Source organism: Chelonoidis abingdonii, chromosome 1 (genome assembly GCF_003597395.2).
Source record: "Chelonoidis abingdonii isolate Lonesome George chromosome 1, CheloAbing_2.0, whole genome shotgun sequence".
NCBI classification, from domain to species: domain Eukaryota; kingdom Metazoa; phylum Chordata; order Testudines; family Testudinidae; genus Chelonoidis; species Chelonoidis abingdonii.
In genome coordinates, this window is record NC_133769.1 from 313,899,085 (window position 1) to 313,971,104 (window position 72,020).

Below are 72,020 nucleotides of genomic sequence, written 5' to 3' on the forward strand. Positions count from 1 at the left end.
TCCTTGTCATTCCGGCAAGGAATATACCGATGCCACAGCACTCCCAGCCCAAGAAGCAAAAGACTTGTCCAATGACTTACGCCTTGGCTTCCATTTAACAACGGAGAGCACAACCATCAGACCAGCCCTCACTGATAAATACAAACAATGCATTAGAATAAGTATCGTGGATTTACCCTCACTTGTGGTCAGTATGTGGGTCACTTATTTGTTCATCATTTTATATGAATAATGCATGAGCAAAATGCACTCTAAGTTCCACGTGCCAGAATGAAAGCACTGCCATTACAGCCCACTGATTGGATTTTCAGTGTCGTTCTAGCAGCCCAAACATTACAAAAAACGCTTACAACAACTTGGAACGCCTCTCCTGCTTGCTTCTCAGAATCATTGCTGATATTTATTATTATCACAAAAGCAGAAAAAAAAATCAGATCCCAGGAGTTTCAAATTGAGCACCCAAAATTAGTGGATACTTTTCACCTTAACGTCTCTGTGCTTCAGTTCCCTGTATGTACAATGGGGATAATAACATCCCCTCACCTCACAGGACTGTTATGAACATAAATCAGTATTTGTGAAGCTCTCAACTACTCTAGTGATAAGCACCATAGAATAGCCCATGAGGAAATCAATAATGCTATCTGCAGAGCAGGGTTTAAATAGCACACAATAAATACGCCTAGGGTCACACATTGAACAATGAAGAGAAATCAAAATGTTGAATAGCTGCTCATTAAATGAGCACTTTCCATCCTGTGCACTGTAAGGCAGAGGTCGTGCGGAAAAAATAGTAGGTGATCGTATAATTAAAGACTGTATCATAACACATACACAAAGGGGGCACAGGCAGCCTAAATTCTGATGTTTCCCAGCTTTTGTAAACGGACCATTCCTTTAACATTGTTGGGGTTTTTTGTATGTAATATTATTACAGAGTCTCAAAACAGTTGGTAAACTGATTCTGCGACCTTATTTGGTCTCCTGAAAAACATTAACTGACAATCTTTCCATGCACCGTTTAAGTTTTTGAAAGTTTTGCAATTGATTTCAGTAGGAGTAGGAGTGGTGCCGTAGTTGCACTGAAATCAATGGCACTACTCACATGAGTAACACCGACTTTCAAGAATAAGGATCACAGAACTGAGTCCTTACCCTACAAAGATTATATATTTGGAAGTCAACAGAAACCTAATCATAGACTTTGGGTATTTTTCCTTCCTCAGAGAATGTTGAGGACTGAATGAACACGGAAAGTGAGTCACACTCTTTGTTCTTTTTCTGAAATTGCTTTTTTGCTGTTGATTGTGACTCAGACAGTAACAGAACTTCAGTGAGCACCATAATATACAAGGCCTCGTGAATACTTTGGCAAGGAGCCTGGATTCTGTGAAACTCCAGGAAAGCAGATTGGAAATTCGTCAGCAGCATCAGGTACATTAAAAAATTAAGGTTTTATTGAATTAAACATTAACATGAATAATATAATCAATACAGTATTACCTGTGTTATTAATTTGATATTACATTTAATTGATTTCATGCTGTCCAACATTTCTACTGTTCCATGTGTTGCAGAATTTGGTACAGAAAATGCAAAAGTCCACTCAAAGTTCTTAAGGAGAAAGCTGGATGTTTTGGCAAATAAGTAGGGAATAGTTGGGGCTTTCATGCTTTGGAAGGTGAGAGAGAGACAGTTTGAAATTGTAGGGTATGTATGTTAGCTGGCTGTTTCTGCTAAAATGATCAGCAGTGAAACAGCTAATGCTGTTGACATTAAATTGTCATTATTTTTCAAAGCAGACCCCACAAACTGAGAAGAATGGGACAGTGCACATCTTTCTGAGAGTTCTCATTTCAGGCTGGTTGCAAACTCAGACAGACATCAATTTATCGAATGGCGTATGGTTCATAGAGTTTTTTTAATGAAAGGTTAGACTCTTGAGTACAGTTCTGTTGCAAGAGGTGGAGTCTGTACCTAAATCCAGGGCCAAGAAATGAGTGAACACAGGGCTCCATAGTGACCTCATTACAATTGTTGTTGGATAAGATTTTTGTATTTTTATAGGAGAATAATCTAGAAAAGAAAGCTCTCATCCAGTGACAGAGGCCTATCATGAACAAGACAGTGTCCTGACAGGTGGTGGTGATGTACACGTGTGAGCCTGGAGGTTTCCAGAGTTTATAACAATGCACTGACTTTCCTGGAGTTATCTCAAGGATGAATCTGGACCAATATTCCTGCACATGGCTTTGGTTACTTCGCACACCTATGTCCAGATCCTAAAGATCTGCTGCTCCTAAAGATCTTTCCCTCAACTTGCCTGACCAGAGAGATGCACCCCAGGCAGATACAGCTAGGAAATTAATTACCCTTTACCTATTTTATGGTGCTCAATGAGTGCCAGGTCTGGCTTACAAAGTGAATAAAAGACAAAAGGTGAAATGACCCTAATAAAGTCAATGGGAATTTTGCCATTGCCTTCACTGGGGCCAGAATTTCATTAAAAATCAAAGAGGTTTGAATCTAGAAGGAGAGGTGAGCCAAAGGGTGAGGGTAACATGCAAACTAAAAGGCAGTGGGGTGAGGGATGATAAGAGTCCCCGTAAAAATTTCATTTTGTCCATTTCATCATGGGCACATCTTGAAGAGTTAAGTGCATCTCTCTGTATAATGTATATATGTTCTACATAGTCCTAATTCTACCCAGATATTCCACATAATCCTACTTTTACTCGGATATTCCAATGTACGTAGAGAAAAAAACGTGGTCTGGTTACAAGACAGACTTGCTTTCTAGCAAACTTTCCACGTTCCTGAAAGTTTTCATTGATCAATTAAGCAGTTAGGTTGCTGGCCTGCAGCCAAACAACTCCTTTAGTTTGCATCTACAAAATGGCAGCTTTCCAAATACGAGCCATCAAAGACAGCAGAGCAAACACAGCTCCGAAAACAGCGCTGTTTGTACTTCAGGGAACCATCACACTGCCCTTGGCTTCCACTTGAGAGGGCTACAATTCCCCCACCTGGATAGAACTTGGGTTCTGTGGCTCTTGATTGCCAGTGCACGCTCTTTCACACGCACAACAAAACAAAGGCTCTTGTCCCCCTTCTGAACTCAGATCACAGAGGGTGGTTCCCACAAGGACTAGCTCCTTCAGACTTTAGACACCTCTGGGTCTCTCACAGCAGCCATTGCATACAGGCATTTTCACTGAAGTGCTCTTTCTGCTTGTTTTCTTCCTGCACCAGAATCAGAGGTACTAAGTGGGCTGGAAATGCAAGGGTGAGACAAATTCCTTCCAAAGGGCTTGTCAGTAAAGACAATTTTCTGGGCAGCCTACATTCATTACCTTGCATGCTGCTCCTTTCACTGGCTCAGCCCCACTAAACACTAAATTAGGAAAAATTGCAGTTGAGTGCTGCTTTTTTTCCCAGTAATAAATTCCCAAAGGAACATAGGGCCTGATGCTGCTCCTAATGAAGTCCCTGAGACTTGTATATATTCTGTTGGCTTCAATGGATGCAGGAGCAGGCCCCCCAATATTTACCAATTTTCTTTAGTGACTAGATAGTGTTTTTTAAACTGAACCAAGAAGGAACAGAGGGACAGCATTTAAAGGATATTTAGGTGCCTACAGATGCAGATAGGTGCTTTTAAAAATTCCACTAGGCATCTAAGTACCTAACTTCCATTTGAAATCACTGGGAGTTAGGCACCTATGGGATTTTTAAAAGCATTTAGGTGCCTAACTCCCACTGATTTCTAATGAAAGTTGGGCATCTCTAGGTGCCAACCTGCATCTTTTGGCACCAAAGTACCTTTAAAAATCTGGGTCAAAGCCACCACCGAACAGTGCTTCCCAATCTATATGGAGCACATTTTAACAGAGCGTTACTCAAGCTTGCTTTAACATTTACTCTTTTCTGTGCAGAGTAAAATTCACTTACAGCAACTTGTATTTTATGTGCTTCAAAAAGTTCTCTTGTAGCTTTCCACCACCACCAGTTTTTCTCTGTCTCTGTTTCTAATTAGCTTTCTTTCTTCATTGGTTTCCTTATTCAGAATGCTGTCTGATATTTCTCCTCCTCCTCCTCCTCTCTGGGAAGGTGAACAAATCCCCCATGAGCACCATTCAGTTGCTCATCTGGCCCAGGTTAGCAGACACCATTGTAGAGCAGTGGTTTTCAACCTGTGGTCAGTGGACTCCTGGGGGTCCGCAGATTATGTCTAAGATTTCCAAAGGGAGTTGCACCTCCATCTGAAAATTATTAGGGGTCCACAAATGAAAAAAAAAGGTTGAAAACCATTGCTCTAGAGAATCAATTTATCTACTCTGCAGTTCATTTTTCTCCTCCTGATCCAATCGCTGGAGTACAAATCCAGGGCTGAACCCAGGAGTGCAATTATGAGCCAAGCAATTGGCTGCCCATCAAACCAACTGCACTTCAGTGTAACAAAGATGGAAAGAATTTGCTCACTACAACAATCTGAAAGTGCACATGGGGAAAGACCCACGTACTAAGCAAAAACTAAGAATTATGTTTGAAAAAGGTTCTCAGTAGAAGAGACATTTTTAAGTCTCATTTTGGAACCTTCAGGTTGCTGAAAAGTGACAGTTGTGACACATCAACAGTACAGGGATCCCATGTTTTAAGCCAGTTCCTGTCTTGCTTTAAGATAAATTTAACACTCAAAAGAAGAGCTTTACAATCAACGTGTTATTGGAATGTTTAAGCAATGATGACCTCCAGCTCAGACATCAGTTGGCAATTAATGATCAGCTAGCCATTGACTGCAAAGGAAATGTCTGACCTGATAGTCATTATGCAGGGCTGGGGTCCTGGGCAAGGTGATGTGGGTGGCTTTGGGTCCCCAGAAGGGGCGGGGCCTCAAGCAGAAGGGGCTAGGGTCAGACTCCCCCAGACAGCCCTTCAGCGCTGTCCGGCCTGCACCGCCCAGGGCTCCGGCAGCGATTTAAAGGGCCTGAGGCTCTGGATCCCTTTAAAATCGCCGGGCCCCTGGGCATCTGCCCCTTTTGCACCACCCCACCCATCAGCGGCCCTGCCAGTACAGACAGCTTCTCTTACCAGTACACTATGCCAGACCATACTGGCTTACTTTCACTCCTGTACGAGGTGCTGATCCTGGGGATGGATCACTTGATGATTACCTGTTCTGTTAATTCTCTCTGAGACACCTGGCATTGCCCACTGTCAGCAGACAGGATACTGGGTTAGTGGATCTTTGCTCTGACCCTGTATGGCTGTTCGTATGTTCAAAAGCAGGACAGTGTCTATGAAAAAAACAAGCTGCTGGTCTCTCATTGCTCCTTCTTGTTAATTTTACACCCTCAGAGAAATCAAGATGCTCATTTGAACTTGAAACTTTCAGCCCACATCATCAAGACTAACAGGTGGCACACTCAGTCCTGGGAGCCAGACATCTAAAATCAACAGAAAACTTGGGTCTGAGTCAGCATTTTGGACATGAGAAGCAGAGAGAGAAAAGAGAACTATTTGCTGCAAAAGGTGAAGTTCAGCCTGCTCTGTTGCAAACACAATTGATTTCAAAGCCCAGCCCATTTAAACAGAGCTATATCCTGCTTCAAGTGAAATTAACCAAATAGCTAAAAAAAATTTGAATAAACTAATTAGGAAATAAGGCCTTTCACTGTCAGCCTGAAGGTCACTGCGGGACTTCCAATAGCACAATCTAAAGATCAATTAGAAATTTACTTCAAGAAATGGATGGAATCAAATGGGGACATCCATTTCCTATAAACAGAAATAAAAGTAACAGAAGGAATTGAAATTACATACAATTAAAGGCATGCTGTTAATTGGATGGCTCACTATGCCAATTTCTGACTGCAAAACAAAAGAAAAGAAGAAAAATAGCACTAGATCATTTCTAATGCTACCGTTTGATTAAAAGATATCCAGTTCTTCTTTTCATTGTGAGGGCTAGCTATGACAGTCCACTCTCCATCACTGCTTCAGGTATTTATGCAAGTAATTCTTGCTGGTGGAAGAATTCTCTTCTTACACTGGTGTAAGTGAGAAGCAGCACTATTGAATTCAATACTGTTACAATGCTGTTAAACCGATGTTGTGAGAAGAATCTGGCTTGAATTCCAGACACGGTGATGGAAAAACAAACCCCAGGAGATTCTTCCACTTGTACAACAGAAAATTAAAAATACAATAAAATAATTAGCCCTTCCACCTGCAGATGTCAACATATTATCTAAATGTTAATTTAGGAAGAGATTGTGAATTCCTGTCTCCTACTGGTGAGCTGTTACTGACACGAGTGGTCCCATTGACTTCATAGATATTGCTAGTGGAGCGGCTACTCATCAGGGGCGGCTCCAGGCACCAGCACACCAAGCGCGTGCTTGGGGCAACAAGCCGTGGGGGGCGCTCTGCTGGTTGTCGCAAGGGCGGCATGCCTGTGGAGGGTCCGCTGGTCCCGCGGCTTCAGCAGACCTCCCGCAGGCTACCGCCGAATCCACGGGACTGGGGACCTTCCGCAGGCAAGCCGCCGAAGGCAGCCGGCTTGCCGTGCTTGGGGCGGCAAAATGCCTGGAGCTGCCCCTGCTACTCAATGTGGGGATGGGGATTACCATGTGGACCTAATCCTTAAATCACCACTGTGAGACCAGCAAGATTATCCCCCTCTCACAGATGGGGAAATTGTAACAGTGACATTAAGTGAATTGCCCAAGGTCATACAGTAAAAGTTGGGATCAAAATCTGGGTCTTGCGCCTCCTGTCCCTAAGCTCTATTCACCAGACCACACTTCATCCATGGTACATACAATATACTGCATCTCTCCTAGACAAAAGAATAGGTACCTCAGAGGTGGAAGACGATCCTGAAAGCATTCACTGTATGTAATCTGAAATGAGTGTGAAGATCTCATATGGGGATAAAAGTTTCCTTCTCAGGGAAATTAATGCAAACTAGTGTACACCAGAGGTAAAACATTTGCTCCTCAGAAGTGTTTTGTGATACTCAGAGATTAACCATCTTTGATGGAGGTTGTATAGCAGTGCTCACAACAGGTTCTGGCAATTCCCCTCCAGCAGTAACTCTCATTAAAAAAAATTCACATTCCAATGACTGCATGTGCAGTTTGTCAGCTATGAGCAGCCAATCTCCAGCTCTCATTAACCCCTCAGCTGCTCTCATTTTTATTAATATTAATGACCCATTACAATGTTCAAGCGGAAACCTCTGACACTCTAGGGATTAAAAAGAGCTGACATTCAGTCTGAGACAAGACTACTGGGGAAAAGATCAAAAGAAAGGTGTGATGAGATCTAGGATTTTCTTAACTGTGCACTAGGGTGTGAGCACAGGAGAGGAACAAATCCCCATGAAACAAGGGCAAATTAAGTGGGGGGAAAGAGGCAGATAGAGATCTGAGTCGTGATGATTCATGGTGTTCTAGCTTTCTTCTCCAATAACTTAAGTTATAGAGCATCAGTGTGTACACAGTACTATGTAGTTAAAAACAGTGTGAAACAAGTAATAGGATCTCTACCCCAGGCTTCAGTAGTTAGATCAAGCCCTAGTTTTAGGCACAAGTATGTATAATATGATATATTATGATGCAACAGAAAGAGAGAGTAGTTTCCAGTGCCACTGAACCTGGGATGACCCTTGTATTAACAACCTCCAGATCCTGGGCTGACTGGACTTGTCGAATATGGATGCGTGTGCACACAGAGGGGCTATACACTTACAAACATTGGATCTCAATTAGCTTCACAAATTTCCATTCCCCCTGCCCTCCTTAGCCCCTCAAGCCAATAGTTTTAGTTAGGATGAAATATGTTAATTGTGGTTGATATGACTTATGCTCTCCTAAGATGTTATGTACTTCAACTGACTCCTCTCTGAAGATTTATCCACCATGCTGTGTAGATTTGAAATGTAGTGGTTGTCTTGTAGCTCAGATATACTCCCTGCAGTCTTCGAAAAGTATTGTTGAAATACATGAGCAAAGTGTGCAAGCTGAGTTTTACACTGCAACTGCACAATGTCAGCCTGACATTTTGATCCCATTGTTCTGGGGTTCTGGCAACTTGTGGCCTTTTCAAATCTTTTATTTTGTGCAAATTTTTTTTAAACTACAGTTGCAACCAGGTGCTTTTAAAAGACCTCATGCAGTTCAATTCAATGCCAGGCCTTTTTAAAAAAAGGTGACCAGGTCATATATTTCATGTTAGTATTTCTCAACAATTCATCTCAAGTGCAATCCTTTAGTCTGTTTTCTAAACACCAGGGCCCTTTCCCAGAAAATGTACATGCTGTTCTATACTCATTACTACACCTTTTATGCAAGCAGTGGCAGCAGCTTTGAACACATGGCAACAGGACTTTAGATTTTCCAAGAAAAAGCTGACATCAGACGTCACTGTGTTCACAGTATGCAGTTTAGTTGTAGCTGCTTTAGTCCCGAGATACTAGGGAGAGAAGGTGGGTGAGGTAATATCTTTTATTGGACCATCTTCTGTTGGTTAAAGAAAAAAGCTTTCGAGCCACAGAGCTCTTCTTTGGTCTGGGAAGGGTACACCCAGTGTCCCAGCAAATTGCAAGGTGAAAAGAAGAAGAGGATATACACCTTAACATACTCAAATGCGCCTTTACCAAACAAAGACACTCCACCATAGAAGTAGATCACGTCATGGAACGGGTCACCCAAATACCCTGAGAAAACCTGCTCTAATACAGAAATAAAACCCTCTCTGACTGCACACCCTTAGTTGTCACCTACCACCCCATCCTGGAACGCATAGAGGGCATCAAACAACTACAACTCATACCCAATGGGGACCCCATCCAGAAAAAAAATTGTTCCTGAACCCCTAGCCTTCAAACACCACCCCAACTCATGGGCAGAAGGTGGAGCCCCGCTTCAGGGAGGCTAGCCCTCAGCTCCACCCCTTCCACCCAACCCCTCCACTGCCAGAGCCCCCCGCCTCCCCCTCCCATGGCCAGAGGAGTGCCAAGCCAGCCAGAGCCCTGAGCCTCCTCCCTCCCACCCCCAACCTGCTCAGAGGAGCTGTGGGCTGGCTGGAGCTGCTGCAGATGCACCTCCGCTCCGCAGATCCCCAAGCCACCCCATGGGAAAATTCAAAAGTTCTTGTCTTCCCTGTTCCAGAAGAAGAATCTGAGCTTTTGATATGCCATATGCAGGTTCCAGGGCAGCTGAGGAGGCAATACATGCTACTCAGCTTCCTGGGTTCATCAGTAACCTCCCTGGAATTCAGGAAGGAACCTAGGAAGCTGAGTAGCAAATACCATCTCCTCAGCTGCCCTGAAACCTGCATGGGACATAATAAAAAGCAAAAATTCCCCCCGCCAAACCCGCAACTCGGGTCTGGTGGCAGCAGCTGTACTAGGGGAGGCTGAGGACCTATTATACCCACTGCCCATGCCCCAACTTCTCCACACTCATCATCAGAGGCAAGCTCCCCCCGGACCAGGGAACATGAATGCAAAGCAGCACTGATCCTGCCAGAACAATAGATGCAAAACCTGCAGACATATCTCCACCGCCACAATGATCAGCACTCTCCACAACACACCTTTCAAGATCCATGGGTCCTACACATGCCTCTCACAATCCGTGGTGTACCTCACCCAGTGCACTAAATGCCCCAACAGTTATGTAGGTGAAACCAGACGATCACTATGCTCTTGAATGAACTCACCCAGGAAAACGATAGAAAACAAAACAGCCTGTGGGTGAACACTTCTCACAAAGCGATCACTCTGTATTTGAGGATGAGGACAGATGGTCAAAGGAAACCTGCAGAACACTTCTAAAAGATGAGCTGGGAACTTAAATTCATTACTGTTAGACACTGAAAATCATGGACTGAACAAATACGCTGAATTTATGGCTTATTACAACAATCTGTAACCAACTATCCCCCCCGCCCCTTTTTGGTCTTATGATTGCAAAAGTGTTAATGGGCCACTCTACCTTGAATAATCCCTTATAACATGTGCTAACTACTTATGCTAAACAAACTGCTCTGACACTGGGAGAACCCTTCCTGGACCTGAAGAGAGCTCTGTGTGGCTTGAAAGCTTGTCTCTCTCACCAACAGAAGTTGGTCCAATAAATGACATTACTGAAATATGCTTTTTAATAAGAAACGAAGCTAAAGTGTGGAGGTTGCCACTGTGAACATAAGGATGTGTGTGAGGTAATGGTCCTAAATGCTGCAGGAATAGCCTTGCAAACTGTACAGTTTGGAATTAATGGAAGTGCTGTACTTTGGGGTTATTTTAATTAGGGTTGCCTCTGGGATCACTGAGAAAGTCAGTCTTTGACACAGACATGCCGTTTACCTGCACATTTTAAATGTCATACAGATACCCAAGGCTAGACACAGAGAGAAGAGGAAAGTAAGTTAGTTCTCTCAAGGAGCAGAGCGCCAGTCACAAACAAGGCTCCCAGAAAGCCTGTTGTGGTTTTTTCCCAGGCAACCCAATTCCTGGCATGACTGCAGATGCCACTCCCTGCTCAGTGCTCTCTAGACCTTGTATTACACTGTATGGCCATGTTTTCCTGTGAATTAGAATGAGTTGTGTCCAGGTCACATATACTATGTTGTAGGATGCTGATGAATTTTGTATTGCCTGATCCAAATGCTCTAGATCAGGGTTCTCAACGTTTTTCTTTCTGAGGCTCCCCCAACAAGCTATAAAAACTTCACACCCACCTGTGTCACAATAATGGGTTTTCTGTATATAAAAGCCAGGGTTGGCATTAGGGGGTAGCAAGCAGGGCATTGCCTAGGGCCCCACACCACAGGAGTCTCCGCAAAGCTACATTGCTCAGGCTTCGGCTTCAGCCTTGGCTGGCTGGGATCAGGACCTGGGCTTCAACCCCATGTGGCAGGGCTTCAGCTTTCTGCCCTGGGCCCCAGTGAGTTTAATGTTGGCCCTGCTTGGTGGCCTCCCTGAAACCTGCTTGCAGCCCCACCTCCAGGGGGCCCCAGACCATTAGTTGAGAACCACTGCTCTAGATCAGCAGTTCTCAAACTTCATTGTCCTACAATCCCCTTCTGACAACAATTGCTACATTAACCCAGTGCCCTGTATTACTCTACAGCCCCACACAGGGGACTATAGCCTGGGGCCAAAGCCCTCGGGCTTCTGCTTCAGCCCCGGACAGTGGGACTCTGGCATCAGCTTTCTGCCTAGGACCCCAGCAAGTCCAACACTGGTCCTAGCAACCCGCATTAAAAGGAACTCACGACCTACTTTGGGGTCATGTCCCACAGTTTGAGACCCGCTACTCTAGATCAAAAGAGAAGAAAAAGGATACAAGGAAAGGAAGGATTTTCTTGTGGACAACCCACAAGACTGGGAGTTGTGGGTTCTTAGTCCTGGCTCTGTTACTGACTTACGTGCCCTGGCACCAGTCACCCAGCTTTCTAATTTTCAGAAGTGCTGAACAGAGTCACCTCTAAATGAAGTCAGTGGCAGCTGAGCCTACTCAGAACTTCTGGAAATTGAGCCCTAATCATGTACTGATGTGCATAATATTTTAAAGCCAGAAATGACCATTGTGGTCAACTTATCTGCCCTCCTACCCTCACAGCCCATAAGACTTCTCCCAATTCATTCCTGTTTGAACTAGAGCATCTTTTAGAAAAAACATCCAGTCTTGATCTAAAAATTTCCAATGACTGAGAATCGACCACAACCCCTTGGTAAACTGTTCCAATGCTAATTATCCTCCCTGTTGAAAATTTGCCCCTTATTTCCAGTCTGAATTTTTCTAGCTTCAACTTCCTGCCACTGGCTCTTGCTATATCTTTGTCTGCTAAATTAAAGAGCCTATTATTAAAGTTCTGTTCCCTATTTAGATACTGTGATTAAGTCTCCCCATAACCTTCTCTTTACCAAGCTAAACAGACACAAGGAGCTCAATCACTATAAGGTATGTTTTCCAGTCCTTTTATCACTGGCTTTTCTCTGACCCCTCTCCAATTTATCAGCACCCTTGAATTGTTCACACCAGTGCCAAACAAAGAGGTAACATGAACTCTATACTCTTACTTGATAGTCTCCTGTTTATATATCCTAGGATCATATTAGTCCTTTAGGCCACAGCACTAGACAGGGAGCTCATGTTCAGCTGATTATCCACTATGATCTCCAGGTCTTTCAGAGTCACAGCTTCCCGAGAGAATCCTCAATCCTGCACATATGGCCTATGTTCTTTATTCCAAGGTGCAACACTTCACTTTTAGTTGTATTCCAGGGCACATTGTTTGCTTGCACCCAGCTTACCAAGTGATCCAAGCTGCTCTGTATCAGGGACGTTATTATTTACCACTTTTACCGTGGTAGGATTTTGTTTGCCATGTGTACATAGAACTAGAAAGATTTACTACTGAACACATCATACATTATGCTCAATGCAATAAATGATTCTCTCTGTATTTAATCATTTGCTTAACCCTAATTTGTTTGTCTATCTAGGCCCATATGCCACGTTCACCTTCATAGTATCGGAGTAAGGGATAAAAAGATATCACAGCAACAGTAGTTTTGTGAAGAGTTACCCCCACAAACAGCTGCACTGTTTAGGTTGGATGTCCATTCAGTCAGTTCCTTCCTCATTTTTCCCCTACCTGCCCATGTGAATTCGCAGGAAGCAGCAGCTATTGGAATGGTGGACAGTGGAAGTGGAGCATGAATGGCTGGTGACTGATAGAGACTTCCTGAAAGAGCAAAGGGAGGACTCACCCTGAAGCGTGCATGGGAGCAATTGACCCAACCGAGAAGAAAGTGGACTCCAACCAACAACCAGCCCAAGGACCCCACTTTGAGGGGCACAATGAGCACCTACACCAGATGACCAAGGACCCACAAATCCCAGAAGTGATCCAACAACTGCTAGTGCCACGTAAGTTCTAGCAGGACTTGCTGTGGCTGGCACACTCGGTGCCCTGGTCCAGACACCTGGGATAAGAGAAGACCCTACACTGGGTGGCCCTTAAATTTTTCTGGGCCAGCATCCATAAGGAAGTAAGTGACTTCTGTGCTTCCTGCCTGAAGTGTCAACGCACCGGTCCCAACGGAATACCTAAAGCATCTGTGATCCCCCTCCCAGTGGCAGGAGTGCCATTTGAGAGGCTAGGTATGGACTTAATCGGGTCCTTAGAAAAAAAAGTAGTTCTGGGTTCTGCTACATATTGGTGGTGGTAAACTATGCCACCCAATACCCCGGGGCTGTCCCCTTGCATTCAACAATGGCAGCCGCCATAGCAAAAGGAACTCTTAGAAATGTTTGCTCGAGTCAGGATACCAAAAGAGATTCTGACAGACCAGAGCGTCAACTTTTCATCCCAACTAATAGCAGAGCTATGCAAGCTACTAAACATCCAGGCCTTGAAGACTTCAGTCTAACATACCCAGACTGACAGCTTAGTCAAGATATTTAATAGGACCTTGAAATTGATGGTCCATAAATTCATAGAGGATGATCCACAGCACTGGGATAAACTGTTACCTGCCTTGCTGTTTGCAATATGACAGATAACTGTGGATGCTTGAGGTCTCCCTATTTGAACTGTTGTATGGAAGACAACCCAGGGAGATCATGGGCCTTCTTCACGAGAGCTGGGAGGAATGAGAGTCCTGGGTTACCAGGTCCATCCCATATATACTACAATTGCAAGAGCACCTTAAGAGGCTTGGAGGGTTTGCCCACGAGAACTGAATGACAGCATAACAGACCCAGGAGCAGAGGTACAACCAGGGCACCAGTCTGCAAACCTTCAAACCCAGTGATTGTGTCTTGTTGCTACTTCTGTCATCTGAGCCCAAACTGTTAGCCAAATGGCAGGGACCATTTGAAGTAGTCCAAAGGGTGGGACTAGTAGATTACAAGGTCTGGTTGCCTAGATGGTGGCATGTAGTGAAATTTAAAGTGCTCTCCTTACCACTGCAGCAACATTCTCTAGTAATGCAATCAATCAATCTTTACGGGTCATAAATAGAGCAGGCAAAAAATATTCAACCCAATTTGTTAATGAAAAATGTATGACATATATGCACATAGGTCTATTCTCTCTCACTTTCATAGACACCTGCAGAGACGCTTACCACTGGGGAAAATGCACCACCAGATTGTAGTTTTATATTATACCGATTTATAAAGTAAAATTAAAGAAATCTATGAAACATTTCAATTGACCGGAAACAAGTTTTTCAGAATTTTATTTTGTAGAAAACAGATTTTATTCCAAATAAGAAAAAACAAATTTCAAGCTGCCACCTGCAGCACTGATCAAAACTCAGAAAATGAGTCAGACATATTTGCCTGTTAAGATAAATAGTAATATCACCACATTGAGTCCAACATTTCTCATTAAGAAGTTTTACCTAGAACTCCTGAATACTAAGAATACCCTCACCTGCTGCCCTCCCCCCAGCTCCTTGCTTTATTGCCGTTTGTACTACCTGCCATCCAACTTGCCTTATTGGGGGGAAAAAAGTGGGCCATTTGATTCCCTTGCCCACTCCCCCATTTGCCCAATCAATTCAGGTCTCCTCAGCTGGAAGAGGCTCACATCTTACCCCCCTTCCCCTCCACCAAGACGGAAGAGAGGTTAGGCACAGATCTTTTGCCCTTTTTCATCAGGAGGCAAGACCCTGCCACACATCTTCAAATGTTGGCAGATATGTAGGATGTACTATCTTAAGCTCTCATGCCCTTACCTCTTAACATGAGGAGTTGTTGAGGCACATAGTAATGATAGTCAGCCACTCAGGCAGGAGTAGTGGATGAGGTTGGATTTTCCTCTCAGTAGTGGGGCCTGGTTCATATGGTCATGTACCCACCCCATCCCCCTAATACTTCTTGCAGAAACATAATCAAGTGTCTTTTCTTTTGATCCGTACTTTGATCAGGCAGCAGAGTAGACTTTTTCCCTCTGCTCTCCCAGTCCTACACGTATCTTTCTTTAGACTCATAGAATATCAGGGTTGAGGGGTACCTCAGGAGCTCATCTAGTCCAACCCCCTGCTCAAAGCAGGACCAATCCCCAACTAAAATAAACAAACACACACACACACACACACACCAGCTTGCTATTTTGACTGATAGGACTTAAAATTCTCCACTCATTACTTTGAAATAAACTCCCACTACATACACAACTGATCTTTCATCTACTAAACTACACTCAAATGTCTTGCTATTACTCTTCTGAAAGACGAATTTTAATCATTCTCTAGCTCCAGGGAGCATAGCACCTGCTCTCCAAACAGTGCTTAAGTGAAAGTCTATATAGTATCTCTCCACATAAAAGTAATAAGCATATTTATAGTCTGACATTTAGCAAACGCTTCTGCTCCAGCTTTTTTCACAGCTTCTTCAGCATCTCATTTCATCCCCCTTTTCATGAGAAGTTCCAGGGATTTCCATAACATGAAAAGTAGTTTTGCCAAAGATTTAGTGATCTGTCTTAATCTGTATTTAAGTAATGCTCTTTGTACAAGTTCCTCTTATATAAAAGCACACTGGTCTGGCTGGTACTATTAAAAAATTGATATATCCTGTATGAAGACATTTTTGTACTGTTTGCAGGCAGTCAACAGCAGCCTTCTATCACTATAGATACTCCAGAGTCAGAATGGGAGGGTAAAATGTATTTCACACAATCCTGCAATTGGTATGGTCAATGCCAAATATTTTGGTCTTCATAAAACATCTGACCATTTTACTTAAAATCTACAGTGCACAAAATTCATCCCTTTCAAGTCATTGGCTTCCTAGTAGTACTACTTGCCAATAATTAGCAGTGTACTTAAATGAGTTCTTTTAGTCAGTGCTAGATGCTTTGTGGGACATAACAACTGAGATGTTTTCATTTTATTAATATTTGTCTAAGTTCCTAGGGTAGAATGCTTGGATAGCTCGTACAAAAACCATTTGCTTTTAAGATGCATTTGGACAGCTGCAAAACTCAGCACATTGTGCAGATTTCATGAGAAGACATCCTATATGCATTCTAGTATAAGCTTCTTTTACTTCCACATAAGGAGCTTCTAATATTTAATCATGTTTATATGTTTCATATTCTTCTGTACTACATTTATAGATGGGCCTACACAAACTCCATCTGAACTTTTTTTTGAAGTCAATCATTTTGATTATCTTTACATTTAAAGTTACAATTCCTTCTTACCCTCTTTGTTGCAATATTGACCTCTCCTAGCCTCCCAGACAGACTCATGTAGGCTATGTAATCTAGCAAACTGCATATAAAACTACCAATTCCGTCTTTAGCATGGAGTAGAGAGGAAATATTTCTCTTGCAACAAAATTTAAAATCTCTGCAAAATAAACTAAAGGATCACAACTCAATACACCAAACTGAAGTGTACAATGCAGTCCTAGTATCTTGTTAAATTAATCAAATTACTATGTTCTCCATGTACTTAACATGCCATCGCATGCCGCTGGTGCTATTTGAATAGTAATTAGTATGCAGCCAAAAAAATCTAAAGTTCACAATTTTTTACAAGAGTAAATTACAACATATGATTATAAATCTGCAAGCTTGACAATACTGAAGTGACTTAAAGAATTGTCTGACCTTCTCAGTGCATATCACTATTTTAAATAAACAAACACATACATACCACTGACATGACTCTCACGTCTGTTTTTCAAGTGTGGTCAAATATTTGTATGCAGCTCTCCTCTAATAGCTTTGTCACTCCCATGTCTCCACTGTAGTTTTCATGCAGATATTCCTGATTCAAGACTTCCACAGTATTTTAATAGTAAAGGACCTTTATACTCCACCTGAAGTCAATCTACTTGTGAATCAAGATTACGAAATAAAAATGTGGAATAAATCACCTGGGTTTGCTAATATTTTAATGGCTACATAACTATCTTTTGACAAAGTGCTGACTTAAATTACTCTCCTCATAGATTTTAACTATGTTTAAATATTTATAATTGCCATGAATAACTGAGATTAAGTTCTGGCTATCAGACAACCAGACTCATGCAGTGTTATAGTCATGTTGGTCCTAGAATATTAGAGACACAAGATGAGTGCGGTAATACCTTTTATTGGACCAACTTCTGTTAGTCAGAGAGAGAAGCTTTCAAGATGAAGAGCTGTGTGTAAGCTTAAAAGTGCTCTCTGTCCCACCAACAGAAGCTGGTCCAATAAAAATTAAAGGTCATACTTCACCCATCTTGAGACTAATAAGATCCAGGAGTTGTATTCCAAAGCATTTGCATGGTTTCCCAATTTTAGCATATAACATTTGACTACATCGAAGTATTTCTGCCCTCCACTTTCATCTCTTCATTTTAAAAGTGAAGTTTTACTCTAAAGAAAACTTACTATAAACAAGTGACATCTTAAACACATGGAACAGTTTTACTGGATATTTAGTTGTATCTGATTTTAGTGGCAGACACTTTTATTGCTTTTTAGTTCTGTTAGCTCTATAAGCTAATAGTGAGCTGGATTCTATGCGTTCTTGTGCATCAGCAGAAATGTAATAAAGTCAAACCAGCTCCCTGTGGAAATCCTCTGACAGCAGTGCGGCTGAACAGGTATTACCAAGGATCTAATTTGCCCTTAAAAACCTTTGTTATTGCAATTTTGAGAGAAAGCACACAAATTAAACCTGAGTGTGCAAGGCTGACTGGAAACACATAGAATATTAGGACTGGAAGGGACTTCAGGAGGTCATCTAGTCCAACCCCCTGCTCAAAGCAGGATCAATCCCCAGACAGATTTGTATCCCAGTTCCCTAAATGGCCCCTTGAGGGACTGAACTCTCAACCCTGGGTTTAGCAGGCCAATGCTCAACTTGACAAATTAAAACAAAAAAGTGAAAAGTAAATTAGATTTTTTTTTTAAATTTAATGTGTATTAGCACCAGAGGCAAGAGAAGTATTATATTATATTCCTTTAGTTTTGTCACTTAAAACTGAAAAATGCTGCAAGGTAAGCAAAATAGCACACAACGAGATATCTCATTGGTCGGTTTGTGTTGAATTTCTCATAACACAGATGCTTTCCAGTGCCTTTCAATACAGAGAAGTCAGACTGGGAAGATCTGTATGTTCACTTTCAGTATAACACTGTACACTAGATGATATGAAAGCATCATTGTATCACGTATTAAGTTCCCATAAGTTTATGTGCTGCAATGCAATTCATGAAGAAGTGCCAGAACAGACATGCTGTTTTACAGATTTATTTACAATACCTCTTCACCTGTTGGTTTAAACCCTACCAATTCCTTTATGGGCTCACTTATTCATGTGACTTAGTCATCAAAGTGGACAAAGAAAAAATCTAATACTGATCTCTTGGGAGAGAGATTTTATTAACTTACAATTGACATTCTAATTCTCTGTATGTCAAGTCTGCCACACTTTAGGAAATATGCTCTATTGTTCATATACAAAGCTACATGATGTTTTTTAATAAGCACCAGAAACCATGAAGACTTAAGTGCTACAGTATATTTTGTAGTGATTGTTACATTGTCCCGATATTTAGCTGGTCAAATCCGCAAAGCACTTCTAGAAAGTTGCTGGGTTTGTTCAAATGTACTATTTATGCATTATGATTGGTATGCTCAAATCCATTCATTATACTGCAGATTAAAAGGTCTCCAATAAAAAAATACCATTTCAATACATTCTTCCATATGATGAATGCTAGAACATCTAGTTGTCATATTTATCTTTACATGAAGCTAATATGAATATACAATTAAAGTAACTTCAGATTTTATTCAGAAGAATCTATTTTCCAACAAAAACCTTGTTTTTGACAATAATGAATGAATATTGCAAGTGACATTCTACAGCAGAAGCTAGAGTGTTGGGACAGCAACTAAAAGTCTACATATCAGCAATACAGACACTTTTACATGAACTCTGACCATTTTTAATATTAACATTAAGAATCAGGTGCTTTAAAGTTTGTGCACCTGTCAAGCAATTAAAACCTCCACACAGGAAAAAACCCACAGAACACAGTATTTCAGAGAACAACACTTTAGACACTTCCATGACAACTCAGATCAGATTGGCAACTGAAACTTAACATCCACCTGAGCTTGCTTCGCTAAGGTCACTATTTCTGAAAGTTTCACAACCTGTGGGGGGGGAAGGAAATAAAGTTAAGGAGATAATTAAAGAAATATTAAGTTTAACAAATGAACTCCTAAAATGTAGTAGTGTCAACTAGACAGTATTTTAGAAAGTGATGTTAGAAAGAGCTTGCCATAAGATTCATAGATTTAAAGGCCAGAAGAGACCATTGTGATCATTTAGTATGCATGACACAGGCTACAGACTTTCCTGAATTTAATTTCCGCTTCATGTCCAATACCTTTGGTTGAACTAGAGCATCTCTTTTAGAAAGAGAGTTTTCCCCTACTGTTACTCTCACCTTCTTATCAACTGTTTGAAATGAGCCATCCTGATCATCACTACAAAAGTTTTTCTCCTGCTAACAGCCCACCTTAATTGATTAATTTCGTTAGAGTTGGTATGGTAACACCCATTTTTTCATGTTCTGTGTATATACACATCTTCATATTGTATTTTCCACTGCACGCATCCAGTAAAGTGGGTTTTAGCCCACAAAAGCTTATGCCCAAATAAATTTGTTAGTCTATAAGGTGCCACAATGTACTCCTCATTCTTTTTGGATTTAAGAAGTTTCCTGTGATGAAGAATTCACCACGACTCTTAAGTTGTTCCAATTGTTAATTACCCTCACTGTTAAAATATGCACCTTATTTCTAGTCCACATTTGTCTAGCTTAGATGCCAGGTGGCCAGCATGGATTACTAACAGATGCTAATGATGTTGTTTGTTCATAACTTTATAAAATCAGCAAATTGTGCATAAGTAATCTACACAATCATGTGATCCTATTACTGTCACCCTCATTTTTACCTTTCATTTGTTTGTTACACCTACTTTCTGCATTATCTTAAAACAAAGCTCTTCAGGGAGTTAAGATTTGTCTACAAAAAGAGTTAACCTGGAAGTTGCATGTAAAGGAGTGCCTTGTTCCTGTTTAGTTTAACCCTCTTTCAACATGGCTTAAACTAAACAGGAACAAGGCACTCCCATTCCAGAACAAGAGAATGCACACACACTGCACTTTAAAATTAATCCATCTTAACTTTCAAGTGTAGTCAAACCCTTATATTTTAATATACATTTAAATAGTACTCAGAACAATAGGCCTCAATCCAACTGGGGCCTCAGGGTGCTTTTTTAACACAAGTAAATATTCTCTGGAGAAATTTATGTTATTTTTAAACTACTAGTACCTTTTAAAGTGATTTACCTGTTGGTATATAGGATATAATTTTAGATTAACAAAACAAATTAATTTGGGTCATGATAACTTTGACAAACTTATTTGTTTATTTATAAAATGATACCAGTAGCTTTGGATGGTGGGCACTTTATACAAATGCAATATAGGTCTAAAACCCAAATTCACTGCTGCAGAAGCATTGTAATGATCAACCAAGGGCTTGATCAGCTTAAGAGGATTTCCACTGTGCCTTTAAACTCAGTTTTGTGGATCAAGGTGAGCAGGTTCTTCCACTGAACGCAGCTAGTTCTGGAGAGTTCAACCCCAGGAGCTAACATTACAAATGATTCAGATTACACACTGGTAGCACCCTTGCTTATTAAGGAATTCAGATACTTACCTTGGCCTTAAACTACTACAAGTGTTGACCTATAAGTACACTACCAAGGAGGGGTGCACCACTAGAAGTGCAGCCTTTCAGATGAGATTGTCACTAGAGGTCCCCCTTCTGCCCATCTACAACATTAAAGAACTCTTGGTTCTTTTATAAAAATAGATAATCTGGTCAATATTCCTCTCTAGCAATATAGAGCAGGTTCCTAGTTTGGGGTAAAATAGACTCTGCCTATAAAGTCACCACCCTACCAGTTAGTTACTGCTCTGTAAAATACTTTGGATACGCAGTGTCAGTGATCTTCAAGGCTTCAAATATTTTATCCTAGACTACTGTTTTAAGTTGCCTGGGGTAAGATACAACTTTATTAAGACTTCATATTAAAGCATAGCATCTGTTAAGAAGAATTATGCAAAAAAGCTCTTTCTTGCCCACCATTTTAGCAGCTTCATCCAAGTCATCACAAGCAAGGATTTTGAGGCCACTAGCTGTTATTAAAGCCTTGGCATCATCAACTCGTGTACCTGAAGGAAGAGAAGTAGTTTTAAACAAAAGAATTCAGAACTGAATGAAATAATGATCTACTAACTACCAGCTTCAATCAGAGACCATGTGAGCTGGTGATGATCAAGTTTTCCAGGACAGATCTACCAAGACATCTCAAAATTGAGATAAGTACAGTATACACTAGAAGGCATTTACAGTAGCCGCAAGTTAGATTTGCTGTTCTAAAACGTCAACTAAACAGTTATTAAAAACACAAAATGGTAAGAAATATTTAATAGAGTCATCAAGAAAAACACTGGATTTTAGATGTTAGTATATATTTCTCTTTACAAAATATTCTTCTGTATACAAGCAATTTTGCTATGCATTAAACGAACTGCTGAACACAGTGATCACTATTAGTATTACTCTAGCACCTAAGAGCACTACTGACGAACATAAATCCAAAGACTGAGATTTACACAGTATTGAAGAGTGCTCACCTTGTAACCGTACAACAATAGGTATTTTTAGGTCCAAATCCTTTACTGCCATAATGATACCTTGTGCAATAACATCACATCGCATAATGCCTCCAAAAATATTCACCAGAATAGCCAGTACCTACATACAGAAAGTAGCATGTAGGGTTATACATTTAATGACAGAAAACACATCAAGTCCACCATCCTACTAGAATATTATGAAGAATTTTAACAAGCAGCAAATAGCCCATCAAATCAGATAAAAAAGGGATTCAGCCCACTCAGATGGGCAAAAATCAGTTCTAAAAATTCAAGCTCCAAGAAATTCAATGCTAAGCACATGGTTTAAGAAATCCTTCATTCATATTCTAGAAGAATTCAGCAGAAAAGTTATTTGTCTCTAAAATAATGTACATCAGAATCCTCCTTATCCAATCTAATTGGGACTGGGAGAAAGATAATCAAAGATTCAGATAATCTGGAATATGGGACAGCGTGAGGCTGCAGCATCATCTAGTGACCAACATGAGAGATTGCCCAATTCTGGACAAGTGCGCACTGTTAGGTTTATATGGAAAGTCGGATAATGGATGATTGGATAAACAGGGTTCTACTGTACTGCAAGACAATTATTGCAGAACTAAGTATTATCTAGATCATCCCTGACAGGTGTGTGTCTAACCTGTTCTTAAAAATCTCCACTGATGGAGATTCCACAACCTCCCTGGGCAATTTATTCCAGTGCTTAACCACCAGGCAGATTTTCCTAAAGTCCAACCTAAACTGCCCTTGCTGCAATTTAAGCCCATTGCTTCTTGTCCTACCCTCAGAGGTTAAGGAGAGCAATTTTTCTCCCTCCTCCTTGTAACAACCTTTTATGTACTTGAAAATGGTTGTGATGTCTCCTCAGTCTTTTCTTTTCCAGACTAAATAAACCCAGTTTTTCCAATCTTCCCTCATAAGTCATGTTTTCTAGACCTTTAATCATTTTTGTTACTGTCTTGTGGACAAATTGGAGAAAGTCCAGATCTTTTCTCAAAATGTACCACCCAGAACTGTACACAGTACTCCAGTAGAGGCCTAACCAGCATAGAGTAGAGTGGAAGAATTACTTCTCATGTCTTGCTTACAATATTCCTGCTAATATATCCCAGAATGATGTTTGCCACTTAAACTTCAAAGAAGCTCTGTGATTTATTTTTGTTTTTGAAAGGTTCTGTATTTTCCCTTTAAGACACCAAGAGACACAGGCACTAATAACCATTCCTGATTTGTAAGAAGTTAACTGAAATAAGATGCAAACCAAAGACAAAACCTTTTGATCTCTAACAAGAATGTCAAAATGGCTGCACCATGACTTTTCCTGATAGTCTTGCTCACCCAATTTTCTGGAGAAAACAATTACTTGTATTCAAAGAAACAAAAAAGAATTAAACCTCAGCTATTAAAATCAATGTCATAACTGTTCCATTTGCCAACAGTTTGGCCTTCCAGTTTAAGACAATCCTGCAAGAAGTATTCCCCAAACTAATACTTAGGCCTGTCACCTGTAACATGAACTCTGTTGAAGGATCTACATTAGAAGAAAGAATGAGCATGCTTTTTTAGACTGAAGGTCATTAACTTTACCACCATGTCTTTGCAGATTACATTTAATGTTAGAAGTTAGATTATGAGTAAGAGGGCTGGGGCACAGGAAAATGACAGTAATTCTTCTTGAACTCTATTATACAGTCTGTATTAAGCTACTACAAGTGACCAGTTCAACAGGACAAAATGTCCACTCAATATAGAGTGTGTTAAAATAAGTTCTCTAACATAAGAAATAGTCATTTTCAAATACTTCCGCATATTGCAATGTTCATTCTTTTACCTTCCTAGATAAGGGATACAGCAGCTACCATACTGGTGTCTTCAGCACCAGAAAATATGCTGTAACACAATATATAGGTGGTAGGGAAAGCAACTAAACAGGCAAACCAACTCAGCTTAGAACAAAGAAAAACTACATTTTAAAAAGGTAGTTCTTCAGCATTTTAGTCCCCTTTAAACAAAGTCAAGTTTACTGAACAGTTTAAAATTATTTTAGTCAAAAGGAAAAAGTTATGATCTTCTCTCCTCAAACAAGCCTAGATGGCAAAGAGCCCAAGGCTACACGACAGAGGTTAAAAAGTACTTTCAGAACTTGACTGCCTGTCTCAGAGGAAGACAAGGTGGGTGAGGTAACATCTGTTATTGGACCAACTTCTGTTGGGGAGAGAGAAAGAGAAGCTTTCGAGCCATACAGAGCTCTTCAGATGAGATCTGAAGAAAAGCCCTCTGTGGAGAGAGAAGCTTTTCTCTCCAACAGAAGTTGGTACAATAACAGATACTACTTCACCCACCTCGTCTCTCTACTATTGTGGAACCAACACACCTACAACATGTCTGAGGGAGTGATTTGATCATTTCTGTAGCTACCAGATAGGCAATGCCTCTGTGTTGGTACACTGTGGCATGAAAAAAGGATTATGGAGGGAGGTGGAGAAAAATCAGGAAAAAAGTAGAAGGTTGAGGCTCTACAGAAGGGTGCAAGGAGCTTGGCTGGAAAGCAAGCAGATAGAAAGCATAGTTTTTTGGTTAGAGCATGTGGGCTGGGATTCAGGATCCTGGATTCTATTCCTGACTGAGTCTCCACAACATTTCAGTGTGAGTAAAAAAGATTTTTAATAAAGATTTACTTAAAACTTAAGTTTCCAACCAGCTGTCAAACACACAAACGGGTGAAAAGTTGTTAGGGGCCCTCACCTAGTCCGATACAACCTTCAGGGCACAGTACAAGGCCCATCTGCAGAAATTTGGTAAAGGGTGGACAGGGAAGGGATTAACTGGATCACTGTCCTGCTCTCACCTCAGGCAACCAATACTAAAGAGATGGGAAAGATCATCAACAGTGCTTCAAAAGACTTCAACAATTGCTGTGCTAAGACATTCAGTGCATAAGGCATCAGGGAAATCAGTGTGAATGCCAATACCTCATGAACCAAATGAGCCAAGTCAGAACACATGAGAGCATGATGCACAAGGAGGGCTTTGATTGCAATAAGTGCTCTGACACTTCTCAAAGCAAGGTCTGCAGCAAGCATCAAAAAGAAATACTATGGCCTTCAAGATGAAAAGGAACAATCAGCATATGTCCTCAAACACCACTTCAGATCAGTCTCCCAGTCCTGAATCTATAGGGAAAGGACACTAGAGCTTTTATGTAGCTCCACCTCGAGTTCAGGCTTCAGAACAGCAGAATGCCAGGAAAGCAAACTGCTCTCTGCACTTCCTGCTGATACTTCCCCTGGAGAGGTAAAGTGTCATCCAGTGAGCTGGAACTCAGTACCACTGATATCAGGCACACGGCTTGCAGCTGGGCCCAAATGTTGACAATGTCTCAACACTGGGCCCAGAGAGAAGCACAATCTTGCTATTCAGTAGCTGAAGCCAACTCGGGCTACTTCCAGAAGCTCTTCTTCACAGCATTTTGCGCTAGCTTTGTGTAGATCTTAAAGGGGTTTTCTACCTGCAGAAAAGACTGGACGCATTCACCAAATGCTTGAACGAGACAAATACAACAAACCCTTCATAGATGCCTGATCCCAGGCAAATGACACAGCAAGCATGCTCATCTGTGTACATGATTCATTAGGTCACATTTTCTGTACTTTTTTTAAATGCATTCAATCATTTTAAGATCTTAAATGCTGTTTTACACTGGAGAGGTGTTCACTGAGCTACCACAATGACTCAAGGGAGTCATTTATTCTGAGGATGCTACAAGTTCAGAGCCATTGCTCACCCATCACCTTAAAAAGTGTATCCAAGTCAAGTCATCTATCGTTGTGCTATCAACCTCCTTTAAGGTGATGAACACAACCCAGTTTAAAACCCATCTGTTGCCAGAACTACCTTGATGGCATATCTGAGGACATCCCAATGCATGTGTTTTAAAAATGCATTTACAGCCTGCTGTGAAGAGATTCCACAGAACACCATCATTTTAATCTGCATACATTTAAGTTAAATTTTAAAACCCTTGAAATGCTATGATCATAGAGAACAAAATTAACAAGGAAAAATGGTAACTGACTTTATTAGCAGTTAAATGGCAATCATTTAACAATTATTTGAACACATGAAAATCTTTCTTCACAAAATTAAATGTACATTAAAGCCACTTTAAGCTATACATGCAAGCATAATTTCTCAGTCAACCAGCCAAATGACTAAAATTTGAATATTCTTTTGTTCTTTAAATTAATACCTGAAAAATATTTTGGTCTTTACATTAAATACCTGAAATTGGATTCCAAATAAATATCCTTCACAGAGACTATTGTGTCATGATTTCTTGGTCCTTGACAAGACATTATGTCAGCATGTATAGAACATGCTCCACGGGGAGGTTATGCCAGGGGGTTACCAAATACTGTTGATGAAATCACTCCATTGCTACTGGCCAACTTGTATCAAGACTGTTGTCTCAATAGTTTTCATCAGGCAAAGTGTTTTTAGGGTTTAAGAGGAGACAGGCTTCAGCCAAGTTTACTATAGTTTAGTATGGTTCCTATCAATTCCTGTTGTGGGGTGCTTGAACAAACATGAAGTCTTGGGATCCCAGCACCCAGTGGTAACAAGCAATTCAGCTTCTTGCAAAAAGCTGTTTTGTCAGCAAGCCATCCAAACATTCACTCTGTGTATTTACATAGCAGCAGATAAGCCAGCCTGAAAGAAAGTAGATGGTCCTAGCCCACCACACAGTGAACATGCATTCCTACTACTACCTAAGAGAGTTTACAGCGTTAAGTAGGATCTCAATGCACTTTCATACCTAGAATGCTGATGGAAAACACTGTGAAGAATCTTTCACCTGAAGAGCTATGCAGAAGTAACATTACCTACTTTATCTTGATTTATAACCTCAAAAAGGAATAGAAGTGTTTTACCCTAATCCTTCATCTTAACATGACAGTGCACCAAGGTCACTATGTGAACTAGGAGTCAGTACTCCTATCATGCTGCAACCCTTTGGTTACACAAAGCTGATCAGCTCTCTCCCCCCACAGCTAACTTAGCATTTCCTCCCCTACTAACTCACAGCCACCTCAGGCTTTTAATGCAGCAGGTATCGCTGTATTAGTCATCTCTGTTTCCTACCATCAGCCTCTGCACCTCTGCTTTCTGTCCACCTCACCTATTGGCCAGGGACACATCTCCTACCTTTTTCCCAGCTCCCACGAACCTCCATCCCTCTGGAATCACTCACAACCCTCCAGCTGCATAACTGTCACTACCCATCTGATTTCTTCTTCACTCAGTATTCCACAAAAAATAATGTTATTGTTTCTTAATTGTACTAATCTCTCCCTTCATCTGCTATATGCCCCACTGTTATACAGAACCACAACTTACATCCATTGTATCTGCCAGCCTGCCCTTTTCATTGTAGCTTTAACTCTCAATGAAGGTGAAATACAAGCAAGCAGGGATGCCATGGATACCAAGTTCTATTTGACAGTGTGACTGATAATACAAAGTCAAAAGGGTACTTCATATGCAAATCCAGAATTGAACTAGTGACTCACTTCAAGCTCTTCTCCATTCTGCAGGAAGAGATGAAATACTCCCAAAAGATACTGATGAGTACTCATGGGCAATATTGCTTTGTGATGTGCTTTGAAATTGAACACACTGAAGGAATGATTTAATTCCAGAGGGAAAAAACAGGATTGGGGGTTCAGGGAAAGAAGTTTGGGAGGAGAGGGATGGGAAGAGGGAACAGAGTGACCTTTTTAAAACCTTCACTGGATGATGGTGGGTGAAGGCCTCAAACTTAAACTGGAACGTTGTTAGTGCAGAGTACCAAATAAACTCAGTTTTCCTTCGTGGTATTACTCCTATCCATCAGTAAATGTATGTCACTAGGGAAGTCCTAAAGTTCTTCCTCCTGTTGCCCAAAATTATACTCAGTTAATTAACATTCAGATAAAATTTATGTATTATTCCAACATAGGTACAAAGATCCTGGAGCTCTTCAAAATAGTACTGGGACATTTGTATCCTTCCAGGCAAGTTATCAAAATAATTTTATCTTGCAATGTTACTGTGTTACCAAATAGCACCTTAGAATCTTAAAGTTTATGCACAAATCAGACAATACTCATTAAAATCTAAGTCTGGAATCCTGCAACTGGATCTGCATAAATATACATGTGCACCAGCATGAATCTAGTTGCAGGTTTGGTACTCAAGTCAGAGATGGACAAGAGTCTCTCTAACATGACACCAACACACATACAGTTTCAAATTCCTTTTCAAACTAGGAAAGGACATGCTTAGGATATTCTAGGAAACCCCGTATTAGCCTAACTGGCCACTGATCTAAGTACAAATAATTTTGGTATTGCTAAAGAAATTCTGCTTTATCTAGTGTAAAATAAGACAGCCTGGTTTGAAATCACTGTTTTATTCAGCAAGGTCAGTTAAACAGATTTAAGGATTTTTAAAAGGCTAATAACAGCACCTCTGTACTTGCTTACAGTACTACAGATGTGATTTTTGAAACTGGGGATCAAGTTACCGTGTTGTTCATTTGAGTCTGCTAAGTGTATTTGCACTTAAAGTACACCAGAGCTGAAGCTGCGAAGATAATTAAAAGGTAAGTTGTTTACTATTTATTCTGAATACATGTAACAATGCATCTTCTCTGTGTTTACACTGCATCTAAATGACTCATCAGCTCCTAGAGAATAACTATTTCTATTTAATTTGCTGCTATCTTTAACCTCCCTTTACATTACATAGGAAAGTGTTACTTGATTTATTCCTTTTTCTCATGCTAATTCTATTAGAAAATTCTAGTTTTATTTTTAAAAGGACTATTTTAAATTCCCACTAAAAAAAGACTTGCAAAGAAGGGAGTTTGGTAGCCTCCTCCTTTTAATATATTAAAAAAAAAAACAACTTTATACAAAAAAATTGAAAGTTTTCTTCAGAACAGCATTTACTACTTCTCCCCTCCTCCCCTCTCAGATACATTACAAGTGTTAGGTATCCGCTACTAATTTTGCAAGTTAACTGCTTTAGAAAAAGTAGAGAACTACTGTGAATTACATCACAACTGTCTGAAATCTGTGCAACTGACAGACATTTTGAGAAAAGGCTCTGTGGGAGATTCAAATAAATACTCATGTTTGTCCCTTCAACTGAGGGCTGAGAGACTTTCTACTTCAGTTCTCCTTTCCTGTTCTTTGCTGAAGGACTGAAGACTGAAATTCCTGACAAGTAAGAAACATGTAGAAAAAAAACCTTAACATGTTTTTCAGGCACATCGTAAAGTAGCAAAGACAGCACAGTTCTCCCTTCTTTGTAGCTCACCTTTAAAACCCATGTCTACTAGTGGAAACATACAATACATACTATGCATTGTCATATGGCGTTTTAAAATAATTATTCAACAGTGCAGAACTTTGAAATACTAATCCTTGTTTTACCTTTTTATCTGAAGTAATAAGTTTAAAGGCTTCCGTTACTTGATGTACTGTAGCACCACCACCAACATCAAGGAAATTTGCTGGAGTGCCTCCGTGAAGTTTAATTATATCCATTGTGGCCATAGCCAAACCAGCACCATTCACTGTAACAAAAAGTTACAGTTAAGAACTCCATTAGCAGCACGTACATCAAAGCATTCTAAAACATCTATTATGTATATTCTACATACCTAGACACCCTATGTTTCCGTCTAGTCCTATGTAGTTGAGATCTGCTTTAGCTGCATCCTTGTCTCTCTCGTCCTCCTGTGTCCAGTCCTGCAGATCAAAGATTTTCTGCTGACGATAGAACGCATTGCTATCAAAGTTTATCTTTGCGTCCATACACATCACTTGGGAAAAACAAAAAAATTGTTAATGCCTTTATCTTTAAAAAGGTCAAATACTTCTCTGAAATACTTAGTTTATTGTATATTAGGGCACCAAATAATTCTTTTTTGGGCTTACATGCTAAATCATGCACCCTTCATTCCATAAATTCCAAGGCCAGAAGGGACCATTGCAATCATCTAGTCTGGCCTTCTGAACAACACAGGCCACAGAACTTCCCCAAAATAATTTCTAGAGCACATATTATAGAAAACATCCTATCTGGATTTTAAAATTGCCAGTAGTTGAGAAACCACATGACCCTTGGTAAATTGTTCCAATTATGCCTTACCACTAATATTACATTCTTCATTTCCAGTCTGAATTTGTCTAGTTTCAACTTCCAGCCACTGGATCTTCTTATACCTTTGTCTGCTAGACTACAGAGCAGTTTATCATCAAATTTCTGTTCCTCACTTAGTTATTTATAGACCAATCAAGACACTCCTTAATCTTCTCTTTGTTAAGCTAAACCAGGGATCGGCAACCTTTGGCACGTGGCTCGCCAGGGTAAGCACCCTTGCGGGCCGGGCCTGCAGTGACGTGCAGCTGCAGGCCAATGGGGGCTGCGGGAAGCCGCGGCCAGCACATCCCTCGGCCTGCGCTGCTTCCTGCAGCCCCCATTGGCCTGGGACTGAGACCTGCAGCCCGTGGGAGCCACAATCGGCCGAACCTGCGGACGCAGCAGGTAAACAAACCTGCCTGGCATGCCAGGGTAAGCACCCTGGCAAGCCACATGCCAAAGGTTGCTGACCCCTGAGCTAAACTGACTGAGCTCCTTCAGTCTACTCACCATTAAGGCACATTTTCTAATCCTTCAATCATTCCCATGGTGTATCTCTGAACCCTCTCCAATTTATCAATATCTTTCTTGAACTGCAGGCACCGGAACTGGACACAGTATTCCAGCAGTGGTCACACCAGTGACCAATATAGAGATAAAATAACCTCTCTACTCAGAGATTCTCTTATTTATGCAAGCAAGGATCATGATAGCCTGTTAGGAAACAGCATCGCACTGGAAGCTCATGTTCAATTGAATACTCATCACAAGCCCCAAATCTTTTTCAGAAGCCATGATTCCCACCACAGAGTTCCACATCTTGTAAGAATGGCTTATACAGTGGAGTCACATCTTACACAGGGGTTAGGTTCTAAAGTCAGCGCATCAGGTGAAAATTGCGTAGAGTCAAAATTACCCTTGAAAATCCCTTACATCGCCCATAAAGTACAGTATACTTGCATTTGTGTATACAACCCTGTACAGTAGTATGTATAAATGTATATAGTAATGTATAGTATATAATAAAGTACATATGCAAAATATAATTTTACACTACTGTATTTTTAATTACGGGGGTCGTCTGGGCTTGATGTCGATCCAGGAGACGGAGGTGACTGACAGCTGGGTGACGGAGGGTGAGTCGTAGATTAAGTGGTTGGCTCTGGTTCAGCTCAAAAAAAAGTTGATTGCGCAGGCTCATCTGCTGCTGGTTGTTTTTCATGGAAAAACAGTGATCGGCAACTGTCACTGTTGTCTCTTGAGCTGCTCAAACATTTCTTATACGGTCTCAAATCGTCCATAAAACACTACGTGTGATTTTGAGGCTTTGTTCCATAGAGGAATCATATTCAGAAATTAAATCATTCAAGTGTTTCGCTGCTTAGAACACTTCAGCAAATTTATCAAAATTCCAACTTGCTGGCTCTTCCTGTTAGTCGTCGTCATCTTCTGTAGACGATTTTATCAGTTCCTCTAACTCAAGGGTAGGCAACCTATGGCATGCATGGCGAAGGCGGCATGCAAGCTGATTTTCAGTGGCACACTCACTACCTGGGTCCTAGCCACCAGTCTAGGGGGCTCTGCATTTTAAAATTTAATTTTAAATGAAGCTTCTTAAACATTTTAAAAACTTTTACTTTACATACAACAATTTAGTTATATATTATAGACTTATAGAAAGAGACCTTCTAAAAAAATTAAAATGTATTTCTGGCATGCGAAACCTTAAATTAGAGTGAATAAATGAAGACTCGGCACATTACTTCTGAAAGGCTGCCGACCCCTGCTCTAACTCTTCGTTAGTCACTGTTTATCTATGGCTCTCAATGAATTCTTCATCGACATCCTTGAGGAAGGAATTGATGCCATCACCACCTACTTGCCTGGCCACCTGAACAATTCATTTCACTTTTTTGGCAATGGTCGGGAAACCTTTAAAATCATTCACACATTCTTTCCATAGGTTTTGCCAACATGCATTGACTGTTTCAGGCTTGACTGCATCCACTGCCTGTTTAATATAAGTGATGCAATTGGCAATGTTGAAGGAATTCCAACACTCAATCACATTAAGATTGGGATCAGCATCCATAGTGCTACATATCCGTGAGAACTTGTGTACATGGCCTTGAAACAGTGAATCACGCCTTGGTCAAGAGGATGGAGGTGGTATTGCGGAGGAGAAAAATGACTTCAACACTGTTATGTGCAAACTGGAGTGCCGCAGGATGACCAAGAGCATTGTTTATGATCAGAAACACTTTAAAGTCAAGTCTTTTCTCTTCGAGGTACCGCTTGACCTCAGGAATGAAACACCTGTGGAACCACTCCAGCAATAAATGCTGCCACCACCCAAGCCTTTTTATTTGATTGCCAGAACACATGCAGGAGATTTTTGTTCTTGACTTTTAGGGCACGGGAATTTGCAGCCCCATAGAGCAAGCCCGGCTTCATTAAATGCCCAGCCGCATTGCCAAAAAACAATACAGTCACGTGGTCTTTAGCTGCTTTGAAGCCAGAGGCTTGTCTTTCCGATTTCAAAATGTAAGTGCGGTTGGGCATTTTTTTCCAGAACCACCCAGTCTTGTCAGTATTAAAAACTCGTTCCAGAAGATAGCCCTTTTCTTCTATGATTTTCTTTAATTGTTCGGGGTAGGCTTTTGCTGCCTCTTCATTGGCAGATGCAGCTTCACCAGTAGTCCGCACATTTGAGGTTGAAGCGGTTCCTAAAACTGTTAAGCCAACCGTGGCTGGCTTTGAATTCCTTCTCATCAGAAGGCTGTCCCTCCTCAGCAGGAGGTTTGAACAGTGCGTAGAGGCTAAGAGCCTTTTCTCGCAACGTGTTGCCATCAGAAGGCACATGTTTACAGTTCATGTTTTCCAGCCATAAGTTTAATGGCTTTTCAGTCTTCATTAAAGTCTTATCATGCACCTGGTTCGTCAACTTAGCAGTTATTGGAGCACTTGATGCCACGGCTTGACGAATTGCTCTCTCTCGAATCTTGATGGCACAGATGCTAGATTTGTTGCAGCCATATTTACATGCCACGTTGGAGACTGACATACCATTTCTCAAGTGCAATACAGCCAGTTTTTCCTCCAGCGTTGGAACAGATCACTGTTTCTTCGGCTGAGCACCAGACGAAGTAGTTGGCTTGGGTTTAGGGGCCATGTTGTATGAAAAATACATCTCTTTAAACACTAGAATCTCACTCAGCGCAGCGAGATGCTCACACTACAAGAGGTACGCAGGAACTGAGACCGACTGAGGGAAGAGCAGATTCACATCTCCCATCTCACACTCACTCCGGGGCATATGCTCATTGAGTGGAATCGCCCGCACTATTTAAAAGTATCTTGTATTGTTTTTGCTGAGCGCGTATAGTTGAATTCACACAAGTTAAATGCACGTATGATGCGACTCACCTGTACTCTTTCCTCCTAGATATATACATTTATCCATATTAAAATGCATGCGGTTTGCTTTTGCCCAATTTACCAAGTGATCCAGATCACTAGCAATAACTGTCCTCTTTATTTACCACTCCTCCAATTTGTGTCATCTGTGAACTTTATCAGTGATGATTTTGTGTTTTCATCCAGATCACTGATCAAGGTATTAAAAAGCATCAGGCCATCAATCAGTCCTTGTGGGACCTTACTAGAAACACAACTGCTTGTATATGGCTCCCTATATACAATCGTATTTTGAAACCGATCAGTTAATCAGTTTTTAAACTATTTGATGTGCCATATTAATTTTGTAATGTTCTAGTTTTTCAGTCAAAATGTCTTTGGTACCAAGTCAAATGCCTTACAGAAGAGTTTTAAGTATATTACATCAAGACTACTACCTTTATCAAACTTATCTTATCAAAAATCATTACGTTAATTTGACAGGATCTATTTTCCATAAAAATATGTTGATTGTTAATCAACCCAATTACGTTCCTTCAATTCTTGATTAATTGAGTCCTCTATCAGTTGCTCCATTATCTTGCCCAGGATCAATGTTAGACTGACAAGCCTATAACTACCCAGGTCATCCTGTTTACCCTTTTAAATATTGGCACAACACTAGTTTTCTTCCAGTCTTCTGGAATTTCCCAAATCTTACTGCAAATCAACATTAATGGTTAACAAATTCCTCAGCAAGCTCTTTTAAAACCCCAGGATTCAAAGTTCTGCTAAAAATACTTCAGGTGAATATCACAGGACTAGCTAATACCAGATTACCGCACATTAGAGGCATTACCTAATCTTTGGCCTCCTAACTTGCAAGTACCTTTACATATATAAATGTGTTTTTTGAAGAGTGATTTTTACAATATTTGTTGCATTTTTAGTAGTAACGTGTCCAGAACAGTTAACACAAACTCACCTAAATAAGGGCATGTCTACACTTACCTCCAGAGCAAATCGATCCAGCAAGGGTCGATTTATCGCATCTAATGAAGACACGATAATTCGGCCACCAAGCACTCTCCCGTCAACTCCAGTACTCCACTGGAGCGAGAGGTGCAGGCGGAGTCGACAGGGGAGCAGTCTACTTACCGCAGTTGAAGACACCATGGTAAGTAGATCTAAGTACATCGATTTCAGCTACATTATTCATATAGCTGAACTGAGTAACTTAGATTGATCCCTCACCCAGGGTAGACCAGGCCTAAGAAACTGTGCAGACTAATCCTTCCACCATGCCATTTGTATATCTTTAAAAGCGTCACCCACTTAGGTTTAATTTAAAAGCAGAAACCTATGTGCTTCATAAAGCGAGCATATAACTAAGTCAAAAGAAATGCAGAAAGGTCTCAGCAGAACAAGAAGGAAGTTTTTCCCACAGATAGTGGAGGGACATTGCCTAGGATTTTAATATCTACCCCAGACTCCTCGCATCGATGAAATGCCATGTATAAGGTTAAGATTTTGTCACAGTTATTTTGAGTAACAAAAGGTTACAGGCAAGAAACAAAAATTCATGAAGCCCACAGAATTATTGGGTGGGGAGTTTGCTGAGGGGGGACAACTGAAGCCCAGGCCCCAAGGGGGGAGAAGAGATCCCAAACCCCAGTCCATGGGGGACAGTGAGGAGTCCAGCTGGAAACTCCGCCCTCCTTCTCTCCCCCCACCAAAGCAGCTAGGACCTCCAGGCACCCTTTCCTCAACCTCCCGCAGCGTAGGAGGAAGCTAAAAATGCCATGGAGGTCTCTGAAAGTTACAGAATCTGTTACTTCCTCGACCTCTGACAATCTTACTTAACCATGTACTAAGGAAGCTGACAAAAAGGAAACCCAATTACACTAGGTCTAAGTTGAGACTATAAAGCACAGTTTCACTACAAAAAAGAGTGACATATACTACGGTCTTCATCCTAACACTCTTGTATAAAAAGTGCACTGAACTGCCTGCACAAACCTAGATGTGCAAATCTGATCAGAAAGGATCAAGCTGAGACTAATACTGAAAATGTTTAAGGAGGAACAGTAGAGACGTGCCAATTCCTACAACAGTCCAGCAGATTTAAAAAGAAATACTTACTAACAACAACAACAAATTAAACCTGTGGTGGCTGAAAGACACTTCAAGCGAGTAGCTGTACTTTCACCCCACCATCACAGATACTAGGGAAAGTTAAGACAAATGAGAAACAAGAGAAGGTGCAAGTACCCAATCTAACCATAGAACTCTACTGAAAGGACTATAGTTGCTTGTTATTTAAACTACATTTCCAAATTAAAAGCAGCAGACAATCCCATGGCACCTTATAGACTAACAGACGTTTTGGAGCATGAGCTTTCCTGGGTGAATACCCACTTCGTCGGACGCATGTGACAAAGTGGGTATTCACCCACGAAAGCTCATGCTCCAAAACATCTGTTAGTCTATAAGGTGCCACAGGATTCTCTGCTGCTTTTACAGATCCAGACTAACACGGCTACCCCTCTGATACTTGATTTCCAAATTAATAGTGTTTCGTATAACTTAACTACACATCAAGAAACTGCATGAAAGCTGTAAGACCGCTTTGGGTGAAGGATGTATAGCTATATTTACTTCTTGTATCTGAATACATTGATACGCTGTCTGAACAAGCTCTCTAAAGGGTACGTCTATACTACTACCCGCCGATCGGTGGGTATATCAATCTATCAGGGATCGATTTATCACATCTTGTCTAAACGCACTCAATCGATCTGTGAATCGACACCGTACTTCTCCCGCTTGGCAGGAGGGTAAGCAGCATCAACGGGGGAGCCATAGCATCGACTCATCGCTGTGAGGATGGCCAGGCCAGTTGAAACTAAGATAATTGCAGTAGCTGGTCAAAGTATTTATGATATACGATACCCCCCCGGTGCAGACCAGCCTAAGACTATCAGTTGCCTTTAGGCAGCTATTCTCAATTGCTGCAAAGTCAAAAACGAAGAAAGTATTCTAAAGCAGCATACTTTTTATACACAGACTTTTAAGATATTTTATTAGATTAGAGAGAGTTTAAAATAATCCACATCTGATTAAAACTGCATTTCTGTGGGTATCTGTAGTCATGCAAGTTTGAAGTTCTATATTGGGGGGTGGGGGCACTACTCCTCGGCTCAAGAGCTGCGCATGGGGAGGGCTTATTAACCTGCCCGAGGCTTGCAGTTGGGAGGCAAGGGTTACACTACACCATGTCGTAGTCTTAGTAGACTCTAATTAGGAACAATACTTCAGACAAGAAAACTCTTTGGATTGGTATACTACTGCTAGCACCTAAGAGGAAGGCACTAACTAGAGACAAAATGTCTGTCGCACTTCAAGACCTTGACAAGGAAGTGAGTTAGATTCCATTTTCTGTCAAGATGAGGTCAAGTATTTTGGGGTCTCAGTCTGGGTGCCAGCTTGAAAAAAAAAAAAATCAAGAGAACAGACGACAATTTTCAAGAAAGGGCCTAATGTCTGAAAAGTGTGCACTTTCAAAGTGCTCAGGTTGGGCACATAAAATGAAGTACACTCTTAAACCTTATCTAAAAAAGTTTTCACCAAGCAAAGAGTGATAATTGTTTGATTACGGTTGGATTCTGTCCAGAGGAAGCTATTATTGCACACAACTGATGCAACTTCATTCTTGTTCTTCTCTCAGGAAAATTACTATTCTTTGGCTACTATAAAGCTTGTTATACACAGAGTGTCAATCTCCATCTGAATTTAAACGTTCTGCTTATGGATTGATGCATGCAGCTATTGGATGCATCGTAGTAGCAATGGGTCCACTAGTTTGTATGCTCTGGATATATGTTAACGCATAAATATTTCAATAAACTAGTTAAGTCCACCTTAACACTATCCAAAACTGATTGCAAAATCTACTATATACGGATTAGCATGAATACTGTAGTCCACGTTTACAAAGAAAAAAAAACTGCCCCAAAAAGCATTAGAGAAATTTGAAGCCACCTAGTAATTCTGCATAGAATTCACACCAATGTAGAGGGCCCCAGATTCCAGTGCTGAATATTAGGGCTGTCGATTAATCAGAGTTTTTAATCGGCATTGTTAAAGATGATATGCAATTGAAATGTATTAAATATTTTTTTGATTTTTCTACAATTTTTCATAATATAATTATATCTGCACTGTAACTGAAATCGGAAACATGTACAAGAGCAGGCAGGAATTATCTCCTGCAAATGATATTAGTATTAGATATCCAGAGCAATTGACTGAACAAGAAGTAGGACTGAGTGGACTTGCAGTCTCTAAAATGTTACATTGTTTTTGTTTTTTGAATGCTTGTTTGGTATAGTTAATTTTGGAGTAAGTTCAACTTTGATAAGAAAGAAGTATTGGTAGTGCACTATCGGTGAAACTGAACTATTATGTAATTTTTACAGTGTTAACATACTTGTAATAAAAAAAAATAAATATGAAGCCAAGCAGTGCCACTTTGTATTCTGTGATTGTAACTGAAATCAAGTATATTGAACGTAGAAAACAAATCCTAAAAATACTTAAATAAATGGAGTAATCTATTATCATTGTTTAAGCAGTCAAAGAAATCCTGTGGCACCATTAACAGACTAACAGCGTTTTGGAGCATGAGCTTTCGTGGGTGAATACCCACGTTGTCAATATGGCATGCAGGAACCTCACGAAAGCTGCATAGCTCCAAAACGTCTAGTTAGTTCTGTAAGGTGCCACAGGATTTCTTGCTGCTTTTACAAGATAGAACTAACGTGGGCTACCACTCTGATACTAGTTATTGTTTAATCATGATTAATCTTTTTCATCACTCCACAGCCCTGCTGAATATGCTTGCAGATGTTTAGGTGCCACAGTGAATTTTTACTACATTTTTCAATGTACTATGTTAGTGCTAGATCCTCTTACTGTATATAGTTGGAGAAACTTTAGCAGAACCCCTAAAACAGACAACATGTTCTATGCAGATTCAAACTACCCATCTAAAAAATTCTATGAAGGTGGTACTTTACCAACTCCTGATGCATCTTCTACCATAGGGTTTATTTCTACCATGGTGGCGTCATATTTCATGAAGAGATTATATATCTTGATCATATTATCTGCTGCTTCATCCACCAGGTTAGGGGGAAATCCCATTTTCTGGGCCAACTGAAAGTAAAAAACAAAGTATTCTGGTACTCAGCTTATGACATTAGGCATTACAATCTTTTATAAATAATTATATATTATATATTAAATATATAAGTATTTTATATATATTACTTGTATAGCTGTGTTTAAAATAATATATAAAACAGTCTAGCCTGTAGTTACAGAACTTCACCTACCCTGCAGGGAGTGGCTCCTGACTTTTGTTTTTTAAAAAACAGTCAATTGCATTTATCCTGCAAGGGACAGTGAAATTAAGGCTCCCAGGCTATACACTGGGCTAATTTAAGTATCCATATCTGGAGCTAGATTTACACTCTTTACTGTAAACTAAACACTACATTAAAATATCTAGTAATAACTTACTAATAATGTTTGGAAGTGTCAGTTTTCTTTAATCAGCCAAAAGGCTGTATAAAATTTACTAAGTATATTTACAAAAGCAAAACTCCTTCTAAAACGATTGTGTGGAAATGTACTCTTTAGTACCCTGACAGCTTGTTCCTTTTTGATGCCTTCCACAATATCAATGGGTTCCTTAATTATCGCATCAGGAGTCTCTGCAGCAACATCTTCAATGTTAACACCACCATGAGAGCTGCCTATAAGTACAGGACCCTAAAGACAGACAAAATTTCAATGTAAGACTTTTGTATCATTTGCTATGTTATTCTTTCCACAAATATTTTAAATAACCTCTTGTTCTCAGTATGAGATTCTTGGCTTTTGGCAATCCATTAAAGTTGTCTTTTATTCTCTTACTTTTGCTACCTTTTCATTCAAGATACTTATACAAGACTTTTATGATATACAATCAAAAAAGTTTTCCAACTCTAAACCCTTATATCAAAAAGGAACCTTTTCCTATCTTAATATCGCTATTTATACTGTGGGAAGAACATATCATACTGGCTTAAAGTTAGGAGAAAAAGGCAGTTACACAATGATACATCACACCCTGTGTATCGCTTCTTCTGGTTATGCTGTCAGTAAACCTGAGAACAACCTTCATTTTCTTCATAGTTTACCACAGTCCAGCCTCTGAAGGTAATCGAGGTCTGCACAGCCATTTGCAATAGTTGTTGCACTCTACTCCTATTCACAGTGGATCATAAGCCTCGATAACTATAACCACCTCTGAAAACTTGTCACGCAGTGCTTGACTGTTCAGTGACATGAGTTAAGTGATGTCAATACCATTTCACGGTGCATAAAATGTGCCAAAAAAACCACTTTCACAATTAATCCCAGAGGCACCAAAAACCCAATAGCCATGGAGACTGAACAATCCTATGACTCTGGAAATGATCCATCATCAAGTTCAGGCTTGAGGTATGTTTGCTCATATGAGTAAACCAACATTCACTGTCTCTACACATGCAGTACTTGTTGCATGCATAATGAGAGACTTCCACTAGCTAGACTATTAAGTCAGTATTTCCAATGAGCACCTAAGTAGGGTTTAAAAAACATACTTCACAAGTGTAACTTCAATTACAGTTGTAGAAAGCATGGTTGTTGCTGCATTGAACAGGTTCGTTTCTTTTTTCTTTTTCTTTTTAAATAAGAAGAAAATCATGTTGGATGACCTTCTCCCAAAAGGAAGGTTCAGAACCATTTCTTAGTATTTTGCCAACTACATACTGAATGCAGCTGCAAGGAGAGCTACAAGTGCTTTTGAAAACTTTCTGGCATAATTACAACTCAGTATCATTAGAGCATAGAAGTATTAGTTTTGCTTAAGACATGACAAGTACATTTCACTCCTTCAGCTGCTTCTGTGCGCAAGGGTTTTATTTTTTGAAGCAAGACCTGACACTATCAGAATGCATGTTATACACCACAGAAGCCTCATATTTGGTTTTTTTTTTTTTTTTTTTAAAACTCTGACAAGTCTAGGAAAATATGTATGGTATTAATTGGGTGCTGATAATCACCCATCATTAGGATGCAACCCTGTCAACATAGTTCTGTTTTACAAAGTCCATCATGAAAAAGGCCATCTACTTTGGTTAAACTTATCATAGCTGAAACTTGCGAAATAAACTTCCTTGCTTGAACAATGTGAAATTTTTAGAGGATAAAATATAGGTATGTGTGTTATTTTAATGCCACCTTGTGGCATAAATAAGGTAAATATTTTAGCCACCTCCTTGGTACTCTTATATAGAAAATCAGACAGCTCTGGATATAATGATAAACCAGTTCAGAGATTTTTAGGTGTTTAAGATTGAAGTGTTGGACAGTTTCCTATGAAAAGGAAGAGGCCCCTGAACCTAAGAGGAAGAGCAGGGGGAAAAGGAGTAGAAAGAATACAAGTTAGACTTTTACCAGTTCACCAACTATGCCTGATTTGTGTACAAGTTCTAAATCGGAGCAGATATCGTTTCCAAAAAAGTTCTTATAACATTGTAAGTGAGAGTGATCTACAGAATTTACTGAACCATCCGCTCTTCGGCCTTTCTAGCATTATTGCACCAACCAAGGAAGCTGGCAGAGGCCATCTGCTCCAGGTCTGAGCTTTAATGATGTAGTTGTACTTTGTACTCTCAACAGAAATAAGCCTAGCAGAAAGGAGTAACCTGGGGAGAAGGTAGTTCTGGTGTACACATCACCACCACCAACTGGACAGTCCCACAGTTTGTGCAGGCCTCAGCTGCAACCCTACACACACACACATGCACACTCACCCCTGACATCTCCAGGAGGCATCAGTATCCTTAAGAAAAAAAAATAAGGAGCTTTGCTTGACACTAGAGTAAATAACTTCTTGTAAACGCTGCAATGGATCACCACCACCGAATTACATGTCACCCTCATTGGGCTGGTGTAATTTTAAGTTAAATGCTCATTCTGTATCTATGCTGCTTGTAAATTTGATTCAGCTCTCTATTGACCAGAAGGCATCTTCTTTCCTGGAGTGTCTCCTGGAGTGAAGCCATGATGATTTATTAATTTTGTTCATATATCAAGTAATTTACAAATTTTATTTCATGAAATGAGGTACTTAATAGACAAATCAACTAACTCAAAGAAAATCTGCTGCACACATTCCCTCTATAAAATTAAGAATTGGGCACCTATACAACCAGAGTCACACAGATGACTTCAAGGAATGCTTTTAAGTGTTCCTGTTTAATTCAGATCTGAACAGCCTAAACATCTATTGTATAGTGAAGAAGAGGGAGGAAGGGAAGACAAAACATGCAATAACCTGTGCAAACATATTAAGTTAAAACTTACTGAACTAAGCTTGTGGGCTTGCAGGTGTCCATTGTATTAAAAATACAAACATTTATATCAGTGGTCACCAACCAGTAGATCATGATTGACTAGTTGATCCTGGAGCCTCTGCTAGTCTATCATAATCGCCAGCTCCAGTGAGTCTATGACAAGTTCCCTTACTGCCCTGGCCCCATGTCCCTCCCGGAAGCAGCCGGCATGTCTCTGCAGCCCTGGGTGGAGAGGAAGAGGCGGCTCCACTGCGCTGCCACTGCCCCCACCCTCTCCATGAGCTGCCACCATCCTCGCCCCCCTGGCAAGGACTCCACAGCTCCTACTGGCTGGGAACTGCAGCCCAGGGAGGAGGACAGCAGGTCTCCGCACGCTGACCATGCCCACAAGCACCACCTCCACAGCTCCCATTGGCTGCAGTTCCCGGCCAATGGGTGCTGCACAGTCGGAGGGCAGGGGCAGTGGTGGCTCACGGAGGGGCCGCAGAGCCATGCCAGCCACTTCCGAGAGCAGCATGGGGCCAGGGCAGGCAGGGAGCCTGCCTTAGCCCCACTGAGACGCTGATCAGGAGTCACCAGTGGTAAAAGCCTCCCCGTCAGAGCCTGCATCGTGCACCCCATCCCACACCCCACCCTCTGCCCCAGTGCAGAGCCCCCTCCTGCATCTAAGCTGCCTCCGACCCCACACCCCCTCCCACACCCCACACCTCTGCCCCAGTCCTGGGCCTGCACCCAAACTCCCTCCTAGAGCTTGCACCTCTCACCACCTCCTGCACCAGGCTCAGCCCGGAGCCCCCTCCCACACTCTGAACCCCTGGGCCCCAGCCCAGAACCTGCTCCCCCTCCCGCATCCCAACCCCACGAAAGTGAGCAAGGGTGGGGGAGAGCAAGTGATGCGGGGGAGAAAATGGAGTGGGCAAATCTTAAATTCAAAAAGTGATCTTGTGCATAAAAAGACTGGAGACCGCTGGTTTACATTACTATTTTTGGATTGTATGTAACTTCTCTAGGAGGAGAAGATATCCTAATATAATTTCTCCAGTTATCAGCAGCTTAAAAGGCAAGTCGCTTACATGTCTAAACGGACACAGACACTTGACTTTGGACACCCGTTTTTTTAAATCTTGGTCATCTTTTTGCTCTGCACCTCTTAAGACAGATATGGCTGCATGTTTAAAATTAATCCCCAGCACTTAAAATTAAGTGTGGTCAAGGAGACAAATTAGATCGTTTCTCTGTCCAACTGCAATCATCAACTCTGCAGTTCAGAAATGTCAGTACTACAGATATCCAGTTATGTAGCATTCATTTAAATTGCACTGTGCCACAGCAAATTGCTTTGGTAGTTGAAGTGTTTAAAAAGCACGCAATCCAAGGTCATGCTACCAAACAGAAGGTTAAGTTCACATACAACTCTATAAATCAGTTTCAAATATAAATGTGACCCATGTGAAGAACAGCAGTAATTCTTTCAATTCCAAATATACCAAATTTATTTTAAGAGCACTATTTCTATAGTTACTCACTTGAAATGACCTTTCCATAGTTATTGCAAAATAGTATTCTCTCCTGGGATATCTGCGCTCACAGATAAATACTTGATTGCATATCCTGCCCTTTTCTCCTGTCTGCTTGGTAAACAACTTCTTTCCAATCATTTTTGAGGAAATCTCTTTTGCTTCTTCTGGACTAGAATAAGAGAAGCTCAGAATGTGACAAGAGAAATGCTGGAGTAAAGAGAGTAGAATGAATTAATTTAAGTTCTGTATATTAGTCTACAGTAAAAATATGTTCTTACCTAGTTTATATCTTCCTAGCTCACAAGGCATTTTAATCAAATTAAAATTCCAAGCCATATAAATGGATTCAAGATATTTTCAATTTACCTGATGATTTAGAAATACAACTTACGAAAATACTATTTTCACTCCGCCTTTGAGGCCACCTTCAAAGGTTCCTTTTCCTCTACCACCAGCTAAAACCTGAGCTTTTACCACAAGGTCCTTTGAACCTAGAATTAAAAAAAACAAAAAATATACATATGCCAGAATTTGTCAATCATGTCTCCTAAATTAGTCAGTAGCATATCCAAGGCTATTTTCAGTTTTTTCCCTTCCCACAAGATAGAGCACAGATTATTGAGATTAAGATGGCAGAACTCTCACTTCCCTTACTCAGTGTTTTCCCTTGACAAAAAAATAAATCAGGCTGATGTGCAAACAAATCTAGGAGAGCTCCAGCTCAAGAAAGAATGCTGGATTTTGGAATCTAAGTCGGTACTTATAAAATGTATGACTTGACTTTTGGTTTAATTAGTCATTCAATCATTTGTATACATAATCTAAATGATTAACACTCTCTCAGATCTCAGTACTATTTACATCATTAAATGTCAACACAACTTTTCAAGCCATCATTAGTCAGTATTTTCTTCTGTGTGCAAGAATCGATAGCCTCATGCATCCACCCTATGCACTATTTTGCCCTTTAGTCTACAACTGAGATACTTTCTCAAGTTAGCTTCCAAATGAGTAGCGTTCATACAATCAATTAAGGCCCCAATCCAGCAGACCACTTAAGCACATGCTGGAATGCTTGGCAGAAGTCAGAGCCTAAATGAATCTACCAGTTTTTGAGAAAAACAACATGAGAATGAGTAGTATAACTTTTAGGCCGTCAAGCTTCTTAATTCAGCCTAGATCAATTATATGTCTACACTACAGACTTCTGCAGGCCATGGTATATCTGTCAGGAGTGCAAAAAGAGGTGACCCCTGACAGACATACTTCTGCCAGAAGAAGCCATCGGTATAGATCAGGGGTCTCAAAGACACAGTCCCAGCCTGCGAAGTTAATTTCTGTGGCCCGCAAGCTCCTCACAGCCCTCCACTCTTCGCCCTCCTCCAGCATTTACCTAGAGCGGCTCCAGCCAGGTGCACACCGGAGCCAGGACAGGCTCCCTGCCTGCCTGCCCTGCCCCCGCGCTGCTCCGGGAAGTGGAAAGAACATGGGGGAAAAGAGGCGCAGGGGCGTGTATTGATGTTGCTTCAGACACTGCCCCCAGCAGCTCCCACTGGCCAACGGGAGATGCTGGGGGAGGTGCCTGAAGCAACAGCAACACACGTCCCTGTGCTCTTGCTCCCCCACGTTGCAGCCACTTCCCAGAGCAGCACGGAGGCAGGGAGCCTGCCCTGCCCCCAGTGCATGCTGGGCTGGAGCCCACCCCCCAAGCCTCTCCTGCAGTTGAGCCCCTTGCCCTGAGCCCTTTGACACACCCTGCACCCCGACCCCGCCACACATCCCTCCTACACCCCAACCCACTGCCCTCAGCCCCCTGCTGCACCTCAACCCCCTGCTGTACCCTGCACCCTGACCCCGTCCTGAGCCCCCTGCTGCACCCCGCACCTCTCCTGCACCCTAATCCCCTTCCCTGAGCCGCCTGCCACACCCTGCACCCGACCCCCTGTCCTGAACCCCCTACTACACCCCGTACCCCTCCTGCACCCCAGTCCCCTGCTGCATCCTGACCCCCTCCTGCACCCCAACCCTCTGCCCTGACGTCCTTACGCACCTCCACCAACTCCCTGGCCTGAGCCCCCTGCCGCACCCCGACCCCCTGCCCTGACCCTCTGCCGTACCCCTCCGCCCTCCTGCACCCCCTGGGGGCAGGGAGGGGCAGAGTTGAGGTGGGGATTTCAGGGAAGGGGTTGGAAGGGGGCAGGGAAGGGGTGGGAAGAGGCGGGGCAGGGGCAAGGCCTGCTGGAAGGGTGGAGTGGGGGCAGGGCTGAGGGCGGTTGGGGGCGGGGATCAGTGATGCGGCCTTCAGACCAATGTACTAGTCCTCATGTGGCCCTCGTGGTCACTTGAGTTTGAGACCCCTGGTATAGATGCAGTTACATTGGCAAAACTGTACTGGCAAATCCATATATTCTTACAATTCTAGCTTGTTTTGTTCAGAGAGTGGACACTAGAAAAAGCTATACTGGCAAAGCTGTACTTGTATAAGCTGCATCCATACTTGGAGCATTTTGCTAGTATGGTATACAAAGTATAGCATCCCTAGTATAGACTCAGCTGTAACCTTTAGGAAGATACTTTAAGCAGTTTCCACCCTACCCCCCCCCCCAAGATAACATAAAAGGCCTTATCTACACAACACATGCTTTGCTGGTATAGCTACACTGGCAGACACCGCCAGTATAGATGCAACGTATACAGACAGAGTGACTTTTTCTGCTGGCATAGGGTATGGCTACACTTGAAATTTTGGAGTGCTGCCACGGCAGAGCTTTGAAGTGTGAGTGTGGTCGGAGCACCAGCACCGGGAGAGAGCTCTCCCAGCGCTGCATGTAAACCACATCCTCTACGGGTGTAGCGTGCAGCATTGGGAGCCGCGCTCCCAGTGCTGCTGCACTGATTACACTGAGGCTTTACAGCGCTGCATCTTGCAGCGCTCGGGGGGTGTTTTTTCACACCCGAGCGCGAAAGTTGCAGCGCTGTAAAATGCCAGTGTAGCCATACCCATAGTAACACCATCTCCCAAATGACACAAGCTATGCTGACAAGAGTGTGCCGCAACTGGGGCTTTTTCTGGCATAGCTATGTCGGCTAGGGTGTGTGTTTTTTCCCGCCCTCACAGCCCTCGCCAGCACAGCTAAGCCAACAGAACTTTGTAAAACAAACCTGGCCTTCTGGGGACCTGTTCCATGGTTTTGTGCTGCCGTAAGTTAAGCTCATCTATGAATTTTTTCCCCCAGTGAATAGTGGGAGAACCTGTCTACGCTTTCTGGGAACACAGGGTTGTGCTGGGGAAAATTTTGGAAAAGCAGTGGAGGACTGGCAACACTCAAATTGAACTAGCCTACCACCCTACATTGGCCATGTCAGCTGTCCAGTTGTGCTAACCTGATCTTTAGCCTACATCTAACAGGCCAGCCAACTCGAGTTAAAAGTCATTATCAAGTTGAGTTTGTGCACAGTATGTGGACAGGACTCAAGTTAAGGGCAATACTCTAGTTATAATCTGAGTTAACTATGAATTTTTCCCAATGATGTATATTTGCTATTTTGATAACAGTAGATAAATACTGCTATACATCAAAACTCTTCAGATACTCAGTAACCAGAAGAGAGGATAATTTGTCAAACATCACAGGGCAACCCAGTGGCAATGTTGGGAAGAGAATCCAGTTTTCTGGACTTCCAGTCCTGGGCTAAATCTGCAAAGCAATAGGTGCCTCCCTATAGATCAGGGATAGACAAACTTACTGACCCGCCAAGCCATATATGACAATCTTCAGAAGTTCAAGAGCCGGGGGGCACCTGCCGGGGCTGGGGGCTTCAGCCCGGATCCTGTGTGAGGTGGGGCTGAAGCACCGTGACACCCCTGCCCCGCAGAGTTGAAGCCCCAAGACACCACCGCTTCCCACAAAGCAGAAGCCTCTGCCCCATCACCCTCCTGCAAGGCAGAGATCCTGAGCTCCCCCAGCAGACTGGTAGGTTAAGAATGGAGAGAAATGTGGAGGGGCTCCGCGAGCTGCACTTTAATGGTAAAGCCACATGAGCCACAGTTTTGCCACCCCGCTATAGATGTTTTCAGACATTGTTTTTGATTGACACCAATATTTACTAGCTTAATTTCTCTAAGCCACTATGTTTACTCAAAGATTTTCTGCATTTAAGCAGACAAATCCTGAATATCTAGAATTCTATTTTAACCCCTCTTTTTCTAGTCATCATCATACTTACTAGAACAAAAGCCAATATCCTACCACAGCAGAACCTGGTGCCAGCCAGAGAAAGTAGGAGGAGCAGGTTCAGCTAGAAACATGCAAACAATCTTTTTGTCCTCCCTTAAGAAGTTGAAAGGGACAGGTTTGGAGAACAGGAGATGGACGCAGAGGAGTTTGTATGTTCCACTTTACAGGTATAAGCAGAAAATGAACCGTTCAAACTTAAGCAACAGTGTTGTGGGCAGCTGTGAAGAGCACCAGAAGTATTTGCCCTTCTGAAATGCTGGCTAAAGAGAAAGTGGGATTCTTTATTAAAGCATGTTTTGTAGTTTTGGATTTTTGTTATTGTTGTTGGGTTTTACTTAAGTCTCTCTCCATCTGAGTAAAATTAGACTGGAAAGCTGTGAGCCTTGGATTCAATACATTTCCGACAAATGAGCAGAGAATAAGTAGCAAGGAATCTGAGTTTATTTTTCATTAAAGTTTTCTTTAAACTGTAGACAGTGCAGTTATAATACATATATAGAGACATGTGTTATCGGTACATATAACCGCTCTGTCCACTCCTTAAGTATAACGAGCCATTTCAAAATTCAACAGACCACAGAGGAGATTTTCAAAACAATTCAAAGGATTCAGCAGTGACGCGAAAATCAGCTACTACACAAAATGAGAAATATACAGCAGAGTTTAGCTCTACCTTCTCTTGCCATGAAACATCCTAATTTAAACAACCAACCTGTTATACTGTTTCCAAGAAGCAGCAAGAAATCCAAAGTATGAGAATATAATTATAAGCTTCAACATTTTCTGTTCATCTAAGATGTGCAAACATCACTGCATGTAAAATTATGGATTTTGCTATGTGATTGTTACTGAAATATATTGCAGATCTGTGTTAAACCCACAAATTATTTTTTCAGGGCTTCTTTACACTGGCAAGTTTTGTCACCAAAAACTGCCTTTTGGCAACAAAACAGCAATGCAACTTTTGTCATGAAACACACACAGTTTAGGCAACAAAAAACTTCCACCCCAGGACAGACTTTTGTCTTTTCCCCTCCCTTTATTGTCAATGAAGAGCCAGTGTAGACACTGCTAATTGTTTTGACAACAGAACTGGCTTCTGCCAGTATCCCACAATGCCTGCCCTGATTGCTCTGCTCAGTGTTTTAATCTCTGCTGCCCTGCAGGCATACACCCCATCTCCTTTCAAAGCTGCAGGAAGTATCTGTGTGCTGCTTTGTTTGAGGAACAAACAAAGAGCAAATCATTGGAATGCTCCTGATCTGCCTTGCACTAGGAACACAGCAGCAAGCAGACTGCTGCTGCAGGAGGAGGGGGACAAACTGCTATGCTGCTTTGCCATTCCTCAGCACAGAGAGCTCACAGAGCTACTTGTGATGCTGCTCTCGGCAGCTGAGGGAGCTGTGGGAGAACTGGGAGAGAATCCCAAGATGCACAGCCATCAGCTCTTCCTTCCCACAACACTGCACAGTGGGATACATACCCATGATGCGTTACGCACCCTGTCGATGATGGTGTCACCAATGTGGACATGATCTGACAGAGGGAGCAAGTGTGAACACTCTCTGGTGATTTTTGTTTTGTTGACTTTTGGGTGTCAACGTAAGTTTTGTCAACAAAACTTCGTAGTGAAGACAAGCCCTCAGAGACAAAGGCACATTGGCAAGGTGCTAAAGGGCCATTCCTTGTCCCTTAACTGGCCTACCATACTTAACTGGCCAACCACCAGCAATGGAGAAGTAATTTACATTTCATCCCAGAGACTGTTTGAATCTCATGCACACAGATAACTGTTGTCTACAACCCGGGGGGGGAGGGGGGGGGGAATAATCCTCAAGGAGAGAAGGGTATAAAAAGAAGAGACAGTGACCTCCACATCACCCCTTTCCTCCTCTCATCCCTCTGCTCGCTCACTCACGCCTGTCACCCCAATCGGGGTATGGGCCGCCAACCACAGATCTCCAGAGTCCTCTATCCTGGGCCATTCGCTCTAGCTGGTTCCTGGTATAGCCCATTTTTTTGCTATCAGCCTGAACGTCGCGTCGCCAGGTGTTTCTTGGACAGCCTCTTTTCCGCTTGCCTTGGGGATTCCACTGCAGTGCCTGTCTGGTGATGTTAGTCGGCTGCTTGCATAGTGTATGTCCTATCCAACCCCACCTTCTCCTTCTGATTTCTTCCTCTGCTGGGAGTTGACGGGTCCTCTCCAAGAGGTGGATGTTACTGATGGTGTCTGGCCAGCGGATCTGGAGAATCCTTCTGAGGCAGCTATTAATGAAGGTCTGGATCTTCCTGATGGTTGTTTTGGTTGTCCTCCAGGTTTCAGCTCCATATAGTAGGACTGTACAACTCCAATGTGAAATCAGTCCTACTGTATGGAGTCCCTCTGCTCAGGGCATCAACAAATACTTAAAGCACACTGAACTGAGGGACTGGTCCCTGGCTGAAAGAAAATCCAGCCTGTTAACTGTTACAGCTCATGGTGAGAGAGATATTGGTCTTAAGTTCATTTAGGTAGTAGCTTGTCTTTCTCTTCTCATTTCTTTTGTAACCAATTCTGACTTTTATACTTTATCACTAGGAATCCTGAAAATCAATTTTTCTCTACATGAAAAACCATTGTGTTTAGGAACCTCTACTTCGGATGACAAGGCTGGTGCAGAATCATTACCCAGTGTTGGAATGACAGACTTACTATGAGCTTACACTGTCCAGAAGAATACAGAGCAGTGCAAGATGCAAATTTCTGGGGAACAAGAGAGTGGGTTTTTGGGGGGGCTGAGAGCATGTCAGCATGCTGTCTTGTAAATTCAAACAGCAGCAGACCTCCCTTCCCCTGCCTCTCTCTTACACACAGCATTCAACAGTAACAGTTGCTTTGTCTCAGAGCTAGCTGTCAGAAATGGAGCTTTCAAAGGCCATATCTGCATTCCTAGGTGAGTTCAAAACAATGACAAGAGTGGCCATTTGATTTAAGGGGACTATGGGACATTTCCGGAGGCCAATCAGAGCACAGTAACACAACACCTCGTTCACACTGACACCAGGGTGCTGTAGCCAAGGTGCAGCAAATGTTATTCCTCTCACCAAGATGGAGTACCAGCAGCACTCTAGCCACGGAGTCAGAGCGCTCTACGTGCCTTGCTAGTGCGGATGGGTAGGGAGCTAGTGCACCCGGAGCTCCTTTATTGCGCTGTAACTCACAAGCGTAGCCAAGCCCAGAGTTCCATAACATTTTTGGGCTCTAAAGCAGGTAAACTCCATAACGCCAAACTTTTGGAAGAAACAATGTCAGAACCACCACTCAAGCCTACTAGTTTCAGTGTTCCAAGTGATTTTCAAGTTTGTGGCAAAATATATTTCAGCCAGAAGGGCCACAAGTGAGCCAGATGCTGGCTGTTAGTTCGGGCACCGGAATGGTGTGAGGTGTTTTAGAGAGCATAATCCCAGAGACAAGTGCTCTGCAAGGCTTGGATATATGATAATGTGACCGGTAAAGAGCAACAGTTAGCATCTACACAATACGGAGTGCAACTGTCCATATCCTAAAGTATTGCACCTCCACCCAAGGAAATTGTGAACCTGTAGCTCATATTACAGTGAACAAGAAATGTCAGTGCAATATACCTCTACCCCGATACAACGCGACCCGATATAACATGAATTCAGACATAACGCAATAAAGAAGTGCTCCGGGGAGGGGGGGGGGGCGGCAGGGCTGCGCGCACTGGCGAATCAAAGCAAGTTCGATATAACGCGGTTTCACCTATAACGCAGTAAGATATTTTGACTCCCGAGGACAGAGTTATATCGGGTTACAGGTATATCAAGAAACCATTTGATACAGTCACTGCTTATATTAAATTTTAATTTTATTACTACTGTGTCCTATTCCATTCCCCACTTATTTGCTGTATCCATCTGTTGTCTCGCATCAGATGCTACGATTATGAATGTTCTGCGGCAGTTCTCGGCCTATTTATTATGGGTGTATATAACACCTGGAACAAGGCCTCGATAGGAGCCTTCATGCACTCAAATATAAAAATAAAGCAAGCATCTACTTTTACTACTAAAATTTTATGCCTCAAGTGGTAGTTCTCTTAGTGCTTGTCTACATGGGAAATTTTTTCTAGTTATACAGGTATAGTTAAAGCGTTGTAGTTATAGCAGTGAAACTCCCCATGTGGACACACTTCCAAAACAAAAACACATTTACTCTGGGGTCCTTCCCATTCATCTTATGCCATTTCCAAAGTGACATAAGTTAATATGGGGAAAAACACTTATACTGGAATAATATCTATCAAACAGTCATTTATACAACTACAGTGGTTTACATTTACACCCTACCTCACACTGGTATACCTTTCCATTTAAACAAGTACTCAAGCACAGGAAAAGCCACATATGCAACCTACAAATTTCAAAGTGAACAGACATTTTCATTAGTAGTTATAACATTTCTGTCCAAGAATCTCTCTAGGATTTTATCAACATTAAAAAGGTACTGAAATACAATGGACTTAAGATCAGAAATCGTTCAGACAGTTGGTACAATGAACACGGATGAAAAGAGTGGCTGCCTGAAAGTTAATTATACTTAGATGCAGCATCTGTTCAGGACATCAAAATCTATGAGGTGCCAGTACTGTTATATATGAATATCCAAAGTTTATTAATGGGGAAAAAACTTCAGACAGGAACCAGTCCTGTCTGTGTCTTGGAACATTAATTTATTTGCTTATTTAGGAGAAATGAGGGAATTTCTAGAAAGACAAATCATAATAAAATTACTGGAGAATGTTTTATAGTGGAAATGTTTCACATATTGCCTCAATGATTCTGTATCAGGATACGTTAGTTTGACAGTGAAGAGATTTTGTGTGTCTGATTTCAAGCTGAGTCCTTTTCTGTTCGAAACAATGCTCGTAACAGACCCTGCAGGCCAAGTTCTGCCCTAAAATAAGCCTGGGCAACCCCATCGTCTTTACTGGAATTGCACTGGCTTAAGGGGGTGAATGGGGGGTGGGGGGGGAGATCGGTCCTGCAAATCAAACTTAATTTTGTACACAAATGAACCAAAGTAGAATTCAGCTTGTACTTCACACATCAGTTGGTTTTGCATTGTTAAATGAAGTAAAGTCTTACTGCTATCTCTAGTAAATAGTAAGAAAATCTGACTCCCAATACACAGGGAGATCTTAGAAGTTACTTTAAATGAGAACTGATTTTTTTTTTAATTAAATTTTCTCTAACACACCGTAAGATTTGGAAAGTGTGTTTATACATCCTTCCTAACCTGCAGTTCAGAAATTTGCTCTGATTGCAACATACCATATGCATAGCCCTGAGCACAGTGATGTCCTGGTTCCTGACTAAGACTTTTAGGTGCTACAATAATATAAATAATGACTCTTCATCCTTCCTTTGAAAAAATCACACTGGATACAAAACAAGAGTATGCAGCATCATGCTCAAAGGTACATGAACCTAGAAAAAAAAGTTTATATTACATAGCTGTTAATCACATTATTGGATCAGGTTACCTGTCAACTGACAAAAGAAAACTATTTCCCAAACAAACGTGGTATAAGTGGGAAAGTGAAATACTGTATAATCTTAAAAAAGGTCTCAACATAGTATAACTGCTGGTAATGGCATAAATAAAATATTTTCTTAACTCTTAACTAAACTATTTCCTCTTCCATAACACTCCATTTTATTACACAAGTGAGCAATAGACTCATTGAATTCTGTGAAGTGGCAAAAAATCTTATTGTAACGATCAAATTTATCAGATGTACTAAACAGTTTCTCAAGTACTGTCAATTTAAAGGGGCTAAATTCCCAAAAATTCTACTACCACCACCACTCTTGTCATAAGCTGATGTTTGTCAGCTTGATTCCCATAGAGCAGGGGTCAGCAACCTTTCAGAAGTGGTGTGCCAAGTCTTCATTTATTGACTCTAATTTAAGGTTTCAAGTGCCAGTAATATATTTGAACGTTTTCAGAAGGTCTCTTTCTATTAGTCTATAATATATAACTAAACTATTGTTGTATGTAAAGTAAATAAGGTTTTTAAAATGTTTAAGAAGCTTCATTTAAAATTAAATTAAAACGCAGAGCCCCCTAGACCAGTGGCCAGGACCCGGGCAGTGTGAGTGCCACTGAAAATCAGCTTGCATGCCGAAGGCAGCTCACGTGCCATTGGTTGCCTACCCCTGCCATAGAGGCTAATTTCGGGTTTAAAGATTATGTCCTATCTTCAGCTCCTTCACAGAATTCAATAACCCTGCCAGTCAGTTTAAGGGAAGCAAACACATTAATACAATGTCACCTGGACTGTTTGGAGTCAGATCTGGTGGGAGATCTATGTGCAGCAGCAGACAGGTGAACATAGAGAAAAACAGTGTTGTGAAAAGGGAATGATCAGGTTGATGGAAGAGGAAAAAGGAAAAGTAACCTAGTGAGTGCAGAGATCCATGTTAGGCCCAGTCTTTCTTAAGATTTTCAGTAGTGTTATAAAAGAGGTATAGGCAGCTTCTTAATGAAATATGAACATTATATAACTGAAAGGCAGTGTGAACACCAGCCCAGAGGGAAATACAAAAGGCTTATCTACAATAAACCTCAAACCATGGGAATGAATCTGGTTATTTAACATTTATCCCTTAACCCAGGTAGAAACCGGGCTGTAAACAGGTTCTCCAACAGTTGTATTTGTAGCATAGACTAGGACTTTGAGATTTAAGGTGTGGGCAGAAAACATGTGACTCCACTGGGGAGGTGGGGGCGCTAATACATCTGAGGAATTCAGATAACTCACAGAGAGAAGTGGTAATGATGAAATTCTTGAGTGATAATGGATAGCAAGTTAGACATAAATTTTCAGTTTGATATAGCAGTAAGAGAAGCCCAGTCCTGGGCCGTGTAAGAAGTGACTCATTCAGTATTAGTTTAATTATACCTCAAGCATCCTAGATTTTGCAGCACATTTTGCATTTTGGGCAATGATGCCTTCCTGTTCCACAACACTAAGCTGAGCAATAGTCTATAAATAAGAAAAGAGACTCCCCCCAGTCTGCTTTTTGGCTAAAAAGAAGGTGTATGAGTTCTAAGCTCCCTTCCTTGCTATTGAGCATAGCCTCACATTCTCACCTGCAGAAGGATGCAAACATTCTCCTCATCTCTGAGAGGCTGAATAAAGTTACTTCTAGAAGAACTAAACCCAGGTCTACTATGAAAGACTCAAGTCTCATTTACACAGCTTTAGACAAAAGGTTTCAGAACTACGTACTTGTAATCACTGCTATAACTAACTACTAGATCACACACCTCTCCCAGAGCCAGATATATAACCAAGAAATCCTGACCACCAATATTCTACTGCTATATAGCAAGCAGCTGTATAACCACCGGCAAAGTTTCACATCGCCAGTAGCAACTGATCCCCACAGAGATTACCCCTTTAGTGCAAAAGTGAGAGATCTGTACTTGGAATCTGATCATACAGGTGAGCTCTGACAGCCCTTAAATGGCAGCACTGCATTTTTAAACAAAATTTCTCATCCAACTGTTTTGTAAGGCTTTGAATTATAATAGGTATTTACTGTGGGGGTTTCTTTTCATAGACTGTAAGGTCAGAAAAGACCACCATGCTTATCTAGTGTCTGACCTCCTGCACATTACAGTTAAGACAATCTTACCCACCCACTCCTGTAATAGACCCCTAACCTCTGGCTCAGTATGAGTTTACTTGACATTTGTCATCTTCCTACTAGTTCTCCAGTCAATCTCTGGAAAAAAAAGGATAGACAAGATCTGAATTTCCAGTATATCAGACCTAGGGCAGCGGCGGCCGGTGGGGGGGGGGGCGGAGGAGGAAAGGAGAGGCCTTTCAATACCTTCATACATCTTAACACACCACTTGCGCTGAAAAAACAAGTTCTTTGTAGATCTTATTGCCTGAAATAAACCTAAGCACCACAGCAGAGATCAGTGTCCAGACACAGGCAGTTATTTTTGTCACAGAAATATAGATTGAGGAACTATCTCTGCTGCAACAAGATATATCTAGGCCTCCTACATATCATAATGGAATCAGCAAATCCTTTTCTGCATTAAACCCTGACTGATGCAAGTCTACAACATGATCTTTCAAATCAGAGAGCTTATTTCATGCAAATTTATGAAGAGTCATTGCTGAAACAATACAGAAGGGAGATCAAAATCAAATCAGAAATACACACACACATATATACACACACACACACACACACACTTAACAAGAGACATGAGTAGATTAAAGTGGCAAGTCAATGTGACACGAACGTCAAATCAACTCAGAAAGAGCAAGCCTACAGAAAGTTACCTTGAGAACAATGTATTGGCATAGTTTTTTTTCCACACTTAGTAGCCTAGAAAGAGCTTAACTTTTGACTACTCTCACATAATGAGTGACCATATTGTACTACGAGAAAGGCTGCAAACAGAAAAGTAACTAATCTGCGGAGTTCAAATAAATTGGTTCTCTTCAAACCCTGGGAATTCAGCACACCCTCCACTACAACACTACATACAGAGGCCCCTTCTGCAACAAAAGCAGTTGAAGGGGACTTTTGCAAGGAAAACTGAGGAGAACTCAAGGAACACACTGCCCCATTGGAAGGATAGGTTTTCACCCTTACTCCCATCACAAAAATGTTGCATGCAAACCTAGTAATGCCTCATGATCAATGAGAGGCCTGGACCATCCATGTAAAGGTCATTTTCACCTGCAGTGGCTTTTGCCCCCAACAGCCACCCCCAGTCATGTCTTTCCCTGGATCTATCAGGGGGGATGGGAGTGAAAGAAGAGTTATGACACATTAGCTCTCTCAAGAGAAATTATGAAGGGCGCAGGGGAAAATGACGGACAAACATATTCCCTTGTTACCCACCCCACCCTAATCCATTCCAGCCACGGACGTTAAACTGTGTGAAGAGCCTTCCCAGAGAGTCAGGGGCAAGAAACAGGAGTGCCACTGAGCCCCCCTTTCCATAAATAAGGACTAAGATCCTCCCCATGAGAGTCTCAGGCACATGATTTGATCCAGCAACGCATCTCTATCTCTAAGCCACCTGGCTGATGTCACTGTTTCCACTGTTGCATTGTAGAATCTCAGGCTTTAGAAAGCTTCAATGAATAAAACAAGATTTCAGCTACAAAATAATATTCAAGCAAGTTTTTTCCGTGGGGAGGAAGCTCTCCTTAAGAGAAGATACATAGAATTAAAGTGTCTTACTAGCAAAGTAAGAAACAAAAGTAGTTACACCTTGTATCAGAAATTCCATGTCTAAACTACGTATGTTCTCTTTAATATTATACCTATTTCTTTTGCAATTTTGTAAGCTTCTTCTGGTGTCTTTGCAACTAGTCCATGTGGAACAGAAATACCCGCCTCCTGCAACAGTTCCATGCTCAGGTATTCATGCAGTGACAGGCTCCTTTGTTGCTGCTGTTGCACCTGAAACCCATGGCTATTGAATAGTCCTGGACCTCCAGCAAGCACCTAAGAAAATTAAAGAAAGTGATTGTTTTTCAAACAGGGTGCCCTCTATTTAACCACAAATTCTATGTTAAACACATAAGAACTATGGAATTTGAAGAATGGATTTACGTGAGATGGTACATTCTGGTACAATAAGACTGACAATGATAAATGTCATAGCACTAGGAAATTTAACGTGAAAGCGGAAGAGCCACTTACAGTTTTCTTAAAACAAAATCCTGTGCACTCAGTTAAACACTTAGCATTTTACATAAAAAGTAAACATTGACAGATTAGATACAGACAACAAAATGTATGGTAAAAGCTAAACTATTTATCTTTAAAACACTTTTCTGTGTAACAGACATATAAATTAAGAGGCATAAGCAGTGGCTAAAAAGGGACATTGTACATCAGTTCCAGTAATTAAATGAATGGGTTGTACTGAGTTTGACCAATCTAGCAAAGTGACTGTTGACAGGATTTAGCATTGCTATCTTGGGCTCTAAATTGTCATAAAAGCAGAAAAATCCAGATTTAACTTTCTCTATCAATATTTGATGTAAAGTGCCAGCAGTTAATCAGAGGGTTGCATAGAAAGCAAGCCAGTATCAAAAATATTTAAGTCAAGTAGAGAGAAAATATGCTCGAGACTGAAACCAGGACATTGCACTATCAACAGTCACTTCTTCATGGAAACTGACACACAGTGAGTGCTCCAGGAGTTTCTGGATAGACATTAGCCAGAAATAAGAGGGTGAATGGAGCAAATGAGGGTAGAATTCTGATCTTATTATACAACCGTGTAATGTGAACAAGACTATGAAAAACTATTACTGGACACAATACAGTAGTTTTTCCAGATTTTAAAGAACACACTACTAAGTAGCATAAGCCAAGAATTTGTGTTTATAACACAAAAGAGAATGATTGCCAACAATATTAGAAAAAGGCATTTTTGTTTTCTAAATGAAAGTGTAGAAGAGCACATTGTTTAACTTTTTGCACATAATTTGTTTTATTGAAGTCAATGGGTTTAATTTATATACACATTTGCAGGACTGGAACCAAAGGTATTTCACTGTTCAAGCTGACTGAAGTACAAGAAACGTTTAACTTTTAAGATTCTCTTAGTTTAGGCAGCGGTGTTATTAGCAAGACTGACATATAAATACACTGATTTTCAACTGGACACTGATCTTTAAATATCCTGGAATTTGAGGAAATTTTTTTTATATTTCTGTGATGCATGGCTAGAAGGGGTTAAGCATCCTTCAAAATATATAACCTATAGAAGACAGTGTGGAGATAATGTTTGTGGCTTTGTGTATTTACGTATGTATGAATAAGGTGGACAAGGTAATCAACAGTCCCTGTCTGTGCTGTATTCTGATAATTCAGAGGTCAAAAGAACATCCTATCATGTAAGTGAATTGTAAACAAGGGATATCTCCCCATTCATCTCTCTCTGAAATGTACTGTAAATGGTGGAGGAACAAGCAAATGGCCTTATGTTAATACATATAGCTAAGCACCAGTGATGGACCTCCTTCAAAGTCATCCTAATTACCTTTTGTTCCCTGAGAAATTTCAACTTGTCAAAAGACATGAAATTGTATAAGATTCTTGGGTCCTGATTCTGTTATCTCAGATCTGCTTACGCTTCAACAGGGAAAGTCTGAGTCGCAAGACTGAGATCCCAGCTATGCTGGTACACCCTGAATATAATATTTGGACACTGGACTATGACCTATGAACTAAATTCTAAAGGAACTCTCTGCAATTACAAAGCTCACCATCTCTGCTATGAATCTGAACCTCAAGAGATTGAGCTCATGTCTGTATGTATAGTGATCTTTCAACCATACTCCCTTTTTTGTTTTCTAATAAATTTTAGTTTAGTTAATAAGAATTGGTTGTAACACGTATTTGGGTAAGATCTGAAACATTCACTAACCTGGAAGGTAATGTGTCCAATCCTCTGGGATTGGTAGAACCTTTTATTTCATATGATGAAATAAGATTTACAAAAATATTCATCATATTTGGTGTGGGTACCTGGATGGAGGCTTGAGGCTGGATCACTTTAAGGGGCCTGTATTGTTTGGACTTCCGAGTAACCAGTAAGGTAATAAAGAAGCTGTTTTATGCTGGCTTGGTGAATTTAAGTATTGGAATATCCACCAGCTTTTGGGGGTCTGTCTGCCCCATTCTTTGCAGTTCACCCTAATTGAGTGACATAGCTGGCCCCTAACTGGGACCCTGGTCACAATTTCAAATGCCCTAAAATAAGCAAACAAGAGTTTGACTGGGAAATTCAAACTTTACAATGGAGAGCAAAGCTTATTTCAATCTCAAGAGACTCACTACTGCAAAATGTACACTGATCAAACTGTACGCTCTTTACTTTGCTTCCGGTTTAAATGAAAGGTGTTTGCTGCAGAAGCTGCTGTTTCTAAAACTGACCAGCAGTGCCCCTCAAAGACTCTGCAGCCTTCCTCCATTTGTGGCAGAGAGAAGCGCAGCCACATCGAATCTGTTTGCCTCACTAGCCCGTGTTTTGGTTTATATTAAATTCCCTGTAGTTATGCTAAGGGAAGCAAGGAGAACAGGCTGAAACCGAACGTTTATATGAGCCAGCACCCGGGGGGGGGAGGCGGGAGGACGGCACTGGTACCTACTGAAGCAACCAGCCCGCCGGACCTCAGGTGGCCCGTATTACTACAGGGCTTGGGGTCGGCGGGCGCTTTCCATTGCCACCACGATGGGGGCAGACAGAAGCCAGCAGTCACGGCGCGGTGGGAACGGCCAAGGGACAGATGTCAACATCCCCCTCCCCCACCGCCGCCCGGCCCGACACACGCACTTGGGCGCTCCCGACCCGGGGTAACCGAAGGGTCGTTCTCGGCCGCCTGCCCCAGGCCGCCCCGGGGACACGCCGCGGCCCAGCTACTCCTGCCGCCTGCTGACCCGAACCAGACACTGAGAAGCCCGTCACGTTAACAGCCCCCCGGCCCGCCCGAGCGCTGCTCCCCCCACCCCCCCGGGGGCTGGCGGGCCCGGCCACAGGCGGGGCCGGAATGTCACAGCGGGTGACCCCGAACCAGACCCAGAGCCGAGCCCCCACCCCAGCCAGGCCCCGCCCAAGCCGCGGGAGTCACCTTGGCGGCAGCACCGAACGACGCCCGGCAGCCGTTGTGCCTCAGCCCGGCCGACACCCGGCTGCAAATCATGGACGCCGCCATGACCGAACCTTGTCGGCTTCCCACTCGCCCCGCGCGCACGCACGCGCCGCTGCTACCATAGCGCGCAGGAGGGTAGAAAAGGCCTCGGCTCCGCCTCTCCTGACGCGGCGGTCGCTGCGGGGGAGCTCTACGGTCTCTGGGCTCTGGCGGTGCCTCGGGGCGCAGCGCTGCCCTCTAGCGAGGAGAACCCGCGACGCCAGGAGCCCGCCCGGCTGGGTCTGGCCGCCTGGCGGCAGCGAGACGCAGGCTCCTGGGAAGAGCCTCGCCCCAGGCCCGATGGCTTCGCTGGAGCTTGAGGCTCATTGAAGCTAGTGGAAAGCGCCCCAGTGACTGCAGGGAGCAGTGGCTCTTGGCACCCTTGAGGGCTGTGGAGTTGGATTAGGGCCCCAAGACTCAGCGCAGCCTTCAGCCGCAGGGGCTGTGAAACAGCTCAGGCTCCAGACTCAGCCCCTGGCCCAGTCAGGCTGCCCTCCCACTGGTAACCTGCCAGCCAGGAGTCCTCAGGGCTGAAACTGCTAAAGCTCCCCATGCCCGTGTCCTCCCCGGCTGATTCCAGAGCAAACAATCAGCCCAGGAGCTTGTGTTAAACCAACCCCAGGAGTACAAGGGTTGGAGCTAGGGGGACCAGATGTCCCAATTTTATAGGGACAGTCCTGATTTGAGGGGCTTTTTCTTATATAGGTACCTATTACCTCTCACCCCCGTCCCAATTTTTTACGCTTGCTATCTGGTCACCCTAGTTGGGGCAAGAAACCTGTGGCATTGTGTAAGGGGCCTGTAGTTCTGGAACTGGACCTCACCATTGGCCTGTTACACTACAGACTTCTGCTGCCATCACTACATCAATCAAGGGCGAGATGAAGTGTCCTCTCTGCACAAAGTAGCTCTGCTGGCTAATGTCCCTTGTGTAGATGTAGCTATACCTGAAAAACTGCTTTGACCAGTACAGCTTGTTTCACTGAGGTGGGGTGGAATAACCGACTGTAGTAAAAGCACAGCTTTGCTGGTATAAACTGCATCCACATTAGGAGCGCTTCGCAAGTGTAGTTATACCAGTATCGCTATACTAATAAAGTGCTCCTCATGTAGACATGGCCTATTATCATTATTTTATTACGATTAATTATTAGATAACCTAAAGTGTGAGAGGATCTTTATTGAGGACTGTTTATACACAAAAATTACACTGCTTTAACTATAGTGGAATAGTTAAAGCAGTGCAACACACATACACAGGGCTTGTCTACACTTAGAGTGCTGCAGCGGTGCAGCTGCACTGCTTAGTGAAGCCACTGCCCACGCCAATGGGGAAGCTTCACCCATCAGCATAGGTACTCCACCTCCTCAAGAGGCGGTGGCTATGTCAACACGAAAAGCCTTCCTGTCACTATCCCGCAGTCTACACCAGGGGCTAGGTCAGCATAACTACGTCGCTCAGGAGTGTGGAAAATAAGTTGCTAGTGTAAAGTAAAGAGTTATTTTATAACAGTATAGCTATTCCTGTAAGTGAAGGAGAAAAAGCAGTAGCAGTACTCTTTTATACCAGTATAATTGCATTCAGACTAGACGTTGTACCAGTATAACTAATTTGGTAAAACATCACACTCCTTAACCTAAATATTATTATTGTTGTTTATTATTTGTATTACTATAGTGCCAAGGAGCTCTAGGAATGGACTAGGCCACCATTATGCTACATGCCCTACAAACAGAGAACAAACAGATGGTGTGTCGTTATACTGGCACAGAAACAATGGGTTGACCAGGCCTAAATGACAAGATGTGTTCAGTGTTCCTAGGAAATTACAGTCCCAAATTGTTTTTCTTTTCTTTTTTTTTCCTTTTTGTCCTCTGTGCAAGCTGTAAAGCCCATCTGTTTAAGCAGGCTTTAGCTTGAAATATTATTAGAGAAAATAACAGAGATCCCTTTGTTTACATATTTTTCTTGTAGGGGAGTTGAAATGCTTCATGAATATTGAGCGAAAACGTAAAATTGGTGGTGTTTAATTTTTAAATATTATGCTGTAGCGAGGCGGTGTGGCTCCCCTCCTCCCCAGGGAGGGTTGAGCCCCATCAATCATCCCCCAGGGCAGAACCACTGGGCAGAAGTCCCACCCCTCAGAGGGTCAGGCGGCGACCCGGAAGGATAAAAGCCGGGCCCCAGCCTTCAGTCAGGGCCTAGCTGCTGGCAGGAGCAGAAATGTCTGCTGACCCTTGTCACTGGGAAGGTGCTGAGGCCAGAGCTGCCCTGCAGTTGCTGTGATGAGGAGCTGCCAGAGCTACCTTGTCCCTACTACGGCCCCGAGGAGCCCCCAGACCAGACCTGGCACGCTGTCCCGGAGGTATTCCCAGACATGCAGCCCAGCCCTGACTGGGAAGAACCCATGGTGCTGGATGCCCCTGCGGACCAGGTAGGAACTGAGGGGGAGACTGGAAGTAGCCCGGGGGCAGCTGACTACAGTCAGGCTGCAGAGGGCCCTGTGCCTATGTCAGTGTGTTTTGGTCAGGATCCCCACTGATTGCCACTAGCGGTGACAGTTGCTACTAGGGCCCTGGGCTGGAACGCAGAGGAGTGGGTGGGCCTGCATTCCCCCTGCCACCTGTAACTGGGTGGCAGAATCCCCCTTCACCCTGACCACTGCTCTGCCCTGCCCCAAAGGGCCAGAGCTGATAAACTGCTACTGTGTTTGTTGGTGCCCCGCCTGACCCAAGGGCCAGGCCCCTACTGACTTTGCCACTGCTCTGCCCTGCCCAAAGGGCCAGAGCGGAACAAACCATTGTAACGGTTTGCCGGGCACCCGCCTGAACCAGAGGCTGGGCCCTGTTTAACTGTGCTGCTGTTTGGTCCCGCCCACAGGGCCCGAACCACCGGAGCTGACTGTGGTCCCGAGGGCAGAGGCCCTCGGATGATGAGACGAGGCCGGTGTGGCTCCCCTCCTCCCCAGAGAGGGTTGAGCCCCGGCACCCGCACGTCCACATATGTATATGCTAAAAGACTGCTCTGATTAATGCATGTTTCAAATATTTTCATTCATTTGACTGATATCAAATGAAATAGCTGCAGCTATTATTATGTTTAATTATGGAGAGAACAGCCTGATGTGGCACTAGGTCTCCACTGGCACTCAGATCAAGTTGTAACATTAATAATTATTTTTAGTCCTAGCATAATTTTTCCATTATTTCTAGATAGTCTTAATTCACTATATCACATGTCAATAGCTAGATCTATACTGAAAGTCCCTTCTTTCTATTTTTTTAAATGATTTGTTTAAGACCACCAGATTACTCGACCCTGAACTTTGTACGATACACAAAACTAAAGAAAATCTCTGATTCAAGTTTACAATCTAGGCACTTGATCCTGCAAACACTTGTGTGTTTAACTTTATGCTTATGAGTAGTTCCATTGACACATCTATGTAAAAGACAGAATGCACTAGGAAATTCAGAACTGAAAATAGTGTGCAACTCACTTGGGAGAAGTATTTTTCTTTTAAAGAAAATCTTAAAGAAAGGGAGGTGCCTTCTCAAATTGTGATGAGAAGAGCATATACACATAGTGAGCACCAGGGAAAAATGTACATGGATCAGCTTGTTTCCATAAATTATGTATGTAAACGGTAGATCTAAACTGAAGGAAAGCAGTATTGGAGCTGTAACTATCTGATGTGGTTAACACTTGAAAATGCACAATAGTAAAATAACAGGATGAATTGCATTTTTTGCCAAAAACTAGTCTAATGTGGTTTAAAGCAGCTTTTGCTACAGGAAGTCGTTTAGGGGACACTGTGACTGTTGCTTAATTGTTGTGCTGCTGGCCATCTACTGTACCTGATGTGCTGTCGTTATCCATTAACATTTTGTTGAAGTCAGTGGATGCGAGGATGCACCTGGTACTTTCAGAAGCTGAAAGTACGGTTCTATATGGATGTACTTGTTCCTGGGACACTAATGTATTGCCAAAATTTCAGCAAGGAACCATCAAAAATTTTCCACCTCGGTAATACATATATTTCTTTGGTAAAACACTCTTCATCCCTGCAAAAACCAATCAGTTCCATACTCTTTCCCTACCAAAATCCATCAATCCTTCCAAAGCTGCTCTTTCCATATCTATCAACCCTTCCACCATCACCCCTCTCTGTGCACCATGCTTCCCCATCACCAATCTCTTGTAAGTCACTCCCCATCTGGCATCTGTTCCTTACAGCTTCAAGAAGTCTTATCTCAGAATCTGTTGGATATGGTAGCCTCTTATAGGGAGAGGCAAGGAATAAAATAGGACTGTCAAGTGATTAATCACGTGATTAATCGCACTGTTAATAGAATAAAATTTAAATATTTTGGGATGTTTTCCACATTTTTAAATATATTGATTTCAATTATAACACAGAATGAAAAGTGTGCAGTCCTTATCTTATATCGGGGATTGGCAACCTTTGGCGCCTGGCGAGCCAGGCCAGTTTGTTAACCTGCCACGTCCGTAGGTTCAGCCAATTGTGGCTCCCACTGGCCGTGGTTTGTTGCTCCAGGTCAATGAGGGTGGTGCGAAGCGGTGGCCAGCACATCTCTCGGCCCGCACCACTTCCCACAGCCCCCATTAGCATTAGTGACACTGATTAGTAACAGTGATCAGCATGGATTTGTCAAACAAACTGTGTCAAGCCAACCTAATGGCTTTCTTCGACAGAGTAACAAGCCTTGTGGATGGAGGAAATTGGTAGATATGGTATATCTTGATTTTAGTAAAGTTTTTGATACTGTCTTGCATGACCTCATAAACAAACTAAGGAAGTACAACCTAGATAGAGCTATTATAACTGGGTGGAAAACCACTCACAGAGTAATCAGTGGTTCACAGTCAGGCTGGAAGGGCATAGCAGGTGGAGACCTGCAGAGATCAGTTCTGGGTCTGATTTTGTTCCATATCTTTATCAGTGATTTAGATAATGGTATGGAGAGTACACTTATAAAGTTTGCGGCCATTAAATGGATATTAAATTAAGTTTTCAAATGATACCTCACAAGGTACACTTTGTACAAAATATAGGCATATAAAAGTGGTGAACATGGGGTACAGGATGTTAGATGGGGTACAGTGTGTCACCCCATCTAACATCCAGGTGTGTCACCTGGAGAAAAGAAAAGGAGTGAAAGGGCAGCCCTAAAACCAAGGAGAAGGAGCAAAAAGCCAAGCCACAAGTCACACAGATGGAAAAAAAAGAAAATGGAGATATAGAGAAGACAGAAATACGGCACATTAATAGAGAGCCAGCTGAATATGATATGGCATAAACCTCTTAACAGATGCAGAGGTTCACATTTGCAAGAGAGAATAGCAATAGCTGAACTGTGCAGCATTACATGACAGTGACGTTCTGAAAATCCCAGTATTCAGGCACCCACTTGAACTCAGATATTCAGGTACCTTGGGAAAAGAATACTAAAAACCTATTTTCAAAGTCCAAGCACTGCCCACATTCTGCTTCAAAAATTACCCTTCAGTGAGCACACAAATTCAGCAGTTCTGTCTCCCAGCCCAAGCTCATTCTGACCATACAACTACAGCACAGCATTCCTCTTTAGCGCTGTGCTGCTATCAGTCAGTCTATGCGAGCTCTCCACTTTGTGTGCACATCATTATACTCAAGGAACAATCATCAGGTTTGACCACTTTGGGGGTCAGAGGACATTTTGCTGCAAGGCAGTCCTGAGAGTGTACCCAGAGGCAGAAATTCAAACATATCCATACAAATGGATTATTCTGGTCCTTGGAAGAGGATTGGAGTTTGTGAGAGTCAATGAAGGTTAAAGAAGTCAGACTTTTTGCTTAACTGGATCCTTTGTAAATTACAATATTAAAGGAAAGGATTTTCTATAATAAGTATGTGATGTAGGAATTCTCACAGCTTTCTGATGTGAAAAGGATATGAAGAACTATTGCCTGAACTCTTAATATAAAACTAGGATTGTAGAGAATTACATAGAACATAAAATTGTAATAAAGCTAAAGTCAGGGCATAAGGAAAGGTAAAATAACTAGGTTAACTTCTGTAAAGTTTCTTTTGTGCTATGTGGAGACTCTTCGGCATAAGTGATTCATACATTATTGGGATTCCCTCCAAGACCTTTTCCATTCAGCTTATCCAGATGGACAGTCTTTTTCCTTATTTTCTTGATGCCCCTCATAATCTGAGCATTAGTTTCTCTGTCAACACACAAAACTTCCAAAACAAGGACAATTTTCAGACTGAAAGCTGCTTTATTATATACCATGATGCACAGACACTCTTTTCTCAACCTATGAATTGCATAATTTTTTAACATTAGCTTTAATAATTTTTTTAAATGCATTTACTCTAGGGACTAGCAATTTTACCATGACCTGTCTCCTTGCTTTTCATCCATGAATCTCAAAGCACTTTACAAAAGACAGCACTCTGATTATCCCCATTTTAGAGATAGGGAAACTAAGGCATGGAACAGGAAAATGACTAAAACCTCTATCCGCTACCAAGCCACAGACACAGCAATATAATGAAGATTGATATATTTAATTTTACTTTTGTGGTTTTTGAAAGAGTTGGGGCAAAATGTGTTTTCCCATTGTTTATAAGTTTTTGCAATAATAAAGGAATATATGTCATAAACTATAAAAAAAAATTATAGCTGGTAGCACAAATAGTTAATGTTTCCTTCTTGCCTTTTGTCATCCCACTCTATCCCAGCCCCCACCGGGTTGTGATAATTGATATGTTCACTGTCTAAATTAGGGCCCACTCCTTTAAGGCCTGGCATAAGCACAAGGAGACCAAACTACAGGGCATAAGAAACCTTAATATTGGCATTTTGTAAAAAAAGTTATGACTTTGTAAATTTAATGTTCTTTTAACGTATATTTTCAACGTAATTCTGTAGTTTTTTTTAAAAAAAGCAAACTGAAAAAAATAGATTCCTTAATGTGGAATCATATTGATGCCCATTAACAGAACGGGAAACTGCACCTTCCCAGCTTCCCCTTACTATAAACATTGTCTTACCCTAAGCCAAAGGAGTAGCAGAGGCAACTTTGCTGTTACTTTGTCTCCTAAATCTGGAATTCAAGCTCTGTGCCTGGGCACAGGCTGTGACTGGTATAGAGCTCTATGCTACCATGCAGTCTTTGCTGGGAATGGAATGCTCAGACATTTTAGTGAACAGCTTCTCAAAACCTCTAACAAACTTGTGCATATAGTGAGTGAGTTTCAGAGTTTTATACAGCAAATCTGGGTGGATTTTCATTCAGGACTCCAGCACTACCCCCTTGCCCAATTTAAAGTTCCCACTCCAAACTCTGGAGTCACTAAAGCAAAATGATCTATCTTTCCTGAATTTTATTTTTGAAACCCAATTCAGCCTGCGGCAGAGACTAAACATGGAAAAATATTATAATCATAGAATATCAGGGTTGGAAGGGACCTCAGGAGGTCATTTAGTCCAACCCCCTACTCAAAGCCAGACCAATCCCCAGATCCCTAAATGGCCCCTTCAAGAACTGAACTCACAACTCTGGGTTTAGCAGGCCAAAGCTCAAACCACTGAGCTTTGTGCAAACGGTTATAGCGTGCTAAAGTTACAAGCAACTGAAAACAGGGACTTGTAATAGAAAGTAGTAGACAACCTTAATTATATGGAAGACAGGATACTGGGCTAGATGGACCACTAGTCTGACCCAGTATGGCCAGTCTTATGTTTTTATGTTCTTACTTTTCACAAAGCTCTGTGCAAAACCCATAAAATAACTAGACAAAAAAAACTGAAGAGAGCAGATTCAACCAAGAAAATATTTTTTATTTTCATATGGTATCCTTCACACACACAATCACAAGACATTTTACAGACAGTAACTCGTAAAGAGAAAAGGAAGGTTTCATAGATAGATTTAATGTCTTGGAGGGGAGAGAGTTTTATATACCTGTGTGCAATAGGAAACAGAGGTTTTCCTCTTAGTTGACATGCATGACACTGATATGGACATATCTGTTCAATATTAATAAATATTCCTACTCTGCAGAAGAGAAGGTCTGAAGCAATGTCTTTTTTGTGGTTTGCCTGGACTCTCTATTTACCCTCTACTAGTTTATCCAGTGTCACTTTCACAGTTGGACTGCTTGCAACCATGGAACCAGTAACATTCAGGGCTTCTAAACCATCAAAAGTATAGAGTTTTTAGAGTCAGTCCTTAGGGCTTCAGAAATCTCCCAAAAGCTTGAGGTTAGGGAAGAAGAAGTTTTAAATGGGGAGAGCTACACAAGTGAACAGATCACAAAGAGGGGACTAAGAGTAGGTCTAAATTAGTAGTGAAGAGAAAGAGTAGATGGATATATACATGGCTGAAATGAGCCTACAGAAAGTTTTGCAAAACAAAAAGAAAATGTTAATTGGATTCTGAACAGCTCAGAAGCCAGTAAAAAAAGAACAGAGGACGGAGATTATATGATCCAATTTCCCAGAGCAAGAGAGCAGTGCTGAGACAGCATTCTGGATCCTTGTAGTGAGAACATAGAGATTTATGAAGTCTATGAAAGGTACTGCAACAGCAAAGATGGGAAATGACTAATGCAGGGATAAAGATTTTAGCAGAGACTGGGTAAAGGTAAGGGCAAATTTTGGGAATATTCTCAAGAGGGTTACAGACATTCTTAAAAAACAGAATAAGAAAGATAAAAATAAATTTGAGGCATATTTCCAAGAACTTCAACATGATCTACTTTAAAGGGAACAATTGGATACGTTGTTAAATGAAATCTGTGTAAAAGTACATTTCAGAATCATCCTAACAAGATATTTTCTTACTTTCTTATTACTCCTCATTATGATCTACACCTTGGTGTGGGGAAAAATCTGAATCCACCTGCAATCATAGGTTTCCTGAAGAATAAGAAACTATCTGGTTACCATCTCAACTAACGGCCATCCTTTAACTCTAAAGAACAGTGGACTGGGAGTTAGGAATCCTCCTGCCAGGAACTCACTGTATTACCTTGAACATGTCATTGGATGCCTGATTATTTCCTTGAGTGGCCTCTAACACTGGGTGCATTCACAGCTCCTGTTGACTTCAATTGGGCCTAGTTACATAAAAGTGACCACCCAAATATCTAAGGGTTTGGCTACACTTGCAGCTGTCCAGCACTGGGAGTTAAAGTTGTCTTCGTACAGCTGTGTAGGGAAAGCACTGTAGTGTGGCCACACTGACAGCTACCAGTGCTGCAGTGTGGCCACATTTGCAGCAGTGTTGGGAGTGGTGCATTATGGGCAGCTATCCCAGCATTCAAGTGGCTGCAACGTGCTTTTCAAAAGAGGGGGATGAGGTGGAGTGTGACAGGGAGCGTGGGGGAGACATAGAGAGTGGATTCTTGGAGCTGACACTGTGTCAGCTCCCTGCTTTGCAAGGTCTAAGGACTTGAAGATACACAGCACCTACCTTCAATCATTTTAAAAGTTTCGACCTCTTCCCCCACCCCTCTCTCATTCACTAAATGCAAATAGCCTTCAGATCAGATAAGCAGCTGCTCCAAAACGGATTCCCCTCCCGCCCCGACTGCTTCTCTCCTCAAACAAACACTAACTGTGGACATTCATCCCCCTGCCTGCCTCTGCTCAAGCAAACAGTAGCTGTGTTTGTTTTTTAGATAAGCAACTCTGGGAGCCCCGAGTTCACAACTAAACAAAGAGAGGCATCACAGCAAAACAACAGAGTGTAATCTTTACTTAAAAAGCATTATAGGAAGGTTCCGGAGGTCAGTTACAGTGTAGTAAGATTAATCACTGTTTACACTGGCACCCCAGCGCTGCTGTTTGCTTTATTCCTCTCATGGAGGTGGAGTACAGCCAGTGCTGTAGCCAGAGAGATACAGCGCTGTATGTGCCTTGCCAGTGTGGACGGGGAGTAAGTTACAGTGCTGTAAAGCCACCACCAGCGCTGTAACTCTCAAGTGTAGCCAAGCCTTAAGTATCCAAGGCTAGTGCCACAAAGAAATTTAGGCCTTGGCTACACTTGCAAGTTAAGAGTGCATTAAATCTGCCCTGGGCGCCCTAACTCCTGAGGTGTCTACACTGGTGAGGCACGTAGAGCACCTGGACTCTGCAGCTAGAGTGCTCCTGGTAATCCACCTCCATGAGTAGCATAAAGCTTGCTGCAACCCAGCTGAAACATCCAGGTGTCAGGGTGGATGATGTGTTGTACTATTGCACTGTGACTGGCCTCTGGAAACATCCCATAATCCCTTGAAGTCAAGTGGCCACACTCGTCATTGTTTTGAACTCAGCTGCAGGCATGCGGATATCCCCTTTCAAAGCTTCATTTCTGACAGCTGGCATGTTTATCTGCTCCAGGACAAAGCAAACCATTACTGTGGAATGTTCCTGCTGCAGAGGGGGGGTGTGTGTGTGTGTGTGAGAGAGAGAGGTGGTGGTGGGGTGTTTGCTGCTGTCCGAACTTACAAGACAGCATGATGACACTCTCTGCCCCCCAAAACATAGTCTCTCCTCCCACATACACATAACACACTCCCTGTCACACTCCACCCCACCCCCAATCTGAAAAGCATACTGCAGCCACTTGCACACTGGGATAGCTACCACAATGCACTGCTCTCTGTGGTGTTGCAAGAGCTGCTAATGTGGCCATGCCACTGTGCTTGCAGCTGACAGTGTGCACATTGCAGTGTTTTCCCTGCTGTGGTCTCCGAGGGCTGGTCTAACTCCCGGCACCCTACATCTGCAAGTGTAGCCATGCCCTTAGATTCCTAAGTCCAAAATTTAGACTCTCAAAACCCCTGCTCAGCTGCCCCTTAAACCTGCAGGTCCCTAAATTTATGCCTGTGGGCAAGTGCAAAGCTACTTAAGTCCTGATGCTTCCAAGCAGCTCAGAACCTAAAGCTCTGTTGGAATTCTCCAAATAGACATTCCCCTGCCCATCTTGCCTGTGGGGCCTGATCTCATAGGCCTTCTCGGATGCCACCTAAGGGCATGCCTACCAAATTAGTCCCCCTACAAAACACAGCTGAGGAGCAGGTGGTGATGGGTATTTTATACAAAGTGGAACAACTTCAATAGGAGAGACTGTGAAAGACTTACCCCAAAATAATTAAAGGGATTGGAGTCCGTGATGCCAGCAGTAGGAGGGGAGCTGCTGCCGTCTCCTCTTCCAATAATAAATACATATTCTCTAGGGCACTGGAACAATTTTTATAGTGGAGCCGCTGAAACCCTGTATATGATAGAAGCCATGCATTCAGCTACTATTATTACTTCAAGCCAGGGGGTGCTACTGCACCCTCAGGACTCCTAGTTCCAGTTACCTTACAAGTTCTGCAGTTTACTGAGCTTGTGCCTGTGTCATCACTGCAATTTGCAAGAACTCTGCCTGCCTGTTTGCTAACCAGGAGGAGGAGACCAAGAGGTCACACAATATTGGTAGCAGCTAGTGGGATCAGCAAGTAGCAGGTGTAACCCTTCTGCCCCTCTGAGTTGGCAGCAACAAGGGCCAGGTTCAGTATCCAGGGATTCCGTTTCAATAACACAAGGCATAACCGGCTCGAGCCCCCACCCAGTGACCTGGGACACTTACATACCACACCCTCCTGGGCGCCTCTAGGAGGCAATACTTCCCCTCTCGCAAGC

The 72,020-nt window shown here is 42.1% G+C and overlaps 1 protein-coding gene across 2 annotated transcripts; it reads right to left on the reverse strand.

Annotated features, from left to right (window-relative positions):
• Positions 1 to 17,919: 17,919 nt before the first annotated feature.
• SUCLA2 (succinate-CoA ligase ADP-forming subunit beta) lies at positions 17,920 to 60,425 on the reverse strand. Of its 2 annotated transcripts, none has more exons than XM_075061582.1 (11): positions 60,407 to 60,425; positions 56,943 to 57,126; positions 43,728 to 43,827; positions 43,343 to 43,505; positions 39,073 to 39,201; positions 38,445 to 38,583; positions 29,489 to 29,650; positions 29,259 to 29,401; positions 21,757 to 21,877; positions 21,203 to 21,291; positions 17,920 to 19,192 (listed from the first exon to the last, which is right to left on the reverse strand). In XM_075061582.1, exons 1-11 carry the CDS (start codon positions 60,407 to 60,409, stop codon positions 19,118 to 19,120), a joined length of 1,308 nt encoding a protein of 435 aa, XP_074917683.1. In that variant the 5' UTR covers positions 60,410 to 60,425; the 3' UTR covers positions 17,920 to 19,117. The 2 variants fall into 2 exon arrangements, with proteins under 2 accessions (XP_074917683.1, XP_032644031.1); XM_032788140.2 differs by having other exon boundaries at positions 60,267 to 60,418.
• Positions 60,426 to 72,020: the final 11,595 nt, after the last annotated feature.

Coding starts and splice junctions, on each gene's coding strand:
- SUCLA2 (XM_032788140.2), bottom strand. CDS start 60,350: ATGGCGGCGTCCATGATTTGCAGCCGGGTGTCGGCCGGGCTGAGGCAC. Junction 21,878..29,258: donor TTATTACTTCAGATAAAAAG/GTAAAACAAGGA, acceptor TTCTGTATGTAG/GTACTGGCTATTCTGGTGAA. Junction 21,292..21,756: donor TATTGTTGTACGGTTACAAG/GTGAGCACTCTT, acceptor CTCTTCCTTCAG/GTACACGAGTTGATGATGCC.